Source organism: Rattus norvegicus, chromosome 2 (assembly GCF_036323735.1).
Source record: "Rattus norvegicus strain BN/NHsdMcwi chromosome 2, GRCr8, whole genome shotgun sequence".
NCBI classification, from domain to species: Eukaryota; Metazoa; Chordata; class Mammalia; order Rodentia; family Muridae; genus Rattus; species Rattus norvegicus.
This window is the reverse complement of record NC_086020.1, coordinates 126133107-126205195: the sequence shown is the minus strand read 5'-3', so window position 1 is coordinate 126205195 and position 72089 is coordinate 126133107. Positions and strand designations below refer to the sequence as shown.

Here is a 72089-nt window from a genome sequence, read left to right as displayed (position 1 = left end):
TTGGTTGTGCTAATGGCCCCAGCACATCGCTTTCGCCAAGTATCTTGGCAGTACCTTCTGCTCCACCCAACTCTGGCTTCAGCTTGGCACCTTGCTTTGGCTGTGGGATATTAACAGATAGAATTGAAGAGAAGCTTCTAATGCTGCTTGCACAATTCTGCTTACACGTGCCAGCCTCTGCCATGACTAGAACCTTTGTGAGCTAGCCTGATGATGGGGTTGGAAGCAGAGTTCCCTGGTCACAGGCTTTCCAGTCAAGCCTATGCTGGGTCCGTTAATGGTGAACCAGACCACAGACCAGGTTGTGTACCCTGTCAGAATGAACAGAACTGCCTGGCTAACTCACAGGCCAACACAGCCACACCCATCTCTGGGCAGACTCAGAACTAAACAGGGGTTCAAGCTAGGCTGAACGTGGTGTGGCACAAACCCGCAATGGGACTGCTTGGGAGATGTTGGCAAGAGAATTGCTGAAAGTTCAAGGCCAGCATAAGCTATATGGCAAGACTCCAACCCCAAAACACTAAAGCAACGACATAAACTTAGAAAAGGGCCAACAGGATGGCCCAGCAAGTGAGCAGGGTGTGTGTAGTTAAACCTGTGAACTTGGGTTTAATTCCCAGAGTCTGTAAGGTGAAGGGAGAGGACTGACTTCAGCAGGATGTCTTCAGACTTCCATACATTTGCCATATACACAAACAAACACAAGCCAAATAAATGTACTAATTAAAAAAGAACAGATAAAATATAGTACTTCATAGTACATGAACCCAAGCAACGTCCAAATCCCACTGTCCATACTTAGTGTATAACTGAAACATAGTCACACTTATTTAATTACTTATGTAATGTCTGGGGATGCTTTTCTGTACTCCAGAGAAAGAATCTGGAGATGACCTAAGAGGACTTTGTGAGTAACTACTGAATGGTTACTTGTCGTAGCCATTGACAACTGGTAGATTCGTTACAAAGCATTGCTGTAGGGAAATTTGCTGACACATCTCATTTGAGAGCTTAATTCCCCTGAAGAAAGTACTAGGGGAGCATCCGGAATGAGGACAGGCCAAAGCCAGTCTGCTCCACTTCCCCACTATAGGCATGGACCCTGAGCTGGGTCAGTGGCTGGGCCATGGGCTTGATTGGCAGGCACCAGTACATCAACAGTATTGTATTCTTTGGTAGTTCCCATGTGGGGAGCAGACAGCATCAGTTACTCTGCTATAGTGACTCTGCAACACATATTTTTGATGAGTTTTGTCCACCCCCAAATGCATACTCAGAGGCCAGTCTGCACTGGAGCAGAGATAGAAAAAGGGCTTCTGAAAGATAAAACCCAGACAGTATTTACCCAGATTAATCTGGTTGTGTTTACACAGTGAAGCTAAAATTTAATTCCCATCCTGGAGTCTACTGGTAGAAACTCAGCAGGATCATGATATCAGTTAATAAAGAAAAATTAAGCCACATTTTCTTATCACCTGTGAATATGCTGAGAGTCAATTTTGCAAATGTGATAAGAATTTTTATAGAAAGAACAAATGGGGGCCTGGAGAGAGGATAGCTCAGTAGTTAAAGCACTTAGCATACAAATATGATGCATGGAGTCCAGATCCCTAGAACCCACATAAATGTCAGGTGGAAGTAGCAGTCAATCTTTAATTCCAGTTCAAGAAGGCAGAAATAGGGTCCCCTGTGCAAGCTGGGGACCTAGACATAATGGTGAACCCTCCATTTGATTGACAGACCCCTACTCAAAGAACAAAGTGGAAGAGTGAATGCAAATGACCCCTGACCTCAACTCCCACATGTACATGAGCAAATACATGTACGCACGCATACAAACATGCATACACATGCATGCAGAACACACATGCAGGATTGAAACGGATAAGGAAGACAGCATAAACAGATGAATTACCACACAGACAGGAAATTCCCCACCACACAGCTGTGCACTCTTCCCACCATTTTTTTTGGCACTGTGTCCAGCCAAGGTATTAATCCAGAATGAGCTCCTCATCTCAAAATGGCTTCCAAGGTCATGTCCAAGCAGCACCTTGTAGAGCCAGCCCCCCCCCCGCCCATGCAGGATTGACTGAACAATCCCCTCCTCTTCTCCTGCTCCCTTGGCTCTGGAATGCAATAGGTGGTCTCAAAGCCTTGAATAAACGCACACAGAGCGCGCTGGCATCCTCTCCAATTGAGGAGCCTGCATCTTTCCAGAGATGCTGGCCTTAAATCTGTACTGAAAATCCTCTGAGATCATGGCGAGGCAATGTTTTCCCTGAGCCAGGAGAAGTTCAGACTCCCACATCTGGAATTTGACCTTTGTGCATGTTGTCATTTCACCCACCACAGGAAACCCTTCTGGGCTGGGCTGAAATATGTAAGCATTCAGCACTGTGGCTGGTAGCAATCCCACCCAGCTGTGTGGAACGGGAAGCAACAGGGCAATTAATATTCTGTTAAGACGTCAGGGACCAGACGAAAGCCAGTCATTTATCACCGCTGACTCATCGTTCGGAGAGCAAACACATCATTGTCTGTGGGCTTCTGCTGACTCACTTGCCAGCCCCTCGAGACATGCACCTAGACGGAGCTGCAAGCTACCCAGCCTGCCTTTGGTGGGCATTGCCATTTCACGTCAGCCACATTGGGTTCAGTCTCTGGAGAAGTTGCTATGAATCTTCAACAGAGGGTTTTCAAATGCATGAAGAATTGTTCCTGAAAGAGAGGACTGGCTTCTTTCTTGTGTAATTTTATGTAAACGAAACAGGAAAAGTCACATGTGTGATATATTAAGAACCATGGGATGGTGGTGAGCCCTTACTGCTCTAGCAGAGCACCCGGGGTCAGATCCCAGCACCCACAAGGCATCTCACAACCAAGTCCAGTTATAGGGAGCTGACACTCTTTTCTGGCCAAGAAGGGCTCCAGGCACACACATGGTGCATATTCATACATATAATCAAATTCTCATGTGCATAAAACAATATAAATACAAATCTAAAGAAAAACAAAAACAAGAGGAGGAGGAGGAGGAAGAGGAGAAGAAGAAGGAGAAGAACCGTGGGGGCTGGGACAGACCCTCAGTGACTAAAAGGCTTGCCTTGTGCGAACCTGTCAGCCAGGTACAACCTACCTGGAAAGAGACTCAACTAGGAACTGTCTACAACAGGTTGGGCTGTGTGCCTATTTGTGGGGGATTATCTTGATTGACGTAATTTATGTGGGAAGACTCAACCTGAAGGTGGGCAGCACCATTCCTTGGTTCGAGGTCCAGGATTATATAAAAGTAGAGAGAACTAGGTGAGTATTAGGCACACACACATTCATTTCTCTCTGCTCTTGTCTGTGGATAGGATGTGACCCGTTGGTTTAAGGTCCCTGCTGCCTTGATTTCCCTGCTATGATGGATGTAACCTGGGATCGTAAACTACAATAAGCCCTTCCTTGCTAAGCTGCTTTTGCTTAGGGTGTTTTGTCTCAGCAACAGACGTGAAACTAGGATACATTAAACTTGGTGGCCTGAGTTTGATCCCCACTGAAGAAAGGTAGGAGGAGGGAGAAGCCCGGTGACTTGTATTCTATCACCCACCAAAGGTGGGGAGGAGAAGGGATATGAAGCCTAGGCCAGGTGTGTTGGTATGCATTTAGAATCCCAGCACTAGGGAGAGGAAGACAGGAATTCCTGGGGCTGGCAATATGGCCAGCAAGACTAGCTTACTTGGAAAGTTCTAGGCCAGTAAGAAACCCTGCCTCAAAAACAATGAGTTGGGCAGCACCTGAGGAGTAACAACTGTGGTTGGTCTCTCTCCTCCACATGTGCCCATGTGCACCTCACACACAACAGCCAGGGCACCTTTGAGTGAGAAAGGAGGCGTGGACATCAAGTTAGGAGTGCTCTCCTATTAGAGAGTGAGGAGGTGTGGTGGTGGATGAGAGGCTGAGTCAGGAAGCCTGAAGCCATGTCCCATCTCTGTCGCTGGTAGCTAGAGAATAGCAGCCAAATGTTGCTATTGAGTGACTGACATAGGCTAATCACTCAGACTGTGCAAGCTGGAATCTGTTTATCTGTAAAATGGGGAATAGTTATATTCAACTTTGTGGAGCTGTTGGGAGAGAAGGATTAAAACAGATGGACTATAAGGAGAACACAGAGCTTGGTCTGAAGTGCTCAGTAAATAGTAGACATTGTTAAGGCCAAGGAGACACTCCGCCGAAACCTAGACCCTCCATGTGGTTGGCATTAGACAAGTGAGGGTGGGGTGAGGAGACAGAGGAGGACTGGATGCCTGGGGGAATCCCATGTCCTGAGCATCTTGAGGAGCAGTGCCTTTGTGCCCAGGAGGAGAAGGACACATCCTGTTGGGGCCTCGGATATTCATCCACAAACAACAGCAGTAAACAACCCTTTGATTGTAAGCTTTTGAAGACTGCTCAGACGTCCCTTTAAGGACCTTGTTTAAGTGTGCACACAAAGCAATGCAGTCCAGTTTTCTTTTTTAAATTAAAAGGCTGGCTTGTAATGACATACAGAAACTGATACTTACATAGTTCTGTTAAGTGCACTCCTTTTAAACCGCTAATTCTTACTCGGCAGAAAGTGGTCCTTATGTCAAAGTCCTTAAGAGGTCCAACAGCTTGTATAACCAGAGAGCCTCATGGTTAGTTAGCAGCTTTCAGGACTTGGATTCCCAGTGATAAACAAAAGAATTCTGAAGGCCACGATCCATAAACTCTCCATAGAAACATATGGAGCTGCTTAAGGAGGTTGGCTCGGAGCTGTTGTTTTGAAAACAAGTATCCGCAGCCAGAGTCTCTACTGAGTGCTATTTATCGAATGGTTGGAGAAGGGCAAGACCCCACGGACCCTGCAGGGCTGCTTGCCAGCAATCCCGAACATTATGCAGAAAGGCTTGAAGCCTCCTGATACTGTGTGCAGAATGGAAGATGTCTGCATGCTTGTATCCATTCCACCCCAAGGCACAGGGGCCATGCAGGCAGGAACCCCAATTCCTGAAAAACGTTTTAAGATCTCTGATGCCTCTGCCTCTCTCACTCAGAGCTCTCTGCCCACAACCCTCCATCAAGACTCCATGGACCACTCTGTCTTTCATACTTCAACAGTAATCTAGTCATGTGATGGATAACTCAAACCCAGCCCTCAACCGCTCACCTGTCAATAGTTAACCCATCAGGAATGGCTTAGTTAGGAAGCGTTTGTCGTTGTTGTTGCAGGAATAAAATCGAATTTAAAATTCAGATTACAGATCAGTAATTTCGTTAGGTTCTGGCTACCCTGCTTTTTTGAACAAGAAGCGCGGGTATGACTAGAACTCAGCTCTAATGCTGCTATGACAAGCCATTTCACAAAAACTTCTGGGAAAACTGTGCTTTGAGTGTTCGCTGATGGCTGGTGAACGGCCACTCAGATACAGAAAATGGACCTGTTAGCCACCATACTCCAAACCTCAGACATCACTGGAAGGCTTGACTTTTGAGGACTGTTTAAGGATCAAGAGAGAATTTCCTTATTTTTATATTTTCTTAGTCCCAGAACAATATAAAACTGCCTTTTTCTAAAGATTTTGTCACCCCCTCATAGTCAAAATGTTACTCAAGATTTTTGGATTTAGTAAAACGGCAGACTAGAATTGGATACAAATTATAAATGTTTCATAGTTTTTAATGAGATAATTTGTAATTACCAGGGAAACTAAAGCAAAAGCCAGATAATCTATGCCACATTTATTTGTTTATTGATTTATTCCACATAAATTTTATTTAAAAATGTTAATGAATGCAGGAAAATATGAAAATGGTTCATATTAACGAGAGGCCATGTTTCACAGCTAATCCTTCAAAGAGGTAATTGAACACAGAAAAGCTTCCAAGTATAGCTCACGATGACACTCACATTGGCACTGTGGTATGGTGGCAGGCGCTGGTTAGCTGTTCTGTATGTTCTGTGTGCATGTGGGCATAAGAAGTGAGCATTGCATCCCAGTGACCAGAACCATGAGGCTAAGACCGTTGTATAGAACCTAAGACTCCCCAAGACCTCAGGTTAACAGAATAATCTAGATAACCGTTGATCTCTTCATGTAGAAAGATGGCAAGGTAAGGGCATCAACTTATTATTTCTTTTACATGAAAAGATTTCATTTTATCTTCTGTTTACATCAGTACCATATTTGGCACCCCATGTACATTTTATATACTTTTCATTAATTTTTGGTTAGTCAAAAATGCAGAGAGGCTCAAAGTAAGCTTTGTATCATTGTATTTGTATCCCCTGCCCTCCCCCATCTTTTATCTCCCTTGTGGAAGTCCTTTCTCCCTCTAAATCATCCCCCTCAGCCTTCATGACATATATATCCTATTACCCTCTTCCCCTTTCCTGTCCCATTAGACTTCTTCTATCCTCTAGATAGACAGATTTCCACATATGAAAACAAGAAGACAGTATCTGTCTGAGTCTAGAGAATTTTCTTGTACATAATAGTCCTTATAGTTCCACACATTTTTCTTCAAATGTCTTTTTTATGGTTGTATAAAATTCCACTGTGTATATGAACCACTCATCTATTGATGGACATCTAGGCTGGCTCACTTCCTGGCTAGTGTGAATACAGCAGCTATTAACATAGATGTGCAAATATTTTTGTTGATTGTTGACTTAGAGTCCTTTGGGCATATACAGTCAGCATATACCCGGGTCACAAGGTAGTACCATTTTTAGTCTTTTGTCCATGCTAATGTCCATAGTCACAGACTCAGGTAATATCCAGAAGAGACTTGTGAGAGAAGTAAGCTTGTGTCCTGTGGACAGGATGACTAGCCCTTTTTCCTCAGGGTCTCATAACTCTGCTTTTGAATGAGGCACCTGCTTCCCTCCTCACCTCGAGGCCATGTGGCTGTGGCTGTCTTAGCTTTATTCTTTTCATCAATCATTTTTGTTTCTCTAAACCTTTCAGGTGTTCCACCACTCCACTGTGGGTTGTCAAAGCTTCCCAGTCTTTAGGATAGTCTATCTTTCTTCATCCTGATACTTGTCCTTCCACAACTCATAAAGAGGAATCTTGTAGTCCATGGCCTTACCTGGAAGCCTCTAAAACTCAAATGGAAGAGCTATTTAGTAGATAAAGCAACAGAATTCCCAAACTGAAGAACAGATGTGGGGATACAATCCAGAAGCCACAGAGATGTAATGTAAAATTCAAGTAGCATCATGGACTTGGAATTTTATACCTAGCTGCATTAGCGCACTAGCTCCCATGTGTGACTACAAAATGGGTATATATTTATTCCAAGTTCTGGAGCTGTTAGGGCACCATCAAGATGTCAGCAGAGTTGGCTTCCCTTAAGGTTTCACTCTTTGCTTGCCAACATCCATCTTGTCTCTTCATATTCTCTCCTCTGTGTATGCATGCTCTCGGGGTCTCTTGCTCTTACAGAGACACAAACCATTTCGAATCAGGGGTCACTCTTACCAAAATTAATTGTCTTCTTAAGGCCCACTCTCACACAGTTGCATTGAGTGCTATCAGAATTCTAATGTGAATTCTGAAAACCACAATTCAGTCCATTATGCCAGCAGAACTCTCAACAAAGGTAAAGGTTAAGTCTATAGATTAAAAAACAAATACTAAGGAAGTTTACTACTCTTAAGTAATGGAGAAATTGACCCTTCCATCATTGACCTAATTGCATGTAATCATTTCTAAAAGTTAAAAACAGAACTGAAGTAAATTAAAAAAAACTCTCCTAATGTTATTTGAATGTCTTAAACAACCATCTGGCCTCCTTCAGGGCCTTGATGATGCATTCCCCTCTTTGTGAAGAACACACAATTCCCTTCTCCTAAAATGTGCACCTGAATCCTTCTGTTGAATACTTCAGCTCCTGTCTTAATTTGGAAATTTGGTATCCCAAAGCCATTGCCAGAAGAGTTGATCCATGAAGGGGACAGGGAAGAACCTTGCATTTGTATGTAAAAGATAATATGTAATGTTAACTAACTCATCATACTAAAATAAATATGAAGTATGTCAGTATTATTGTCCCCTGTTTGCTGGTCTTTTCATTTCTTCCTGCACAAACAAACATCAAAAGCTATGAATACTCCTTGACTTGATGGAAAGTTACACTTTAGTGAACTCGTTGCAAATTGAAAATATCGAACGTCAGCAGTGCGTTTAACACACATAATCCTACCAAGCTTTGTAGCTTAGTGACACAGTATGCCACACAGTGCCATTGTTAGCCCTAGGAATGCCTGGCTGGCTAGGTGCTCTGCTCATGGCTGCTACCTAGCACCTTGTAAAATGTCATATCGCACATCACTGATCAGGAAAAAGATCAAAACTTACAGTTTAACTATAATTTCTACTGAATGCATATAGCTTTCATGGCATTATAAAGCTGGACAACCTTAGGCTGAAAGGGACCATCTACTTCAAAATTCTAAATAAGCAAGCACTCCAAACCATAGGCTATTACAGAAAGGAAAATTAAAATTATGGTGAACAAAGAAGAGGAAAGAAATGGCGTGTGCAAGAGGGAAGAAGATCAAAGCAGTTGGGAAGCAGGGATCAGGCTAAAGGAGACTGCATGCTACAGAAAACAGGAGCAGGTGATTATCAGTCCTGGGCAGAGCACGCCACTCGAGTCTCCATATGTTTCTATGGAGACCTCCATATACATATGATGACCTTAAACCTTGGGGTTCAGATGATAAGTGTGCACCAGCACAACCAGTTTCATGCAGTGCCAGGAATCCTACCCAGGACCTGGTGCATGCCAGGTAAGTTCTGAACCCACTGAGCTACATTCCCAGCTCTTTCACCCCTTTGACAGGTCAGAAAAACACAAAGAAACATGAGAAACAAGAGAGAACCCAGACAGTAGAAGCAGCAGACACTGCCAATGTCCCTGGCCATCAGGCAAGCATGAGAACCATCCTGTGAGTGATAGTCCACACACTCTGGAGTTACAGAGGACTCAGGCCATGCTGGAGACTTCTGCTCGAGTTTGCACCAACCACATGTCAATCCCAGATGTAGACGGATGTGCCTATAACGCAGTAAAATAGCAGCAGTTTAGGAATTGTTTGTAGAGCTAACTACTGGTCCATGAGCAAGCATGCCAAGAATGACCAACTTAGGGTTCTTGAAAAAGCTGGGATGAAATGGAAATTAACCATTAGGAGGTGAGCAAGGAGTGATTGAGCACATAGAAAACAGATAGAAAATCTGAGGCATATGATTAAGGCTGACTTAAGTCAAAGCTGCTCACAGCTGTACCAGACTCTAGAATTCCAAGAATCAGTTACAAAGGTGCTGTGACAGATCAGTCCCCTTGGCCTCCAGGGCAGTACAGCAGGGCTGAGCTTCCCTATGCTCCCAGGCTGTTGGAAACTTCACTCAGGCCTCTGCTGAGAGAGGCCTGAGTCAGCCAAGGGCCTCAGGAGGTCAGCACTGTAGGGGCAGAGCATAGGGAAGAAGAGGAGCCACTCACTCTGCCACAGGCACTTTCCAAAGCCAGGATGCTCCACCACTGAGAAAGAGATGGCAGCAGGCGCCACAGGGCAAACCTCTGCTTCCTGGGACCAAGCCATGCTGGGCGAGCAGGAATCTTAGTGCAACAGGACCAAGGAGGAGCAAGGAATGCAGCCCAAGGGTCAGTCACAGAGCAGGGAAACCAGGAAAACGATACTCTAAGAAGAGGCCTGAAACTCTTCCTGTATAGGTAATGCTTAATTTGTGGTTTTACTGTTTTTAAAATTTTGATTAGCTAATTAACATGGTTTGGTTTGGTTCTTTTGACAGGTGGCCCAGACTGGCCTCAAAGTCATTATGTAGTCAAGGATTACCACCTCATGACAGGCATGTGCCAACGTGTTTATGCAGTGTCAGGAGGGAACCCTGAACTTCATACATGTGAGGCAAAGAAAGTACCAGGCAAGCTATGTCTTCAGTCCAGCTTTAAAAAATTGATAATGTAGAAGTCATACCAAATCCCTAAGTTTGATGTTTTCCTGGGCTGGAGCTACGCAGCACAGCATGGTGGAGCTGCTAGGCAATGGCGGCCAGACACCCCAGGACCACTAATGTAGACAAGTGACCCTAGACACTGTACTGTGGGTCTTAGCTGCAGTGTTTCAGGGCTAGTTCTACTGAATGCATTTCAACATAAGGTAGTTTCAGCTTATGACGTCTTTGGTGAGATGTAACTTTATTATAAAAGGATACCACTTTTGTATTGAATAGTGTTACCCACTGTCGTATGACCTCAAGACATGAGGCTTACGATGACAACTGTATTTTATACCTCATTGTTTTCTGGGCCAGGACATTGGGCAGGATGTGATTGCCCAGATCCTTCGTGACATGTGAGGTAAATTGGGGTCATTTGCAAGTATTTGGCTGGTGCCTGAGATGAGCTAAGAGGTTCAGGCTCTCTCCGTTCACACGCAACAGAACACTACACAGCAATGAAGTAGAATGCGGATGACATCTGCGATTTCTAGGACATTCGGCAAACTTCTTTCAAGTTTAGTAAAAAATATCCCTCATGTAAAATGGAGAAATACAAGAAAATATGTATGCATTTGCACATTTGCATAAATGCAAAAGAAATAAAGGAAAGATAGATCAGAACTTAATGGAATGTACCTTAGAGACAGTGTGTGAAAGCAGAGAAGGAAGAGAGACCTCCATTAAAAAGACCTTGGGGCCTCGTTGCCTGTGAGTCTTAGTGTCTGTTGCATACTGGATTTAGAAAGCAGAGACAGATCTCTGGGTGCCTTAAGGGTGTCTCCAGAGAGGTTTGAAGACCACCCTGAAAGTGAATGGTCATCTAGAGGGCTGAGGTCCCAGACTAAATAGAATAGAAACAGAGAAAGCAGGCCAAGCACTGCTCTCTCCCTCTCTCTCTCTCTCCTTCTCTCCCTCCTTCTTTCCCCCTTCCTCCCTCCATCCCTCCCCCTCTCCCTCTCCTCACTTCCTCTCTTTCCTCCCTCCTTTCCCCTCTCCTTTCTCCCTCCCCCTTTCCTTCTCCCTCTCTCTTCTTCTCCCTCCCTTTCCCTCTCCCTCCTTCCCCTCAGAGAACACAATGTGCTTCACACTTCCGGCCCCAACAACACTCTTGCCACTTTCCCTCCCCTCAAACTTCCAGCCCAAAAAAACCCTTCCTCTTTCTCTCCTCTCGGCATGTATTTCATCACAGTAGAAAGAAAAGTAACTACTACCTTATTACTCTTAGAATCATGATTGTGTACCACACAGGAAAAACAGTAATGAAAAGGTGACCAAGACAAGATGGGAACCTTAAATGAAGTGAAGACTGTGATAGAAAACCTGCCTAACAACTATTAGCATAACCAGACAGAAGGGAAAGTCAAAGGAAAGTTAGTGTATCTTAGAACAGGATATTTTGACCGGATACAATAGGCTAAGAACACACTGCACACAATTCCTGTCCTGCAGAGGTTGATTAACACAGGGTCATTCTGAAATGATTTTACGAGTTGTTTGTTAGGATTAAAAAACATTGAGTAACTGTGAGTAATGAGTGCGGACACAATTAGACAGGAGGAATAAGTAATGGCATCTTAATGTCCAGTAGGGCAGCTCTTGTTTGAAAGAATTTAATTATATATTTGATGAGAAGTTAGGAGGAGGACTCCATTCACAAAGAACAGTGAACGTTTAAGGAGCGGGGATGCTAACAGCCCTGATTTAATCATCACATGCGGCACACGTGCCTAGAATCATAATTCTGCACCCACAGTTATGTCAATCAAAATATTTTTATTTTTAAAAAAATTAGGAAAACGTAAGTAAACATATCATGGCTAGGAAGAACAAGGTTTCTTGCTGTCAGCCAATGTGTTATATCTCTGGAGAAGAGAAAGGCTAGAATAAAGCCTATGATGTCTGTTGCTTCTAAAAGCTTAGATGTGTGGTTTAACATGTGTACCTATGAGCAGATGCAAAAATAACCTCAGCGATAGATACTTTCTTGTTCTTCTCACTGAAAAGGGCTAGTAGCACCGTCATACATGCAGCACACCAGAGTGTGCAAACCTGCTGTCTGATCTAGTTTCCAAATGTCATTCTTCAGTAGGAGGAATGGTTTGACCAAAGATCAATGGTGATCTTGTGATACCAAGTCTAGGACTAGGAAAAGAAAACTCAGTCAAAGCCACCTGTACTGCGTGTAATAATGTTTTAAAAGCTGCCATTGTTTGGGACGGGCAGAGAAGCAATCCAAAGCTCTCGGAGATCCAATCTTGTACAATCTGAGCCAGAGATAATTACAGTATGTAATTATTGCTAATGCAAATGAACGAATGAATATGGAAATAGAAAAGATTCAGCTCTTACAGTGGATTTCTAATTAATAAATTTAGATGAAATTAGGGATTAGAAAAATCATTATTTGGCATGTGTCATGTAATAAATGTTGTAAGTAAGGACCATCAGACAGTGCTAAAAATAATTGTCAAAAGAAGGGCACCCATGAGACTCTTGTAGTGCCTGTGTTATGGCCCCACATGAGAGTGCAAAGAGAAAATACTCATTACCTACCACTGAGACTACCCCCTTCAGTGAGTGTCTGAGGCTGGCACAGCCCACAGTAAGTCATGTTGGTGTCGTGTGTCCTGTGATATCTAGGCTAAAGTGGACACACATCCACAGCATTCTAATCAAAGGTACAACCTCAAGGTAATAATAAAAACACAAAAGACCATTTCAAGATTTTAAAAAAGTATAAAGACCTAAACGGTTCTCTTCAAAAGTAAAACAAATGAGGTAGAAAATATTTTCAGATTGGACAGCACAGCGTGCTCTAAACGGGTAACTTTAGTCCTAGACTGAGGAAAGCAAGGGGTTAATTGACCTACACAAAGTTATGGTTTTTAAAAAGCTGCACCATGAGTTAAACTAGACATAGATGGCCAGTAAATGACTGGAGAGATGTTCCCAAGAGGTTGTGATCCTGTGACATAAGAAGTATATGGGGCTTGGGAGACGGCTCTGTGGATAAAGACACTTGCTGCCAAGTCTAAGGGCCTCATCTCTGGGACCCACATGGTATAAAGGAAAATGTTTATGCAGTGAAGGCTCCATAAGAACTATAGTGGCAGGGTTTGGAGCATCTCCAGGCTGCCCCATACACAGAAGTACCTACTGTGTACCACTGACTGCCAGGGCATGGGAGTCCCCTACTCCCTTCACTCGCCTGGGTCTATGTGGCTTGTCTATGCAGCCACTTCTGGGTTGTGTCTTTTTTAAATAAATGGGCTGTCCACTGTCCTGAGACTATGAGCCATTCTATCTTATAGTTAAACACAGACTGGGTTGTTGGAACCTCCGATTTGTAGTCAAACCTGGCAGGATTTGTGAGTGATCCAAGAACACCTCCCTTATGGGGAGTATCTGAGGTTGGGACAGTCTTCGGGGACTGAATCCCTAACTGAGAGACTTTGTGGCAATTCCAGCTTGTGTCCCTTATTCCAACTGAGATGAAGTATAGGATGCCAGATGTTGCCAAGATTCCATGTCCAGTGCCCATATGCATGCAATAACATTTAATGAGAAATAAGCCGTGAACTTGAAGAAAAGCAAGAAGGAGTATATGGGGGTGGGGTAGGGTGGTAGAAATGTTGTAATTAAATTATAATCTCAAAACAACAGCAGCAACAAAAAGGTGTGCAAAGTGTTATGTGTTGAGTCTGAATTTTTAAAAATAAAAATGCAATTAACCTTTCTCCACACAAGAGGGTAGGCAGTGTGAGATTTAGAAAGAGAGACCCCGCCACAGCCTAATGCCCATTTACAGCAGAAAAAGGTCTTTTACAGATCTGGGGACCTCAGGCCTTGCACATACCAGGCAAGAACTCTATCTGCCAAGGTCTCCCCACCCCAACCCATGCACACTCACACACCCCACCTCAGAAGTCCTTGACCCCGGTTTCAGTGCATATGTGCAGCACAGTCTGCCGGAGTTGCAGAGTTGAACTCTAAAGACATACACACCCCAATGCTTTACAGTCCAGTTTACATCTGAATAATCTGGAGTTTCACTAATAAAAACGCAGGTGTGTACTTTATGGATAAAACTAAGAGAAGTATGATGGGGAAACCCAAAGAGACTCAGATCAAAATTAAAAATAAACTTCCAGTCATGAGGAACCCTTGCTTTAAGAAGCCTATAAAAAGGCCGGCTGTAGTGGCACACACCTTTAATTTCAATACTCTGCAGGCGAAGGCAGGTGACACTCTGAGTTCTGTGCCAGCATAGTCTACAGAGTGAGCTCCAGGGCAGCCAGGGCTACACGGAGAAACCCTTTCTTAGAAAACAAGCAAACTAACTTCCAGGTGTAAACCTGGGAGGGGAACTGAGACCATGTCATCGATCTCTGCATCGGGCATGTTGGAAGTGTTCTCTTCAGTAACAACAAAGATACTGTGCTCAGTTTCACTCCGGTTCATAGATGATACAGGGATCACCCAATCACAGTACTTTATGTAGAAGTGTTTATGTGCCAGTTTCCCACTGACAATAGACATGATTTTTGCAAGTAGAACAGATATTCAAGTAAATAAAGGAAAACAAAAACCTAGGTGGTGTTGGGGAAGGAAAGCAAGTCTAATCCCCATCCTCCTTTGACTCCGAAGGTCTTGCTGGTAAATGAGTGGTTCTTTTCATGCTGCTTAGACACCCTTGGAATTTTTTTCTTTGAAGATATTTTGAATTAATTTGCAGATATTCCAGTAATAATCTTGAGACATAATAGCATCTGTTAATAAGAAGAGTACTTTCTGAAATATTATGACACGTTTCACTACTTCCTTCGAAAACATAGAATAACAATATATAAAATTGGAAAACTAACACCAAAAAGGGTAAATTGAAATGCCAAAACCACGGGGCTGTTTCCTAGTACCTGTGTCGGAAAATGGGTCCCAGGTATGTAATTGTTGGGAATTGTGTTGGAAAGAGGAAGGATGTTGAAGCGAATGGAGCAAGACCTAAAAAGCCAAGATAAAATATAAGGAACTTTTGCCAAGAAAGAAAGAATGCTTTCCAGTTACGATAGCTGAGTGGCTGGGGGCCGGAAGAGGCTACCTAGATCAGGAAAGTGGGTGTCTGGGCCAATCATCCATCTGCCTCCTATTATCCAAGGAAGAGGAAGGGAGGGAGGAGGAGAAGGAAGAGGGCTAGGAGGACGGGGAAAGAGAAGAGGACCAAGAGGAGGATGAAGGGGAAGAGAGGCTGGGAAGTGGGTGGAGGAGAAAAGAGAAGAGAGAAAGAAAGTGGAGGAAGAGGATGAAGAGGGGGAAGAAGAGGAGGAAGAGAAGGGGCAATCAGCCTTGATTCAAGACAGCTTTAGAAGAAACTATGATTCAATCTGTTTGAATTTCTCAGCAATTCCTCTGAACCTTACAGTCTTTGCTCCTCATAACTAAAAGGAGCCCAAGGAAACAGTGTCCCCCTGGCTGGTCTCCAGGCGGCCTTTATCTGTGAGAAATGGTGCTCAGGTTAAAAGTCTGCTCTTCAATGGGGCAGCTTACTGAACAGAGGCAGTTTCTGCACATGCCTCTCAAGCCCAGCCTTTCCCATCTATAAGGAAGAACACAGCGTAGGCTTCTTGCAGAGATAACAACAGGCATGGAGCATCTGGGCCTGGGCACTCAGAATGCGGTAGCTGTCATCATTCATCAAAATAAGACTTAAGACGTATACAAAGCATCCCTGGTCCTTTTAATTCTGGGATTGTGCAGCCCTGGTGAGGTAGGTAGGGAAGGGTTAGTGACCCATTTTACAAATGACTCAGTGAAGACCTATAATTCCTCGGGCCCAGTCAGCCAACCAGTGGAAGAAGGCACACTTTGAAACACAAGACAAAGACTAGAAAGCCTCACATTTCACGGAAGCCCAGAGAGTGCATGGATTAAGAAAGCTACATAGGAGAAAAATGAAGAGGAGCTAGAAGGCTTCCGATTAAGCTTCAATTCAAGAGAAAAATCACCCTGCTAAGACCCTCTTTCCCTATGCAGAACCGACCCTTGGAATTTTACACTTCTTGGAAATACCAGTAGGGCAACAGAATGCATGCACAGCCCCGTAAGGGCTGGTCACAATGGTTCTCCTTAGGGTGGAGGAAGAGAAATCTATTACATTAGTCATTCCTGAGATAATAGCTCCAGAGACCAAGAGAAGCCAGGTTTGTGTTGTGAGGAGGAAAGATGAGCAGAGGGGGTGGGGGAAGAAAATTATTTCTGGCATACCTAATTATGACAGAAGCTCACCCCCTAATCCTCAGGATGACTCACACGCTTATATATCAGCATGTCAAATTACCTCTTCAGATCTTAATAAAATAATCCTGAAAGTTTCAGCTCAGACCGTGAGAGAGAAAGCCTTCTGTTGAATGAGATAGCAGTGCAAAGTAAGCCACAACTTTTATTATAACTAATTGTTCACTGTGAGTTTTTAAAGTTAAAATCAGAAAGGATTCCATGTTTGCACCTCTCTTTCTGCCTGCCGCCCCCGTGTGTGTGTGTGTGTGTGTGTGTGTGTTGCATTTTGGTGGATATACTATCATTGCAACAGAAATTAAAGTAGAAAGCCATACTGAGATTAAAAGTATGCATCACCATACCTCGATTTTTATGGCGATTCTAGGGACAAAACTCATCTCCTTGTGCTTGAAAGGCAACAGCTTTATCTACAGAGCCTTCCCCCAACCCCAATCCTCACCTTCTACTGACTTTACACTAAAACATTTAAAGCAAAACAACACTGCAGTGTAGAAAGTCTCAAACGGGCAAGCATATCGCTTAGGAGAACCGAGCCTGGCACCCAGGAGGCTGTGAATATGCACACACCTGACAAAGAGAATTGGCTGGGAGGAGATGAGGCACTCAGGGTGTCTCAAGTTCTTCAATGACATAACTTTCACAGTCTCATTTAAAGCTAATTTTCTATACTCTATGACCTTTTGTTCTGCCACTTTTCCGGATGAGACTTAATGAGAGTTTCAGGTCACTACACAACCCTGCTCGGGGTTTTCTCGGCTTCGCTGTACAGTGTGACTCCCAAGTCCAGCAAGAACATGATCTCAAGGTCAAGAGCTTGAAGCGGTGGAGTTTGAGAAAGTACTTAGCGGGGCTTTCATTTTCTTCATTCATTAAATGGAGATAGAATACATCATAATATCATTACATTATTGATATCACACAGTGTCATTCCAGCATCCTTAGGTTGTCGGCGGTTGCTAACCACTCCCATCCTTTGACTACAGCCTTCCCTAACACATGCAAGCAAAAGCCTGTGGAAATACCTGGCATCGGGAAGAAAAAGTGAAATTCAAATATCCATGAAGAGCAAGGTGTGACAACAGCTGCCTGCTGTAGGCAATCGTGGTCCGCTGTGCCATGCTAAGCTTCCTGAGGTCTCAAGGGTGGCCAGCCTACCAACTTCTACATTCAACTTAACAGTCTAAATGCAGAGCCAGGGAGGTGTCGGAAATCCACCCCTACCACTGGGGGTACTACAGTCATCTTTTGTAGTAGAGCACATGGAACCCACAAGGCAGACAGGTCCTGTGAATTACAAAGGTCATAGGAAGAACATGGGGTACAATGGCAGACATGGCTCCCAGGTAATCTTTGAAAAGGAGCTATAGGAGGGAGGATGGCTTGGGTAAAAGTGAGCCTCGGCTTCCTAGTGGACTGTGAAGTTGGGGAGCTCCAACAGCATTGCAGGGAGAGAGTGTGGGTTGAGGTGCACCGGCAGGTACAGCCATCAACTGCCAGGGAAGATTGTCACCCATTGAGAGACAATGCCTGCAACCTTGAGCTTTGTTGTCAGATAACCTGGCTCTAGGATTATATTAAGCCTTTCCCCCTTCTTAGAAATCCTCAGATGACTACAGCTTGCAATGTTTAAGTAGGTCACAAAACTCAAAGAATATATTGTTCCCCCTCAAATAGACCTCTGAAACCTAGTTTCAGAGAATTAGATGGCAATTCTCCCTAGCAGGGTCTGTTATGACAAATTCCACCTGCCTGGCTGCTGTCTCTTTCCTCTCTGTTTAACGGCTCCAGCTCACTGCTCAGTAAAAGCTAAGAGCATTTTTTTCCTCAGAGAGGAAAGTAATTCTCCAGGTGAAAGAAAGCTGGATGTGGATTTCTCTGGGCTCGTGATTGACATGGCATCAGGGATGTATGGCACAGCTCTGGAGAGACAGTCAAAAGGACCACAGAGCACTGCTGTAGAGAAAACAATGAGGTTTAAAGCCCCAGCCCCACTAAAGCCATATAACAACCACAGTCATGCTTGGCTATGGCTTGGCATGCTCCAATAATTGTGACCCGTTCACCTCCATCAAAAAACCCGTTCATCCGTGCTGCTTATACAGAGAGGGGAATAATGAAAACTCTTCTAAGGACTCTCCCCCTTCTGTAGTTCATTCTGGGGTTCATACAGAACAAGGGAACATGATTCCAATTAGGAAATGGATGGTTTCATAGGAACAGGCACTTTCTACTGATTCCTTTATTTTTTTAAAGACTTATGTGTTTTATTATTACTATTAATTGTGTGTGTGTGCGCACATGAGTGTGTGTATGGGTTCATGTGTGTGTGTGTGTGTGTGTGTGTGTGTGTGTGTGTGTGTGTGTGTGTCCTTCTAGAGGCCAGAAGAGGGCATCAACTAGAGTTACAAGCAATTGTAAGCCACCCAGTATGGGTGGTTGGAACTGAACTCAAGTCTTGTGAAAGAAAAGCAAGAGTTCATAACCACTGACCCATCTCCAACCATTCCTTCTGGCAGGATTACAACGTGTGCTCTACACATTGAGACTGTACTGCCTCTCTGCATCTTTATCCGACTCATTTTTCAAGTTGGGAAATGTTGCTAATGATTCTCAATAAATGTTACAGGTTTGCTGTTTTTGTTTGTTTTGAAACAAGGTTCTCAGGTAACCTAGGCTGGCCTCAAACATCTTCAAGCTCACTATGTAGTCAAGAATGATCTTGAACTCCTGATCTGCTCACCTCCATCTCCCAAGTGATGAATGGTGCAGTTATAGGTGTATGATACTACGGTGGTTGTGGTTGTGGTTGTGGTTGTTGTTGTTGCTGTCTGAAGCCAGAACCCGGGGCTTTGTGCATGCTGGGCAAACACTTGAGTAACTGATCTATAGCTTCAGCCTTGAATGTTACTTTCAGCAAAGACTTCAACTCAGATTCTGTATTACCTGTAAGTATAAGCCAATCAAGGAGAGCCTCTATATTCATGCATGCCCTCACACATGAACATGCATGCACTTACACCATATACATATATAATCCTCCAAAAAGGAAATGGTTCTCTACTCGTTAGCATAGTGGGGAGCTCTGCTGAAGTGAAATAAGCCCAGAGCAAAGTGTGCTGTGCTTGTCTATAATATTATGGCAGCTGAGGAGGGTTCCTTACAATGACCAAGTTATAATCATATGACTATAGTCATACTGTTGAGGAAACACGCTAAGATCCAACAATGAGAGTAGGATTTTACTTGGGCTCCCCTGAGACTAAGACCTAGCATCAAACTGTCTAGCAAGCATCATAAAGGATTTCCTGGTTCATCAAGGCTCGCATACAACTCAAACATTGAATCTATTGTGATTCTTAGATGTCTCCTGAGGGTGAAGACCTGCCTCTGGGTTCTTGGTATGGTGCCAGATTTCACTTCTCTCCAAGACAGACCCCGTGTTGCTTTTTTAGTTTACACCACAAAAAAAATGCTGTTTTCCAGTGTGTCGATCAGTAGGGATTTGCAGGATGCTTCACATATGCCCTTCATCTTTAATGGGCTATTTGACTCCCTGTGAAGTTCGCACACAAGGACGAGCTTGTATAGTGTGAACCAGGGATAAAACGCATGGCCTGCTCCTGGTGTTGAGAACATGGGGCAGTGAGTACTTGAAGAGTTTTCTAGGAGAGCTGTGTACATGACCATGCCTTTCAGCACAGACCAATGAAATCATAATCATGACCATTCTGCCACGGAACTACTGGATGGCATTCTTTGTGATAACCTACATATGGTATTCTTTCAGGCCAACCACGATAAAAACTGCCAAAATCAGAGTGGCAAGTTCTTTCAAATTTTGAAATAAAAGTTATATGTCTTAATACTTTCCGAGGCTACTGAGGTAGATCAGTGGACAATGACACTTGCCACTAAGCCTGATGCTCCGAGTTTAATCCCCAGGACCTGCAAGGTGGAAGAAGAGACCCAACTCCAGAAAGGTGTCCTCTGATCCCCACATACTCACTATTACATGTGGGTATCCTCCACTTACCCCACAAATACTTGTAAAACAATTCACCTTTTCTTTCCCATTACAAGACATATCATTATGAGATATCAAAACATCTTCCCTAGTCTATTGTTTCAAGGGGTTAAATATCACTGCAAGTAAACAGGCCATATTCAAGGTATTTTGAAATCTGTTCTTTAAGGTTTCTGTTTGCAGAAAAGAAACCTATTGCATGGCCAGTCAGGTTTGCAGAAAAGATAAACTGGTGAAGAATGTTCCTTCCATTTCCTGAGAGGTCACCATAGGGTTCCTCCACAGCTGGTGTGAGGCTGAGAGCTGGTGTCTCCCAGGTGGGATGCTACCTGCATGTGTTATCCTTTGTTGTCCTTTAGAGTCAAAGCAAACAGTTCAGTGCCTTGTAAACAGTGAACCTTCCCCAGCCTTCACTTGGTGACTGCCAAGCTCAGTATTCGGGAATGAGAACGCATTCACAAATCTAAAGCAAGTACCTACTAACCCTGTACTTTGTTGAGGAAGGGCAACTGTTGTTGCCCTTTACAACTGTGAGTCTTCTTCTGGCCTCCACCTGGAGTGAAAGACCATTCTTTGCTCAACCCCAGACCTCACTGAAAAATGCCGTCTTGGGATCCTGGGCAGTTGCCTCCTTCCATGAAACGAACAGGGCTGCTGGATGCTAAATCTAACCTTGGCTCTGCAGGGGATGGCCACAATATTTCCAAGCTTCAGCTTTCCTATCGATGATGAGTAACAATATCTCTTCTGCTACAAAGATGGGGGAAAAAAACGTACTGTTGGTAAAGCATTCAACCCTGGGCCCTTCCTGCACCAGATGCTCAACAAATGGGGGCTATCATGGTAACAGCTGTTGTTCCAGCGATTCCCTAAACTTCCTCTTCTTTGTTTTGTCTGCTTAATTCTTCCCTTGTCTGTTTTTAATGTTCTTCCAGGAGGTATTCAGTGGACCCAGAGTTCTTTCTCCTGACTTGTATTTTCCCCATAAGCCCCCCACCCCCCTATTCTCCCTCCCCAGGCAGCCCAGTCAGCCACAGTTCCCATGTCTTCAACAGGAACCGTCCATCCTTTTCCCTAAACTCCATCTGGAAGCAGGCATGATTTCCACAGAGCGGCGCCACATCTGCATGTCATTAGGGTTCAGCTCCCTGGGACCCCATTGGTCTGAACAAGATGCCAAAACCACAGTGACTTTTTTAGGGGAAAGCTGCAGTGTCAAGGAGCTCCGTTGTACATCTAAAATAGAATTTGATTCATAAAAACTTCACTTCAGGAACAAATCTGTGGATCTTCAGAAAAGGAAGCTTTACATTTCCTACTAGGTTGAGTCTTTCCCTGGAATTGATGGGGACAGAAACGAAGGTAATAAAAATTTATTGGGCATCTATTTTGTGCAGGGAACTGTGATAAGCAATTCACACTCATTATGTTATTTAATTTTCATAACTATCCTCGAGAGTATTGTTATCTCTAGCGTGAGAAAGCTGAGATTCCCAAGAGGTAAAGCATCAAAGCTAGGAAGGAGCAGAACCATGATGCACATTCAAGTCTGACTTCTTTGTGCGATGGAATGCTTCATGGCCTGTAAAACACAGCGGAACGTGCTCTTCGTGATGGCGTTAAATAGTCTACCTCGTTCTTGGACTCACGAGAGGCTGAAGATCCTCCTGTGGGTGGCAATGGAGGAGCTTGTACACCTTTGGCAGAGAGGTGGCTTGCAGCACTCTCGGGCTACAGGAGGCTTTCATACAGTCTGCCTCTCTTTTGTGTTTGGTTGATTGGTTAGTTTGTTGGTTGGTTTGGGGTTTTTGTTTTTTGAAATGGGGTTTCTCCATGTAGCCCTAGCTGTCCTGGAACTTCTTCTGAAGACCAAGCTGGTATCGAATTCACAGATCCACTTGCCTCTGCTTCCCAAGTGCTGGATTTAAAGTTGTATGCCCCTACTTCCTGACAATCTCTTTTTTTAATCTCAGAATTTCCATAAAGTCCCATATTAAATGATGCACAGTTTTCTTTTCACTTCTAGTGATTATTCAGAAAGCGCTAAGCTTACTGTCTAGAGATGAACCCTCTTTCTTGGAACGGTGCATGAACAAAGGAAGGACTATGACCTCTTCCCTTTCAAGATGGACATGCCACAAGCCAGATGTTAACATGACCAATAGCTCAAATGCATTGGATTTATAACCTGGAACTTAGAAAATTACACTTATGAGGCCTCTTCTCAAGGGGCGTGTGTGGTGGGAAGGAATGCTTATTAAGCTGCTCTTGGTGAAACTAACAGGATATTAGGTAAAGTCATGACCGACAAGCTCAACTGTGTTCTACAGAGGTGAGGCTGAGATGACTACAGGACTCTCATTTTATAGGTTAGGGTCTTCACACCTGGTCCAGAACTGGGTTTCCCAAGGTAGGCTAGTCCTGATATCCAGAATTCATTCATTTGTTAAGAGTGAAGTCTGTCCTGTTTAAGTGATGGCTATGTGCTGTGTCCTATTTGAGGTTCTGGGTATAAAATCAGTGAGGCATGAAAAAAGTAAAAAGACCCACAGTGTTTTTTGAAGTTGCCTCTCCACAGGAGGAAGCTTGTGCTTAGAACCCAGGGTTGGGGTGCTCATGGTCCCAAGGGTGAATCTACTACTATTATTTTGCTAAATAGACAGAGTATCAAGTTGCTCACTGAATTCATATCTTTATACACATCGTTCGGCTCTCAGTTCTTAGAGAACATTCTTTGGGCAGTGGACAGAGGAGAGGTTAATTCAGAGATTTACAACTGGTCAGAGAGATTAAGTATCTATGAAGTGCTCAGCCACTTGGGATGTGACATAATATTCTCTTGGTGATCTTTAGACTCATAAATAAATGTTTATATGATGAAGACTCCTCAATGTAATGCCTGCACTTTGTATTATGGCTCTAAGCCTAGATTCTGGTACTTTCCAGTCTGGATTCATACTATAGCTCTTGAAAAACCTGCCCTCCTGGCTTCAGCAAGCTGCCTAGACCCTGTGTTCCTCAGTCTCCCATTGAGTGAAATCGTGGATGCCAATCTTTGCTGCAAACTTTTGGTGAGATGAGTTACAGACTTGTAATACGGATGTCACACCATGGGACATCTGCATCACACTACATCCTCCAAGGTTCAGGGTACATCACAGAAAAGGGTGAAGAAAGATTGTAAGAGTCAGAGGTCAAGGAAAATGAGCAAAGAAACAGTGTCTTCTGAACACAACAGGATTGTTGCACTGTGAACTCACAACAACTGTGGTTATCTGCACAGGACCTTATACACGATGAAAACAGTAAACACCCCAGTATGGAGGGGGTGGGACATGAGCCTCCACCCCACTCTGAGGAGTCTTGCCTGTGGTTTATTTTTCTAAAATTCAAATCTATCTATTATCTATCATCTACTTTGTGCTAAGTCTTGTTTTAGGGATTTATCAGTGAGCAAACCAGACAGAGAGGTCCTGCTGATGTCCGTGTTTTAGTTAAGAAAGGCAAAAGAAAATATATATGCTATCCAAAGTTGGAGTTTATTGTAGAGTTTATTGTACCAAGGGAACAATAACAAACAGTAAAGAGGAAGGGGAACTAAGACTGGAGGAAGTGAGATGGAATGAGGCTCAGGACTTAAGTTGAGCAAAACACTCATTAAATAAAAAGTTCCTATTAAAACCCAAACATGGAAATGGCCGTGAAGATCTGGGAACAGAAGAACCCTTAGACAACTACATGCATTGCTAACATATAAAGAAGTATGTGGAGTATGTAGGAGCCTCTACATGTGTTCCAGGAACTGCAAAGAGACCAGGATGCCTAAACGAATGAGCTAGAAATGTCAGGAAAGGGAGGCAAAGAAGATGGCAAGGGCTTGGCTGCTTAATTTGAACATCTTAAGAAGCCACTGCAAGGTTTTGGACAGAGCAGTGAGATGATCTGACTTAAGGACCACTCAGTCATATTGACGTTGTGTGGGGTGGGGGCCAGAGGTTGCTAGAAGCAATGAAGAGAGACCAGCGAAGAAACTGTTGTGATTCTGCAGGGAGGCTGTGGGATGGTGTCACATGGGCTATTGTATGCTTAAACAGTAAAGGCAGCAGAAGTTAATATGAGACAAGAGAGTAAGAAAGAAGCCAACAGTATACTGTGGCAGCATTTATGGCTAAGGAACAGAAATAGAGATACCTTCAACTGAGAAAGGAGACTGAGGTGAGTTGAAGGGATCAGAGTTTGGGTTCAGAGTAGTAATCTTGAGATGTCTATTTGACATCTAAGTGGGAATGTCAAGCACACAGTTGTCAAGTACCTGGAGTTCAAGCAGGAAGTCTGGCTTGATCTAGAATAATAAAAACCCAAAGGCTGCATCTGGGTAGATGCTGTCCTAAGCACCTCAAGTCTCTGGCTCATCTGGTTCTCACAACACCAAAAGTTTGCAGCAAAGATTGGCATCCATGACTTCGCACAGTGGGAGTCTGAGGAACACAGGGTCTAGGCAGCTTGCTGAAGCCAGAAGGGCAGGTTTTTCAAGAGCTATAGTATGAATCCAGACTGGAAAGTACCAGAATCTAGGCTTAGAGCTACAGCACAAAGTGCAGGCATTACACTGAAGAGTTTTCAGCATACAAACAATATTTACTTATGACTCTAAAGATCACCAAGAGAATATTATAATGAAAAAAGTAGTTAAGAAATTTGTTCACAAAATAACATGGGCACCAGCAAGATAACTCAGTGGAGAAAGATACTTGCTTTTAAACTAATGACCCAAGTTAAATCCTGGGACCTACATGTTAAAAGAATAGAACCAGCTCCTTGTCCTCTGACTTCTGTAGGTGCACACATAGGCATAGAGACCAATGTACAACATACAACACACCCCTATACTACACATATCACACACATCACAAACACACACATACCACATCACAAACACGTACACACCACACACACATGCACATACCTCACACATACACACACACACCAGATACACAAACACATACCATATACCATATACACACAACACACACATACATCCAGACATAATGCACATGCACACACCACACACATATATGCATACCATACACATGCACATACACCACACACACATATATGCATACCACGTACCACACAAACACATATACATGTATACTACACACATACACACACATACCACACAATGACACATACACACACATATACACATGCATACACACCACACTCGCATACATACATGCACACATCACACCATACACTCACATACATACACCCTCCCACACACACACACTCACATGCTAAATAAATGTAATAAATTTTAATTAAAATGAACCTATCTCTAAGCCAATCACTATTGAAGCTGGACAATGGAGACATAGAACTTTATTATACTTCTCTACTTTGTGCTCTGCTAAATTTGGCACAATACAAACTGCTAGCAAAGACAGAGAGCTACGGAGGAAAAAATGTCAAAGAAGATCAAGAGCCAAAAGTAACCACAGAGAAGTGTGAGGCAGTCGATGATGCCACCAGACAGAAGAACTAGTAAGGTAGTATCAAAGTTCAGAAACCCCCAAAAACTCATAATTGAGAGTGGCAGGAGTGTGAACTAGCTCCCGATCAGGTTTCTGTACTGGAGCACGTGACCATGACACCCCATTAAGATGACCATGACAACTGGTCATGTAGCATAGAACTTAGAGTTCTCCCTGCTAATGATGTATCTAGATAGCATTTAGCCAATGAGCTTCCCTTCCTGCAAAGGGTATTTAATCTCTGGTTTACCCTGAGTAAGTTGTATGCATCTTCAGCTGCCATGTATAAAGCAGTTTGGACAAGCGAGGACTGTCTGCTTCATAAAGAATCTCTGGGGTTGGGGATTTAGCTCAGTGGTAGAGCGCTTGCCTAGCAAGCGCAAGGCCCTGGGTTCGGTCCCCAGCTCCGAAAAATATAAAAGTAAAAAAAAAAAAAAAAAAAGAATCTCTGTGAAGCGAGGAGGAGGCCTATGTCGTACAGAGCTGCCCTTAAGTCTTCTGTAGAGGGTGAAGGCCCTTCGAACACCTGACACTCACTTGAACTAAGCTGGATTCGTCCCACAGGCACATGGGCCCCAAGCTCATCCCAGGCCTGCTGGCTCCCATTCCCAACTCCTTGTGGTCCCCAGTGATGTCTGGGTGCGCAGGAGTTTGAGAACCACAGCCTCTGTCCCAGAACTCCCACTCCACTCTGCTTCTCACGGGGAGAAAGATGGGCTGAGACCCCCTATCATAGACTGTTGTTTTGCCTGCCCTGAGTGGCTTGTAGGCACCTGGCACCCCAGGGGCAAGGAAGAAATGCAACCTACTGCCCCAGTATTTCACTTCCTCAAGCAGCATAGCAACAACGTTCAGACACCCAAGTGGGAAGGCAGAAACACAGACCCATGAAGAAGAAGAAAGCTCAGAGCATGGAATCCTGGAGACCACTGCTCCAGCTCCCTACAGCTGCATAGCACATCCTCAGGAGTCCATGAAAAACAATGCCATGAAGACTATGGAGGCCCCCCCAGGGAGGGAGAAAACCCTAAAATTAGAACTACTATAAAATCCAGGGATCGCACTCTGAGGATATATATCCAAGGATATGAGAATCTGCATATCAATGGTGTGTCTTCTCTTTTGTGCCCATTCCAATATGACTCATAAGAGGCAGGCAGTGGGGTCAGCATCAATGTCCATCAGCAGTGGATAGATACTGTCTATGTGATAGACGTACATAGAGAATACTATTCAACCTTAAAGGAGATAGTTATGCCACCATGAGAACAAAACTGGGCCCAGAGGACATGGTGTTGTGTGGCCAGAAAGGTTAATCTACATGGTTTCTGTGAGTCTGAAAAGTCACTCTCAGTGGTCAATAGTAGAATGGTCTGCAGGGTGAGGGAGGGGCTGGTAAAGCCATAGAGCTTAGGTAGAAGGTTTTGTATGGAACAGTGAGTGTCACTAACAGCATCTTGTACACTTGGACCCTCCTGTGAATAAACTTTTCATTTTCATTTTTTTTTACACAAGTAATGTAAAGGGATGGGAATACTGGAGATAGAGGTTTAAGTAGGGAGGGGAATGGGAAGTTAGAGTGGAAGAGGGTCAGTGAGAGGAATAACTAACCCAAAGGATGTTTGGGAAAGCCCTATGGAAACCTGTTTTTACAAGATTCATATTTCATGTAAGAGTTTAATCGGACTTACAGTACACTAGGATAACCCTCTTCCAGAAGCCATAAACTGCTAAACAAAAAGTCCACTGTAGAATTAGGATATCTCCTCTCTAGTTTTTGCTCAGAGGCATCCCAGAGACTCCAGAAACAACATAGGCCATTGCTATTGGTCTTGGTTGCCCTCCCAAACATGATGGTAAGACTTTGAAGCTGAAAACATCACATACTTTGGCCACAGAACTTAAACTGTTATTGACTAGGAACCTTCTCTCTCCTTAGCTAACTCACATAGTGCCGGAGAGTGCTATGCAGGGGGTCTCACTCAGTCATGAACCCTTGACCCTTGAAAAGTGACCGGTGCATTAAGACACAATCATCTGTGCAATAGAGACACAAACGTCATGGGGCTAACCAACTACTTTCTGGTTAGATTTAAGGCCTGCTCCACAGGAAAAAACACAAGCCTGTTACTGTAAATCTGGACAAGAACTCATGGCTGGTGAGCTCATAGACCTCAGGGGTGAACCTGTTAACTGTTAAATGGGCATAGTAACAAATGACCACCCAAATTCATATTTCTATACCCATAGATTAGCTCCGCCCTCAGATCTCTTCAGAGAAATTTCTTTGTACAGTAGAAACACCTAGTCAAAGTGTAAAGTCTGGGGAGAGTACTCAGCCACAAACAGCCCATATGTATCATAGCCCACCCTCCCAAGGCTCAGGGACTGTTGTGAAAAGCAGCCAGAAAGATTGCAGGAGCTAGACATCATGGAGAAGCAAAGCAATGTAGTGTCTTCTGGACATCACAAGACCCCTGCATGGGTGAGCTCACAGTAGTTATGGATGCCTGCACAAGACCTGCATGAGACTAAGCCAGTCAACAGGATGGAGGAGGGGTTCGTGAGTCCCCACCCCTAGTTGAGGGTGATTGGCAGTTGGTATCTTCGAGGGAAGGAGAATCATTTACCTTTAGAGATGTGGCCCCTGGTAAGCTGACCACGTTTCAGTAGATGGCCCCATACCCATGAGTATAAGGACAGCACACATTGGAATCAGTGAGCTATAGAAGGAAGGAAGGGAGGGAAAGAGAAAGGGAAGGAGGGAGGGAGGGAGGGAGGGAGGGAGGGAGGGAGGGAGGGAGAGACGGAGGGAAGAAAGAAGAAAGGAAGGAAGGAAGGAAGGAAGGAAGGAAGGAAGGAAGGAAGGAAATATGATATTGGAAGGGTTTTAGCAGGTTGAGATTTGATCTCAGAGGAGCAAGGGTGAGGAGTAGAGAGTAAGTATGATCAAAATACACTGTATACATGTATAAAACTCTCAAAATCTAATGAATATATTATGTTTCTTAATTTTATTTATGTATATGTGTGATTATATGTTTCTTAATCATCATTTATGCGTGACTGTGTGATTATTAACCATGGGGAGGTACATATGGAAGTCAGAAAAAAGCATTGGATCCTGTGAGCCATCCACTTTAGAAAGAGATCTTCTTTAGAAAGAGATCTTCGATCCTCTCTCTCTCTGTCTCTCTGTCTCTCTGTCTCTCTGTCTCTCTGTCTCTCTGTCTCTCTGTCTCTCTCTCTCTCTCTCTCTCTGTGTGTGTGTGTGTGTGTGTGTGTGTGTGCGTGTGTGTGTGTGTGTGTGTGTGTATTTAGGCCAGACTACATGGGTGATATGCCTTCTCGGGCCTTGTTTCTTGCTGGGGCCTGACTTGCTCACAGGACTGTCAAGGTCTAGCATTACAGGAGCTCAGCCAAAGCAGCTCCATCTTTGTCTAAGAAGGGATTAGGGCTTCCCTCCTGCTGCTGAGATATGCAGACGCCATCTCACATACGTCAGCAACATGTACAGCTGAGACCACAGGGCTGGCAGAGCAGCTGGGGGCACAAAGTCAGCTTTTTTCTTTTTTCCCCTTTTCCGATAACATGAGGACATAGGGTGTGTGAAGTCATCCAGTGTGACACATTTGGGTCATGATGCTATATTTTTGTAAGTTTTTCATTATCATAGTTTGCTTTCTATTTCTGCGATAAACCCCACTATTAAAAACAACTTGGGGAAAAGAGTTTATTTTATCCTGCAGGTTTAAGTCCATCCTGAAAGGAAGTCAGCTGGAACCCAAGGCAAGAACCTGTGGGCAGGAGCTGATACAGAGGCCATGGAGGGGTGCTGCTTGCTAGCCTGCTCAAGGTTTGCTCAGCCTGCTTTCTCACATACCCAGGACCGCCTGTACAGGGGTGGTGCTGCCCTGAGTGTGCTGGGCCCTCCCACATCAATCTTAGATGAAGAAAATGCACCACAGACTTGTCTACAAGCCAATCTGATGGGGGCAAGACCTCAATTGAGGATTCCTCTTCTCTCAGATGATTCTAGCTTGTGCCAGGTTGACAAAACAATGAAGCAAACAACCCCAGCGCACCTATTTACCTGTGTCTCATTATTTGTACTCAGATCTCATCCCAGTGTCATACCCGACTTAGTAGCTTTAAAAGAAGGGAAGGTTTACTTTCCACATGGTTTCTCTTTTTCATAGTGTGTGATCTGGTGGAGCAGAAATGTTCAACTAAGGACTATCTGAAGACAGACAGACAGACAGAGACTGAAAGAGAAACAGGCACACACAGAGAAAGGTAGAGAGATAGAGAAGAGAATAAAAGCAAGAGAGACTGAGAGAGTCAGAGAGACAGAGATGTAGACACTGAGAGAGAGAGACAGAATCAGAGAGACAGGGAGTGGCCTCATGCTCACCTACAAATCCCTCATAACAGTCAATTAAACAACAATAAGGACTCATACTTTGTCATTGTTTGATAGCATCCAGAGTGAGCACCTTGTCAAAAGTGAAAGGTGCAGGGTGCTCCCATCCTCCAGGGGATGTAACCCACGAACAGCACCTTTGATTAGAGTTCACCCAACCAGTTCTGAACACACCTAATGAGAATCACAGTACTTGGTAAATGCACTCCTTGCTTCACTCTGCCAAACTCAGCCTGTATTTGAAAACTCATATCCTGGTCATTGATTCTTCTGAACTGTGCCAACACAATTCTCTTCTCCTGGGTCCTCTGGGGTCCACCATTTTCTGAGAACAATCCCCCCCCCCCAGTTTTTGTTGCCTTGTTTCCCTCAGTTGCTGTAAAATTTCCCTTGACCCTGTTCCCAGCACTTTAGAGCTCAGGGACTCGTTTCAGCATCAGACTTGGCTCTTCTCAGCCCCCTCTTACCTCACGCCTTGACTGGCATTTTCTATCTCGAACTACAACTCCTGTGCTGATGTCACTGCCTGGTAGCATCACTCAAACAACCACCTTGGTTTTCCCAGAAATGTGACAGCCGGAATTCATATTACGTTCCCATCTGTGGTCTTTGTCTGTGGTAGGCAGCAACACATAGCACTTAAGTTCGTGTTTCCCCATTCCACTTCTGTTTGAAACTGGTGCCACCATGTCTTAGTGTGCTTCTTTCTTGCTATGATAAACACCATGGCCAAAGCAGCTTAGGCAGGAAAGGGCTTATTTCAGATGACAATTCACAAGTCATAGTCTATTGCTGAGGGAAGTCAGGGCAGAAGCTCAAATCAGAAACTTAAGCAGAGACCATGGGAGAACACTGCCTACTGGCTTGCTCTCCATGGCTTGCTCAGCCTGCTTTCTTGTGACCTGCCCAGAGGTCACAGCATCCACAATGAGCTGGACCCTCCTACATCAATCAGTAATCAAGGAAATGCTCAATAGATATGATCACAGGCCAGTCTGATTGAGGCAATTCCTCACTGGAGTTCCCTCTTCTCAAGTGACTCTAGTTTGTATCGAGCTGTCAAAAACTAACCATCACACGCCCCATGTGAACTAACTGGAACCATCATTTAAAGCTATGGGTTTCAAGCTTCTTAGGAGCTGCAGAACTCATTATTCAGATTTATTCAGTGCTAGTAAATAATGCTGGGTGAGAGCTCTGGTGTTGGGTGCTGATTGTGGAACTCCGGAATTCCTTTTCTTCTCTTGCCATTGCCTATGTTGAAGGGCCTTACAGTTTGCAGACTTCTCGATGAGAACTCCTCCAAATTAAGGTCACCATCAAGACCCACACCACCAAGGCAGGATCTGCAATAACCTAGCATACCAGCCTCACCATCTTGTGGTAGAGCCTGGAGAAAGACATCAGGCTCAGGGTCTTCCTCCCCTCACCAGCTGAAGCTCACTGGGAAGTTTACTTCAATTCAATGCCCACATTTTTCCAATTTAATCACTGCAGTGGGTTCTCCCTTAACTAAGACCCTCTTAGTTAAGAAGATTCAATGAGACTGAGAAGAAGTGGGCTTAGGAGATGGCATGGCTGACCCAGAAAGGCAGTGGAGGACTCCTCGTGACTATTTTCATCTAAAATCATATCTTGTTTCCAAGGGAATCCTGAGTGACTCATCCCAGCTCTTTATTGACTCAAAGCACAGCCTGTGGTCAGCGGCAGCCACTGCCCTCTCATGCAAGGGGTACACAGACTGTCCTGAGATATGGTAAAATGGGACATTGGGCTCATCTGCAGAGGGACCTGCTCCAGATCAGAGTTCACTTCTAATGACCACAGCTCTCCAGTTGAAACAGATGGGGGCACTCAACTGGACGTGTAAATCTAAGATTAACTGGGAGCTGAGTGCTGTGGTCCAGAGATAAAGGTTATCAGGTGTTGCTTGCCGAGTCCTGAATCTGCCTCTTGCTTATAGTCACAAACACATGTCATTAAATTATGTTTTTATTTTCCTTTGTACAGTCTTCAGCTGGGAGGAACAAGAAAAATGAAATTAGTCATTATACCCAGAAGGAATTTGTGAACAGGACATAAACTTTAAAGGTTATACACTGCGGGGGTGGGAAGGTGATGTAAGATGTAAAGACAAACCAGAGAACAAGCTGCTAAATCTTTGGGCTGATGCACTCTCATGGGTTGTTTTATAATCCTTACATTTTGGGCTTTAATCTATAACCTTCAGGTGAAGCAAGTGTACCCCAAGGCAGGCTGGGAAAGGCCTTCCTTAGTCAGTGAATAACCCCCAAGGCAGGCTGGGAAAAGTCTTCCTAGGCAGTGTGAAAGGTCTTTCCAAGGATAACAAGGCCAACTTTTTTCTTTCTTGAGTTTGTATTTCCTTTATTACTTTTGCTCACCAAACCTACAGGGAGCATAGAGTACAGATATCAACTCTAATAGCCTGTCCACTCTCTGCACATATGAGATTAGATTGGAACAGCAGTCCTCAAGGCTCATGGGAATCAGACTCCTTTGTGGCCATCACAGGATGTACGACTGCTGAACGCATCTTCATCCCTGTGCCCACGAAGGGATAGCAACTGATGGATACTCACAACTGCTTATCAATTCCAAGACATCGGACAGTCAAATATCTTTCATGTGTTTAGCACCAGATAGTAATAATAATTTATAATAATTTCTTTGGCAGCAGAGTCTGATGTTTCAGGCATGAGGCTTCCTGTGGTCATTACTGGCCTTGGTGGTGGTAACAATGGGCATGTTTTGTGACAGAAATATAATGTGTGTGTGTGTGTGTGTGTGTGTGTGTGTGTGTGTGTGTGTGTGTGCGTGTGTGATTTCTAAAATCTGAAAGATTCTGATCTCCTAAACCTAAAGGCCCCATGGATTCAGATAAAGGGTGACGACCTTGACTTGAGTGTTCTGAGGCAAAAAGAGGCTTAAGAGACAGAGTAGAGTTCTTCATCTATAGAAAGATCTAGAAAGGTGGTGAGCCTCAGGGGCATGAGAGCTCACCTCAGTGAGAGCTGTTGGGACTAGCTGTCTCAGCACTGGCTGAGGTCCAGATAAGCTTAGACTAGAGAACTCTGCCCTGCCTGCCTCCTGGGTCCCTCGTCTTCCACCTAAGGCCTTCGTTTCCTAGTTATCTTCATCTCTTGTTCTTTCTGTCTCTTTGTTCTCCCATTCTGTCCTCAGATTCCATTAATGGACACTGATCCACTGGTAATGGTGGCAGTCTTAAGGCACTTGACCAAAGTAAAATACATTTCATCCTGATGATTCTATTTTGTACTCTTGATCCAGAAAACCTGGGCTCAGTCTATAGCACTGCAACCATGTGACCATAGAGGAATTTGTTAGTCAGTGTGTTTCCCCATGTCCTTATTCATAAAATCAAGATAGCTGCACCTACCTCATGCAGCTGCTGAAAGGGTTAGGTCAGCCGCTGTATGAGTTGCTTAGAACAGTGCAAAAACAGTAACCGCTGCCTGAAATCCAAGCTACCACACCCCTTCTGCTGCCTGAAACTGTCTTCCAACTTTACACGCTAATCATGAGCCTATGTGTTCTTAGAAGTGACTACATCAAGTTCCTAAGCACATCTGATGGTCAGTAACTCTTGGCTAAACCCAGGTGTGGAGATGATGAGACGATCCAGTGGGTGAAGCATGTCATGGCACGAGAACCCACATAGCCACAAAATGCACACACCAATAATAATGTACAGCATTTAGAAGACTGGAGAGATGGTTCAGTCCACTTGCTGTTCTCTCAGAGGACATGGCTCAGTTCCCAACACCTACATGAGCCTGCACAATCATCTGTAACTTCAGTTTCAGGTGACCCAATGCCCTCTTTTGGCCTCTGCAGGTATCAGGCACATATATGGTGCACATAAATACATTCAAGCAAAGCAACCATACACGTGAAATAAAATAAATAAATATTTTCTAACACATAGATTTTAATATTTAAAATAAATAGAAGTTTAAATATCTGTAACTGACTTCTTTAAAAAATTGTACTTGAAAGCCTCCAGTATGAAGTGATGCTGTGCTTACACAGTGCTGTCCCCAGTGTGAAGTGATACCATGCTCACATGGTGCTGTCCCCAGTGTGAAGTGACACTGTGTTTACATGGTGCTGTCTCCAGTGTGAAGTGACACCATGCTCACATGGTGCTGTCCCTAGTGTGAAGTGACACCGTGTTTACATGGTGCTGTCCCCAGTGTGAAGTGACACCATGCTCACATGGTGCTGTCCCTAGTGTGAAGTGACACTGTGTTTACATGGTGCTGTCTCCAGTGTGAAGTGATACCATGCTCACATGGTGCTGTCCCCAGTGTGAAGTGACATGTGCTTACACGGTGCTGTCCCCAGTGTGAAGTGACACCATGCTCACATGGTGCTGTCCACAGTGTGAAGTGACACTGTGTTTACACGGTGCTGTCCCCAGTGTGAAGTGACACCATGCGAACATGGTGCTGTCCCTAGTGTGAAGTGATACCATGCTCACATGGTGCTGTCCCTAGTGTGAAGTGACACTGTGTTTACATGGTGCTGTCCCCAGTGTGAAGTGACACCATGCTCACATGGTGCTGTCCCCAGTATGAAGTGACACCATGCTCACACGGTGCTGTCCCCAGTGTGAAGTGACACTGTGTTTACATGGTGCTGTCCCCAGTGTGAAGTGACACTGTGTTTACATGGTGCTGTCCCCAGTGTGAAGTGATACCATGTTCACATGGTGCTGTCCCCAGTGTGAAGTGACACTGTACTTAGACAGTGCTGTCCCCAGTGTGAAGTGACACTGTGCTTAGACAGTGCTGTCCCCAGTGTGAAGTGACACCATGCTCACATGGTGCTGTCCCTAGTGTGAAGTGACACTGTGTTTACATGGTGCTGTCCCCAGTGTGTAGTGACACTGTACTTACATGGTGCTGCCAATGGTGACATTCTGCTCATGTGCACTGTCTCTCCACTCCTCCCTCCACTTTTCAAAAATAGATTTGTTTTGAAAGCTAAGAAATAGAATTACATTATAAGGGGGTGATGAAGCATTTGACCTACAGAAGCCAGAATTAAACTGTCCATCAGGAACAAATCTTCCACTAGGAACACATGCTTCTCTGGGATCACCCATAAACATTAGTGTGAACTATAACATGGTCCAGATAAGTACTCAGAGAACTTAATCTGAGTTAGATAAATTCAATTGGTTAAGTGTCAAAGTGAGAGGAGGAATCTTTCCAAAGATTTCCCAATTCTTCCCATCCCACACTGTCCCTTTAGAATCAGAGGGTTGAGATGTCTCTTGGCTTTCACCAAGATATGGAGTTACCACTGGACTCCACGTAGATAAGTTTCAGTGTTCCTACTCAAGCCTATGGTTGCATGGACATTAATGCATGTGTGTGTTTATACATATTTATTTATAACATGTGTGTATACAAGCTTCCTTGCATGTGTGTATGTGTATGCATAATTGTGTGCACTTGTGTGAGCATGTATGTGTGTGTGTGCAAATGCCTAGATGTGGATGTGTATCTGTATGTGTATATGAATTCATACACCAAGAGTTCTCTATATATCCACTCTGCTCTCACTTCTTACTCTGACTAATGTTAATGTCAGGTCTGGTAAGACTTTTTATCCTGGGTCAGCCTTCACTGGACCAACCCATATATGTCACAGTCAAATTCACCTTCACCCTAGCGCATTTATCAAAAAAGTATTCACCAAGAGAAATGTCCAACCTAAGCAGAAAAAGAAATCGCAGTTAAGTGTGGGGTTTAAAACTGGAGAGAGTTGAGATTGAAACCCTTCCAGTTCTTACTGCTCACTTACTCACAGGAGGTTTTACAGCTCTTGAAGCCCTGCCGGGGCTTTGAAAATGAGAACTTGCAGTTGGAGAGTGACGCCTCCTGACAGCCAGGATCAGTCTTGTGATGGGTGAAGCACTTCGTCATCGCCTTCCTCAGACAGAACTCGGTGGCAGAGGTTAATCGGCGGAGCACATCCTCAGAGGCTGAGGGCAGTAGAATCCAGCTCTGTAATTAATCACTGGGTTGTGTTCTGGTTCGCTCAGAATGTCTTTTTAAATGATATTAAAAAGAGACATTATTTAAAGAACATTTCGTACTGTTTAATAAAGATCCAGTATACCCTTTGTGGGCCAGAAAATAAATGGATCCCTAACCTAGCCCAAGTCTGTTCAGGGCTGTCTTGGGCAACATTTCTTTCCACAGAAGACAGAGTGACAAGAGGTGACAAGAAGCTGTTGCTCATGACAAGAAAAACAGCGTGTAAGAAGGCACGCAGGAGAGAAAGGGTGGGTGTGAATAAAATAGGGCTTCCTGCTTGTTCATCTGTGTTCTTGACTGAAATGCAGAATGAGTGACAAGGAGAGAGAAGGCTAGGGAACCTAGGACCTTGAATGCCAAGAAAGGAGACTTGATGTATTGAGGCACTGAAGGTCTGGGCAGAAGACACAGCGTGATCAAAGGGAACCATACGCTGTGCAGTCCATCTGCCATGGGTTATAATGCAAGCTTACCCCTCAGTAGCAGGCATGACCTTGCACACTTTATGTCCCTTTTGGGGGTCCCCCAAGCTGCACAATGGAAGTGGTGATACACATTCGAGGTTCTTGCCAACACATAAGAATTAACATGAAGCACAGCAATCCAAGGGCTTGGCACAGAAACGGTGTCTACTCAGTGACATTAGTTGTTAGTATCGCTGCACTGGGGTAAGAAGAGAGAGAAAGAGTGAGACTAAGAGAGTCTAAGCCCAGGCCAGCAGAGCCCAGGCAAGAGTGAAAGGAGAGGGTGGGCAGGATTCAGGAGTCACAGCATAGAATCAAAGACAAAAGGCTCAAAGAGAGTGACTCCACGTGACCATTTGAAAGTAACTGGATAAGTGCAAGGAGGGATGTGAGAAAATGGGGACATCAAAGAACGGCCAATCTAAGGTCATTTGAGGCAGAGCCACCCCAGTGTTGACACCACACTAGACCCGGGTTTCCAGGATGACTATGGAAATAACAACCCATGTTCCTTTCCTGCTGATCCAGCCTTGAGCTTGGGACTCCTCCTGCCCCAGCCTCCCAAGCTGGATTCTGATCTAGCGAAAGCTACCCTGGAGGGCAACTTCCAAATCCACAGGGCAGGCTGGTTTGTGTTACGTTAGCGGTGCACACTGCTCACCAGGCATTCTTCATCTACAGAAAGATCTAGAAAGGTGGTGAACCTCGGGAGCATGCACAACAGCTGTTTCCCCTCTCCTCTCCAACCCACAAGCCTGCTACAGCTCACCTCCCCACAACCCCTTCTCCACAAACTGCCCACAATGTCCTGCAGAGCTGGTGACTAGCTTCACTGTCCTCTCTCACTTTATGGTCCTCTCAGCACAAATAACTGCTGATGTTCTCCTCAGGCAGTGGTATATAGCTGTCCTTGGATAACAGGTAGGAAAACACCTGCCTTCGGAACAGCTCGGCAGCCACCGACAGCTCATCGTCCTGACATTTTCATTAGAAGCTGTGACACAATTCTCTTCCCAAAGCAGTGTTAGTAATTTATACCACTTTGCTCACAGGGGATTAATGGGACTTGTATGTAGGAGCCTTGGCACTGAGTCTTGCACAAGCTTCCCTCCTGGTCTGGGACACTCGTAGGTTTCAGCCACATCAGCGTCATATAAGTCACAGAACCAGCCCATACATCCCAACATGTGTGTGCCTGCCAGGACCCACGGGGGGAACTTTATAGAGTATATAAATGGACTTTAATATCGCAGAGTACCTTTTGGGATGCGTGTCTAATTTGCTAGGCCATGAAGAGCTGACTAGCCACTCTGTGCTTCTTTAAGGCCTCTGCTCTGTGCCTGCTGCCTTGTGAAGCAGGGGCTTCCACGGTCTCCCCCTTTCCCCCTCCCTGCCAGCCACAGAGGCGCAGCCTGAAGTCCTTCTCTGGCTCTTGAAAAGCCATGGGAGATTTATGCTTTTCTGGACTTCTGTCTTCTTCACTGAAGTAACTTTTTCTCTTTGTGGCTTTTTCCTGGAGAGACATGAACAAATGTCTATTATTTTCCGAGGTCAAAAATATTCTTCAGTGAAGTGCATGTCTTTTTCTTTATACGGGTTGCTGTTGGCTTAGACACATGGCTCTGTGTTTGTTTGTTTTTTTTTAAGTTTCATTTATATATGCATGTGTGTATTTTTACCACATCTGTGCCATGTGCGTGTGTGTGTATGTATGTGTGCACATGTGTGTATTTGTGTGTGTGCATGTGTGTGTGTATTTGTGTGTGTGCATGTGTGTGTGTATTTGTGTGTGGGGTGTGTGTGTATGTGTGTGTGTGGTGTGTGTATGTGTGTGGGGTGTGTGTGTATTTGTGTGTGGTGTGTGTGTGTATGTGTGTGTGTGGTGTGTGTGTGTATGTGTGTGGGGTGTGTGTGTATGTGTGTGTGGTGTGTGTGTGTATGTGTGTGTGTGGTGTGTGTGTGTATGTGTGTGGGGTGTGTGTGTATGTGTGTGTGTGGTGTGTGTGTGTATGTGTGTGGGGTGTGTGTATGTGTGTGTGTGGTGTGTGTGTGTATGTGTGTGTGGTGTGTGTGTGTATGTGTGTGGGGTGTGTGTGTATGTGTGTATGTGTGTGTGTGGTGTGTGTGTGTGCATGTGTGTGTGGTGTGTGTGTATGTGTGTGTGGTGTGTGTGTATGTGTGTATGTGTGTATGTGTGTGCATGTGTGTGTATGTGTGTGTGGTGTGTGTGTATGTGTGTGTATGTGTGTGTATGGTGTGTGTGTATGTGGGTGTGTATGTGTGTGTGTGGTGTGTGTGTGTATGTGTGTGTGTATGTGTGTATATGTGTGTCTGTGGTGTGTGTGTATGTGTGTGTGTGGTGTGTGTGTATGTGTGTGTGTATGTGTGTATATGTGTGTGTATGTGTGTGTATGTGTGTATGTGTGTATGTGTGTATGTGTGTGTATGTGTGTGTATGTGTGTGTGGTGTGTGTGTGTATGTGTGTGTATGTGTGTGTGTATGTGTGTGTGTATGTGGGTGTGGATGTGGGTGTGGATGTGTGTGTGGATGTGTGTGTATATGTGTGTGTATGTGTGTGTGTGTGGTGTGTGTGTGTATGTGTGTGTATGTGTGTATATGTGTGTGTGTGTGTGTGTGTGTGTGTGTGTGTGTGTGTGGTATTTGTGGAGGGTAGGGAGGGTTTTGGATTCCCTGGAGCTGGATTTACAGGTGGTTGTGAGATGCCAGACATGGATGCTGGGAACTGAGCTCAGGTCCTCATTTTGGATCACCTATAAATATTAACATGACTATTAATCACATGGTCCAGCTAATGGTAGTCAGAGGAGTCCATTCTGAATTCAGTTGAATTAGATAAACCCAATCAATTGGTTGAGCACTGGAATGAGAGAAGGAATCTTTGCAAAGACATTCTCCCATGAGGATTCACACTGTCCATCAGCGTCAGAGGGTGGAGCTGTCCCTTGATCCCCCCAAGACCAATTAGGCATTGAGTCATCTCCACCACTGGTCCACTTCAAATAAGGTTCAATGTTCCCTACTCAAATCCATGGTTGTTCTACTGTGTGTGTAATGATCAAATATTGGTATTTAACATATCTGTCCTCAAGAGCTTGCAACTTAGAGTTTCCAAGACCCTTCTTAGAGTGCTTGGATCTTAAACTCAGACAGTGCACTTCAGACTCTCTCTGGCTGAAGACCTCAGTTAGTAAAGGGCCTTTTCCTTACAAATGTGAGTGTGTGAGTTCAATCCCCCTGAACTCCCTGGCTCTGGGGAAGTGGACAGATGTTGTAGCTTGGGGCTCACTGGCAGCCAACCTAGCCTGCCTGACAAGATCTAGGTTGATGAGAGACCCTGTGTCAAAAACTGAAGTGGATAGTACCTGAGGGATGACTCTGAGGTTGTCCTCTGGCCTAAACATACTTGAACACTACACACACACACACACACACACACACACAGAGAGAGAGAGAGAGAGAGAGAGAGAGAGAGAACCTAAAGTTCTAAAGCTTAAGCAAGCCTCTAAAGCTCATTAGCTCCTTATTTTATGAGGACAGATTATGGACAAAATATTTTCAAAAAGGGGCATTCAATATTGGCTATATATAATGTTAGCTATATACGATATATTATTGTATATAAACAAAAGATTCCAATCTTTTCTTCCATCTAAGGTTCATATCAAAAAGATCTTCCCTCTCCTCTGTTGTTTCTTCCTTTCTCCAGTTCTCCCTCTCTGGAGATCTCTGCCCCTCTGTCTCAAGCAGCATAACCAGGCACAGGTGTCACGGTGGCTCAGTTTTTCCTCAGAAGTTGCTTTGCTGTAAGAGTGACTCTCAGCCTGCACAATATGGTGCTCTGAGGGCTTAAACCTGTTCAGACAGCTCAAGGGAAAAGCCAGGAGGAGAAACTTCTCAGTACTGTCAGAATTAAAGACAGACAACTGGCAGTTCTTGTAGACCCCTTTCTCCATGCTTTCCTGGAGCCAACTCTGTTTGGATTGTGCTTTTGTTTTTGTTTTGTTTTGTTTCAAATACAGAACCAGCCACAATGAAAATAGCTAAAGTTTGCGCGGCACAAAGACAAGTGGAGCTGGGGACATGGTTCAGCTGAGTGACTGCTTGCTGTACAAAGAAGAGTTCGGATCTCCAGAGCCCATGAAAAGGCAAAACAGCCACCTGCAGTCCCAGCCCACTGAAAACAGAAGGAAATCTCTAGGACATGCTAGGTAGAGAAATTAGTCAAAATGGCGAGCTTTGTATTCAGAAAGAACCTTTTAAATTGAAGAACAACTAAGGAGGACACTCAACATCAACCTCTGGCCCCAACAGGCACACACACAGAGCACCCACACATGCAGCATGCACACACATACCATACATATGTGCACAGAGGAGAGGAGATGCATCACCTTCGGGGATATTGACATGATAGTGTTTGCATCAAGGTCAGTAGTAATTAGGACTGACCTTGAAGGTGACTTTGATAATAGAGGTGAAAACCTAAAGTGAAGCCATAAAAACATAGGCTGGGTGAAGTTAATGAGACTCTAATTCTAGATGGATCAGCAAGGGCAGGGACATAAGATGGCAGAGGGCCCTGTGCTAACTGCATGTCCATGAGTCATCTGGGAGCCTATCTCTAGTTGAGTTACTCAAATGAGGAAACGCCTCAGACTTGACTCTGTGGGAGCCTGCTGTGCACATAGTTAAGTCTGGTTCCATCAAGGACTGCCGCAGCTTCATGCCCATGGATCAAGCTTCAGTTGCTGCATTCACTGGGTCACCTTTTATTGAGCAGCTACTCTGCACTGGGCTAAATGGAAGAACCAAAAACTGGGTGAAAGGCAAAGTTCCTGGGTGAAGGCATACAGGTCTACTGGATGTAGCTTTGAGGCGGGTCACTTCTCTTCCTGTGAAATCCCCTTTGTAGACAGTGTGCCCACGGCATGCCAGAGTCTGCTTGGCCTTGTAGACTCCCATCAGGTTACTTCTGTTTATCCTTCAATCAGACCTGCAGATATATTGATGTGGGGGTATCTGCATACAGCGCTGAAGTCCTAGGAGCACAGAGCAGAGAGGTGAGAGAGAGAGAGAGAGAGAGAGAGAGAGAGAGAGAGAGAGAGAGAGAGAGATATGAATCCAATGCAGACTCCCGAGGAACACTGGCATTCCAAGGTGTAGGAGCAGGGAGAAAAGCCAGAAGTGGTTAAAGCACAAAGAACCAAGAAGACAAAGTTGCTTGATCCTGGAACCAGAAGCAGTCTCAAGATCGAGAGCGTGTGGGTGGGGCTTATGTGGCAGCCACTGACTGAGGACTGCAAAAGGCACCATGCAGCCAAGCATGCATGCTGATAGCTTGCCCAGAGCACAGGGTGGGCAAGGGGAAAGGGCTTGGATGCCCACAGAGCTTCAGGTGCTCGTGACAGTTCAGAAAGGCACAGGACTCCTGGGCAGGAGAGGGAGAGTTGGCTTTGGGACTATGGATGAAGACCCTTCTTCTAGAGGGGAAAAGCTATCTGACCTGGGGTCAGGAGGGTATGGGAGCTCATGAGGTTCTACAGTGACACAGTGACGTGCTTGAACCTTGCTCTGATGCTTACCATCTCTGACAGCAAGTCCTTGGAACCTTCCTTTCTTTATCCAAGTTTCTTTTTAGATGATGCAGAAGGATATCGTATGGAAAGTATATGCGACCTATCTCCCTTGCCTTAGCAATCATACAGTCAACACCCCTGCCTTTCCTTTGCATATAACATACTCTTTAAGGGAGCCTGTAGGGGGCTACCACACTGAGCTCCAGGGTTCAGTTAACCCTCTACTGGTTGCAAACTGCTCCCACTGAGGTCCTAAATCAAACAAGGCAGGACCAAGGAGTAGCAGCAGTTTGCTGCAGGGTGTCCGGAGCAGCCTTTCCACATAGGGCATCCTCAGTATAACTGCAGTTTCACCTACAGCCTAGACTGGGAATAGCTCAAGTGTCCTGAACCAGATTATCCTGGTTCTTCCCTTCCCTCCCAGACAAGCTTCAGTTGAGATGCCACTGGGAAGTTCTCTGCCTTTGAACCGAGCTTGCTCCTGGCAGGCCACAGCCCTAATTATCCTGACAAGGTTCTGATGTGTTCCAGTTCACACGTAGGACTGCATGGACTCTGGTGCGCAGAAGGGGTGCAGTGCAGTGGGGGCTCCCCTACAGAGTACCACTCTTATGTTTGCAATCCTGATTTTTGAAGCCCTGATTCCATCTTCAGTCACATTTGGGTATTTTCAGTGTCAAAGTTCCTGCCATGGGCCATTTCAATCTGCCAACACGACACAAGTCAGCTCACAAAATACTCAAAATGCAACAGTCCACTCACCTGAGCTGGTACCATAGGTCTCTAGCAAACCATTCAACCAGTCGCCTGGAAGTCTTGCAGAGTAGTTCATAAACCAACTCCAAAGTTCATGACACTAAATAGAGCCGTTGCGTGCCCTACCTCTGCTTGTAAGGGAGCATCCTACCCCACCTGCCCTATAACTTGACCAACACCAAGTGTTCGCAGTCTCACTTGGAGATGGCGGCTGCTTCCATGTGCTCCGAGAGAGTGGCATTGGTTGGTGTCTTGGCATTTTGAGGGTAACAGATACACCCTGACAGGTGAAATCTCAGAGATGCTCACCGAACAAAAAACACTGTCACCGAGTAAGCAAATAGTGACAAGCTTATGAGATGCTGCTGGCAGTCTGGAGCTGTCGGTGCTGAGCAGTTGAGCTGGGCTTGGTGGGAGCGGCTGGTTAGCCGTTTGTCAGGCAAAGTCAAAACAGCCCTCCAGCTACAGCACAGAAGGCAGGACAAAGCTCATCAGCATTTTATTTATGACTCTTAATTAGCAAGCAGAAAAAGAGGGAAGAAGTTCTCTGCTTGGGGTACAGAGACTTGCCCAGACAGTCTTTGTCAAGAGCACTCAAGTCCCCACAGCTGAGAGTCAACTATGGAAGCTGCATTTTATCAATAGCGAAAGGAAGCTTCACCCTCGGGGTAAGTGTATTTACTTTAATTTTGCCAGTGATGGCTCAGAGAAGCAAGTTGGCTTTTCCAAGGTAATACAGATGAACCTGAACCATTGTTCAGACCTTAAAGAAAGACCTTCAGTCAGACCATTGCTGACATGTAGCTGTAGCATCATAATGATGGGCCACTGACTTGGGTTAGAGGTATATTTCCTTACCAAAGTCCTTATACTTAAGAATGGGGCTGGAGAGATGGCTCAGTGACTGCTCTTCCAGAGGTCCTGAGTTCAAATCCCAGCAACCACATGGTGGCTCACAACCATCTGTAATGAAATCTGATGCCCTCTTCTGGTGTATCAGTGTACTTAATATATAATAAAAATAAATCATTAGGAAAAAAATGAGTTTTCAGGGGCTGGGAGATGACTTATTGCATAGAGTACTGGCTGTGCAGCCATGAGGATCTGAGTTTGGAACTCCAGCACCCATGTCAAAGCCAGCTTGGTAAAATGTGTTTGTAACCTCATCACGCAGTATTCCTGACTCATAGACCAGCCAGTCTGATCAAACTCAAGAGCTACAGGCTCAGTAAAAGACACCGTCTCAAAAAGTAAGGTGGAGCGCGATAGAAGACACCCAGCACTGACCTCTGGTGTCTGCTTCCTATGGACGTTTCTAGGAGAGCTGTGGAGCCAGGACTACATTAGGTATGATGGTTCCAGCCTGATTTTCAGAACTGGCGGCCATGCTTTGTGACCAAGGGTCTTGGCAGCCATGGGACAGGGAATAAAGATGGAATCCCCATAACTGGGCTCTGAGGTGCCACACTGCTCTATAGCAACCAACACTGTGAGGTTCTGCAAGCATTAGAAATATGAGCAGGCCTACACACTAGAAAGACATGTACCCCATGTGACAGATGGCATTAGGAAGCACTACAACTGGTGGCTTTGGACAAGTGGAAAACCTTGACATTTATACAAAAGAATGAGACCATTTTAATGACATAAATCATCTTTAGGTTTATTTTCGTTTGTGAACCTGAAAGGATAAAGGTCTGTCACTGAAGAAGGGACCCCTTCCAAATCCTCCAAGGAGGTATGGCAGTGCATGTATGTGTCCACAACCTGACCCTTCTCTTCCCAGGGCTCCATTAACACTTTACTCCTCTATCTTCTTAAGATAAAACTGGCTCATGTCTTAGACTGATCTAGGAAATACCAGATGTGATGTGTGTCACTCCTGGAACACAGACCGAGAGGGCAAACAGTCTACCAATTAGGTCTCAAAGCAGCCAGCCAAGTAGATGCTCCACTGAGCTTTGGATGCTGTTGTTATCACAGTATGACTTCATTTCTCCTCCAAGTAGGAGGAGTCCATTGGAGACATAACTAGGGGAACACGGCATGAGATCAAAGGTTGAAAAAGCCTGGCCTCTTCAGATCCCACAGGCGGTCTGGGATTCTGAACTGCTTGAAGGGTTCTTCCTGAAGTGGGTATGAGATCAAGGCCATCAGACTGGGCATAATAAATCTATATACACTTTCAGTTGCTTGGTGGAAAGGCTCTAAATCACAGGCAACTTAAGTGAGAAGTCTCCGGAACTGACATGAAATTGAGATTCATTAAGGTAAGCACTATTTGCACAGTGATCATCCATTTGTCTGAGAGGGCCATATTCCAAGATCACCACTGGATGCCTGATGCTTCAGAAGATAGTAGAGCCTGCAGACTCCTCTATGGACATGGTTAGATAGCATGGGAGCTACTCTATGGTGAGAGGAGCAGATCACTTGTCCTAGATGACTCGTGTTCCAGACAGGATGCAATGGTGATACAACATTCCACAAAGCCACTCGGAGTGGCATGTAACTTCAGATATTCAAATTATTCATCTCTGGAACTTTCCATTTCATATCCCTGATGATGGCTAACTGAGAAACTACTGGGAATGAAACCATGAACAAATGGAAGACCCCTGAGTTAGACATGGCAGGAAGATATAAGAGGCTGGAATGCTTTATTTCTTTCTATCATAGAACTCATAATCTAACTGGTCCATTCAAACTTGTCAACTGGAGATGACAGATAATAAAAATTTTAAATAAAAATCTTTAGACATAATACTACAAAGCAACGGGATGGGTGACCAAACTCGCTGTCTACAGAAGGTTCTGCAGGTGTTCTCCGTGGCTTTAGTCACCTCTGAAGACTTAACCACAATCTGTGCTCATGTCACAGACCATATGTTCTTGTTGGCACCTATGGCTGACACTGACTCTGAATGAAGAAATGGAGGGGGAAGTTGAGACTCTCAAGACAAGTAGCTGGGGAGAAGAAAGCACCTCCCATTCTGGGTGCAAGTGGAAAAAACCAAACACTAATACACTGCCTGTGGGGCCTACCTTGCATTGCCAGTGTCTCTCAGCATGATAAGGAGAAGCCTGGAGCAAGGCAGAGCAGGGCCATGAAGCCATAGCAGCTCTCTGGCCTGTGTATCCCATGAACTCTGTGCCCCTGCTCCAGATGGCTTGGCTCTACCAGCCAGGGGTGCAGCCAACTCACTGGGCAACAACCAAAGCACTGAATTCCATATTCATCATGGACACCAAGCAGTAGTATTCGGTCTGTCTCTTAAACAAAGTGTTAAGTGTCACTGAGGAAGATTTGGTTATTACAGAGAGACTGGTATCTAATCTCCCCAGCCCAAACAAGCACATGCTGTGCAAAGTTACATGACACCACAGTTAAAGTAAAGGTTCTGTACTTCAGGGTTCTGTAATCATTGAAGACTAGGTGATTGTGAATGCCTGGATTCCCACAAACATGGAGAGTTAAGGGTCCAACCCTCTGGGCTGTGCAGAGGTGGTTCGGTGGTTAAGAATATTTGCTGCTTTTGCAGAGGACCAATGTCCCAGCACCCACACGGCAGCTTACAACTACCTGTAACTCCAGTTGCAGGGTATCCAACACCTTCTTCTAGCACATTGATACTTGTAATGCACATGCAGACAAGCAGGCACACACAGACAGATAGATAATGGATGATAGATGATGGATAGATAGATGATAGATAGATAGATAGATAGATAGATAGATAATAGATAAACAGATAGATAGATAGATAGATAGATAGATAGATAGATAGATAGATAGATAGATAGATAGATAGATATTTAAAGAATTCAACTCTCCTCAAGTCTGAGCAACCCACCAGAGTACAATAGCAGGGTGCCCACCCTCACTGGGCCTGGGAGAACATTGGTACTCTCGCAGCAAATTGTCAGTGTCCTCAACATTCCTTCTGAGGTAGCTCTTTCTCGAGGTGATGGTGCCTGAGCAGCATTCCTCGGGTGGCCTGTCTCCAAAGCTCTCTACAGACATGGAGCGTGCCAGTTCACCCTCCTCTCCTCCTCGCCCTGACAATCAGCTGGAAGTCTTAAGTGCATAGTCATTGAGTAACAGCTTCATAGACCAGACACTGAAAAGCTTTACACAGAAACACAAACCATGTGGTCGTGCTCCTGGACTGAAAACAGATTGCTGAGGTCACTATGAGGTTGAAGAAATGAGCTAATGAGAAGACACAGGGCCAAAGCCAGGTCAAGTGGGATCCCACAACGGTGGACACAGAGTCCTAGCCTCTGTAATGGATAAGGTAGACAGAGGAAGTCCCTGAGCTGACCCTCAGTCCTAGGTTCTGTGGCCTCTCATGGGACACTAGTTTCCCATGACAGTCTTGCCCCTGAATCACATTCAGAACCCTGTCAGTGGGGCACCTCAGTGTGTCCCAGCAATTGCCCTCCAACTCTTCAGCATACATGAAGAAGGGTGGGTTCCAGAGACCTAGACGCTGGCCTGTCTGCACAGCCTCGACACTCCCTCGTATACGTCAGCAAATGCTTTTCATGTCAGGCATCCGATACTTAGCATGGCAGGTTACACTGTCACTCATTCCTGCAGGGTTTGACGCTGTCTCAACATCTATTTGTTCTGCAGAATATTTTTAGCAGGAGATTGGGAGAAGGGCTGCTGAGAGAGTCGCTGGGGAAGAAAAAAAGCTGTCCTGATGGAGGCTGTGTCACATTCTTGATGCTGAGGTAAGTGCCTTGAAACACATACATGTTCAAAACGCAATTGCTAATAATGCAATTCCCACCTCCCTGTGTTTATTTAAAAAAACAAAAAACAAGTAGAAGGAATTGGAAATAAGGCTCGGGGGATCCCTGGCAACTGCAGATCTTCCTTCTTCCCTCTGGGAGAGATACGGGGAACACCTGCGTGGTCTCAGAAAGATACAGCACAAAGCAGGAGATTTCAAGGGGAGAAAAGAAAACCCTTTTCAAATACGTTCAAACATTCCATGAGCCTGTTTCCAGAACTCTCCAGAAGAACCGAGAGCTGAGAGTGCTATGCCTCCCCCACCTCCACCCTGTAAACTGGCTTTCAGGTGACGCAATGACAAGACCTCTGCGGTGTGCTGTCTGGAGGGACGCAGCCAGCCATCAGAACAGGGGTGCTGCCATCTCTTGGATGTTCATGGCCAAAGCAGGACTCTGCCCCAGAAAGGATGGATTTCAGTGATACTATGAAATGTTACCAGGCAATCTGTTCTGAAATAATTGCTCGGCATGTTGGCCTTCTTTTCCCTTTTAGAATTTCAAAGGCATGGCAGGCCGAAAGCAGTGCCAGCCTGAGGGGTACCTAGATGACTAAATCCAGCCCACCACAAACCGTAGCTGCACAAAAGCGCTTCTCCACTAGAGCATTGCAATTAATGGTATTGCTGAGAAATTCCTGTCACTTCAATCTAGTGCTGTTTAGAGCTTTCATTTAGAGTGGTGTGCAAATTTTAGGATATGATGTTTCTTAGCTAACATGAGCAGTAGCACCTAATCTCTGAGATGCACCTGAGTTTCAACATATACAATAATGGCAGCCTTCTTTCCCATTCTTACACACACACACACACACACACACACACACACACACACCAACATACTCATACTCTCATATATATATATATATATATATATATATATATATATATACTCACACACACGAACTCAAACATATACACACAATCACAATCTTATATCCACATATTGGCATATACACACCCATAGACTTAATCATATTCTCATACAGATACATAGAGACACAGATACACATAGGCTCATAGACACAAATATGTGTGTGTGTGTGTGTGTGTGTGTGTGTAGCTACACGAGGGGAGTGTGAATATATATGTATGTATGTATGTATGTATGTATGTATATGCTCACACTCCATGTATATGCTCACATAGACATTCAAATTTATATATACACCCACATACAAACACACACACATGCACACATATCCTCTCTTTCTTTAATACACACACAGATACACACTCACAAATAAGTATACACCCACACTAGCACAGGTAAACACAGAGGCTCACATACTCATTCACACACACTCGAGAGCAGCCCAGCTCAGACATCAAAACACTCCCCAGTGGAAAACTGAATGTGTCCACATTGGAAATATCTAGGGTGTTCTGAAGTAGGATACAAATTTCAGGGCCTTTATTGCATGATGGTCCTTTTGAAATATTTATATTGATCGGCCCAGTTCCTAAGAGGAAATAGGTTGTTTCTCTGATTCTCCCAAGTATAGGTCATTTGAGCTGTTGGCTTGTCATATTTTTTTTTAATCTCCACATTTCCCTGCAGATGTGAAAGGACGATTTAAACAGCAACGTTAGCTGCTTTGGGCTAGATTTTCAAAGCTACGCCAGGGGAGGTGAAAGCACAAATCCTGTTATTGTTACAGGATTAATGCACAGAAGTCCCCGAATACCACTTTGGAAATGTAGCCTAGGAATATTATTTTAATATACTGTGTGTTATTTTTAGACTCAGCTATAGCCCAATTATCAGCTGGTGTATCAAAATGGAGACAAGACAGAGAGCTGTTGTTAATCCAGAATTCTAGTGAGATTTTTGGTATTTGTGTTTTCTTATCTCTTGGATATCTGGATTATTTGGAAGGAAAATTGGACAGAAACCACCGCAGCTGTTTCCTACCTGCTCCGTTGCTATAGAGGCTGCTGCTCAGAGCTCTGGTTCCATAGAATGTTTTGGCCCAGTTCCCCCGACCCCAGGGGAGAGAGATTGTGCAGAAAGAGGCATTAAATCCTAGAGATCTTTTGACCGTATCACAAAAAGCTGAAATCAACCACAGCATACACATGACTTCAAGGCAGCAAGCCATGGTTCCTGCCTCCAGTTATTTCTGTTTCTACTTTGACACATCTTAGATTGTTGTCCAAAAATAGCTACCTGCAGAAGGTCTTCCAATTGGAGTAGCTTTGCTCCAAGTTGCCCTATGGGCATCAGTGGGCACTCGCTGATGCTGTAGACTCCTGCTGTGCCTTTATTAAGCCAGACTTGACTTTCCTTTTGGCCTCAGGAAATGTATAGAAAAGAGATGGCCACAGCCCTGGGACCAGAATGCATCCAACCCAGGAGATAAGAGAGCCTTTCAGTTAATGAAGAAACACTGGCTTTAGGGACTGAGAAGGTGATTCGGCAGACAAACTACTTAATGTGCATTTGTGAGGACAAGGGTTTGGATCCCCAGAACCCACATAAAAGTCAGACAGGTAAAATAGCCACCTTTAATCCTAGCATTCAGGAGGCAGAGACAGGATCTCCAGAACATGGTAAGGAGCTACGATAGGCAGTATTGATGAGTTCTGGGCCCATCAAGGACCCTGCTTCAGTGAACACAGTAGAAACAGTCAGGAAGACACCTGGTATCAACTTTCAAACCTTACATTCACATGCACACAGATGTGAACATTCATACACACAAGCATTCAAACAACACATATATACATGCGAAACAAAAAACAAAAGTAAAAAATAAAAAGGCATTCATATGAGTTTCCTGAGTTTCAAGTCTGGGGGGTGGGGGGCATATCTCAGAATGGAGTTGGGGCATAGCTCTGTGATGCAGCCCATAAGCAAAGGCCTATGCTTAATGTCAACACACACACACACACACACACACACACACACACACACAAACACACACACAGACACATAACACATCACTCAGGATCCCAGGGGGATAGGTTCCAGCACAACAGCACCTACTAAACCCCATCGAAGCTCAAATCCATTATATGAAATACAATATTTGTGTATAAGTGACACGCAATTTCCTATATGCGTTCTCTTGGTTCCTTATAATACAATGTAAATGCTGGGCAAATCACTAGGGGGATACTGTACGTGCTAAGCATCTACTCTCCTCCTCCATCTCCTTTCTCTCCTCCTCTTTTTCTTCCCCCTCCTCCTCTCTCTCCTCCTCCACCTAGTTGCTCCCTCGGATGCAGAAGCTGTGGATATGGAGGACTGACTATTAAGAACAAGTCTGTTTATTTAGTTCCAAGTGGGGAGCAGAGGATAGGACACATCCCACTTCAGAAAACATGGATGGTGTTTGTAAATTTTGTGCATGCCCTCCACAGCAGTGGACTGACAAGCCTCGCTAACACCTGTGTCAGGGACCTGATGTGTGGCTCATATGGGTCTGACTCAAATTACAAGTCAACAGTTTCATATAATCCATACACAAAGACTAAGCTATAAATTGGACTGAAGGAAACTGTCTGTTTTTGGTTCCTGGAGTGAACCATTCTTAACCAGTGTTCTTCATCTCTGAAGCAGAAATGACCGGATCCCAGTCTCTTAAAACCCAGAAATGGATGGACAGCACACACTAAGGTCAATGACTTACTAAACCTTTCAGGAAGACAAGGACTCAAAGTTAGGAGCTATGGAGGCAGAGGTAGATCTGGAAGATCAAAACATAACACAAAAGTCTCAAAGAATTCCTAAAACATTTACTTTTTTAAAAACCTAGAAGTGTCTCCAGGTGTAGCATTGAAAATAAAAATAGGTCAATTAATTATTCTTATGAGAATTCTTACATGCACATAATATATAAAAGATTTATGCCCTAGTTCGGGTTATTATTGTTGTGATAAATGCTGTGACCAAAAATAACTTCGGGAGGAAAGGGTTTATTATTGAAGGAAATCAGGACAGGAATTGAAACAAGGCAGGAACCTAGAGGCAGGAGCTGATGCAGAGGCCACGAAGGAATGTTGCTTACTGGCTTGATCCCTCTGGCTTGCTCAGCCTGCTTTCTTATAGAACCCAGGACCACCAGTATTACCCAAAATGGGCTGGGTCCTCTCCATTGATCACAAATTAAGAAAATATCCTATAAGCTTACCCAGAGCTTAATCGTCTGGAAGCATTTTCTCAATTGAGGTTCCTTCCTCTCAAATACTTTGTGTTAAGCTGACATAAAACTAGCCACCACAAAGCCGCTCACCGTTGGTCCCAGCACTCAGAAGGTCCAGGCAGGTGGATCTCTGAGTTGGAGCCAGCTTGGTCTAGTGAGTAAGTTCCAGATAACCAGGGCTACACAGAGAAACCCTGTCTGGGGTGGGGGTGGGGAAGCCAGCACAATATCTTAGAATATGTACTGTTGGAATACTATAAAAAAATCTATGAATATCCCTTTTTCTCAAGGATGAAGTGGAAACTTCTGGTTTCTTTGGAAAGTCAGTTATGCTGAATGATGTTTTGCTGGGGCACATGGGTGAAAGGATGATTTCCTGAAGGAGTCATGTGGAAGAATGTTTTCCTGAAGCAGACATAGGTAAAGAGGTGTTTTGCTATGGCAGACATGTGAAAGGACATGCGATTGGGGAATATAAATATAACCCCACAGAAAGTGGGAGCAAGAGCATTGGTTTGCTTTGCTCCACCTCGATATTCTTTGCTGATGATGCTCAAGTATTGATTGATACATCTTACATTGAGTTGCTGAGCTCTTCTTGTGGTGACGCCAGAGACAAACTAACAAAAGAACTTCTTGTAAATTTCAGCTAATGTTATCCCCATTGGGTCCTGGGAACCTCTTGCTTCCCTGGCATTGGGAACTTTCCAGTAGTTCCCCCCACCAGCCCTGTTCCCTACCCCCTACTGCTATATATTTCTATTCATTTTCCTGACCTTCTGAACTTCTCTCTTATCTCTTCCCATACCGTCCTTCCTCCTTTTTATCCCTCCCCCTCCTCCCTCCCTCCCAGGTTCCTGCCTCCTTCCTTCTACTTCCTATGATTTTTCCCCCTTCTAAGTAGGACTGAAGCATCCACACTTTGGTCTTCCTTCTTGTTAAGCTTTATATGATCTGTGAGTTATATCATGGTATTCCGAGCTTTTGGGCTAATATCTACTTATCCGTGTGTACATACTATGTGTATTAGCTTAAATATCCAACAAACGGGGTGGGGTGGTGAGAACCTGTAAAGACCACCTCCATTAGATAGGCACAGACCCCAGTTGAGGGATGGGGGCCACTGACCCATCTCAAAATTTTTAACCCAGAATTGTTTCTGTCTAAAGGGAACGCAGGGACAAAAAAATGGAGCAGAGATGGAAGGAAAGTCCATCTAGAGACCACCCCACCTTGTGACCCATCCCATTTGCAGACACCAAACCCTAACATTATTGCTAATACCAAGACGTGCTTTCAGAGAGGAGCCTGGTTTAGCTATCCTCTGAGAGCCTCTGCTAGTATCTGACTAATACAGATGCAAATACTCACCACCAACCACCAGACTGAGCCCAGGGAACACAATGAAAGTTAGGGGAAGGACTGAAGGAGCTAAAGGGGATTGCAACCCCATAGGAAGAACAATAGCAACTAACCAGAACCCCCTAGAGTTCCCAGGGACTAAATCCCCAACCAAAGAGTACACAGGGATGGGTTCATGGCTCCAGCTACATATGTAGCAGAGGATGGCCTTATCAGCAATGGGAGGGGAGTTCCTTGGTCCTGTGGAGGCTTAATGCCCCAGCATAGGGGGTTGCTAGAGCGGTGAGTTTGAAGTTGGGGGAGCACCCTCATAAAGGCAGGGGGATAGGGAAAGGAATGGGGGATTTGCAGAGGGGAGGCCAGGGTGTGGGGACATTTGAAATGTAAATAAATAAAATAACCATTTTTTTTATCTCGTGAGGTTCCTGTGGCTTCTGGCCCCCTCAGCAGCCTCAGGCTGGTTGCAAAACTTGTTGTTTCTTTGGGATTGAACTGCTGCTGGTGACTTGTGTGTGGTGTCTGCCTGCCGAGAGGACTGGACTTCAGCTGTTGGTTCGTATTTGGTGTTTGCTATGGGACTGAACTGCTAATATCCTGACAATGAAGATTGGACTCACCCCCAAAGAACTATGTCTAATCAGGTCTACTTCCCCTGTGTCCTAATAACTTTTCATTTCCACTACCTCTTGTGAGGGGTGGGCTAAACAAGAGGTTGAACGTTTATTAAAATAGGCTGCAAAATTTTATACCTACACAATCATTTAAAAACTGCTAGGATAGTTGTACACACTCATCGTCTACCAAGAATAAAAACTTGCAGCCAAGCATGGTGGCAAACACCTGTGATCCTAGGTAATCCTCACCAGGGAGGCTGAGGCAGGAAAATCACAAGTTTGAGGGCAGACAAGGTAATACAGTGAGACATTTTTTCCCAAATAAACAAGTAAAATCTTACAGCATACCTAAAGGCTTATCATTACACATTTCATGAGTAAGAACATGAATGAACCACTTACAATTGAATGTACTTCAATGTCGGTAAAAATACTACATCAAACGGTTATTAACAGGATAAAACCAGCTAAGTATGGAGAGAATACAAATGGCCCACAGGGAGTTTCACCTGCAGGCTTGCACACCCTATGGAATCCTCTGCCCTTCAGTACAAAGCACTGGCATGCTTCCAACTAGCAGAACAATGCAAAGGGGTCTGCATTTTATTTCTGTGGTCAAGTAACAAGAGACTGTGGCCCCTGTCTTGTTGGACCTCTCTCTCTTGTCACCCTGCCTGTGCAAAATCATGCATGTTCATGTGTATGTGTTTATACATACACATGCATGTGCACTTCTCAGGGGCTGTCTACCATGGTTTGGAGACTGGGTCTCTTATTCTGGTCTGGAACTCATCACGTAGGTTGGGCTGATGGGTCAGGGACCTCGCTGTCTCTACCTCCTCAGTGCTGATTACAGACACAGAACAACTTTTCCACCCAGGATCTAACTCAGGTCCTCATGCTTGCACACTAGGCAGTTTACTGACTGAGCCATCTCCCCACCTCAAGGCTGGAGCCATTAAAACTGACAAAGAGAATTATGAAGAGTTGTGCTTACTAAAATGAGCCCACCGGTGAGTCAGGGGTCACGAACGGCTGGAATGCAGTCTGTGGCCAATCTGCTTACTAATGCCACGGCCTGCTCTTGCGTGCCATTCAGTGTCAAGCAGCAATAATGAAGGAGTACCTCCAACTACACAGCTAGTGGTCAAGTCACTGTTAGATGCAAAACCCTTGAAAATGTCAGTGGTCTCCATTCACGTCTGTAAAACTGGATCCATGGTTACATAGCATGAACCCTGGCCTTGCAGAAATTAAATGATTCCCTTAGCAGTCCTATTTTGAACTGTTCTCACAGCCTGCTGTAGACAGTTGGCTCTTAATCCATTTTATAGAGACACTTTCTGTTCCTTGGATAAAAGGAAGTATATAAATTTCAAGTGCCGTATTACCATACATGCATGGTTCTGTTTGGGCACAGGCACGTTGTTCTCGTCATAAATTCTGACTCAGAATGGGAGCTGGGGATTTACCATTTCACTCTTTATAGTTACAAGATCGACTAAACTGATTACAAAAAGAAATATGTAAGCTATGAAACTGTTCACACCAGTGATGTGGTTCAGTAGCTTATAAAAGTAAGCCAAAAGAAAGACATTTTAGGAAAGTTCCTAAAAACACAGAGTTTCAGGGCTGGGGAGATGGCTCGATGGGTAAAGTGCTTGCCAGGGAAAAATAAGTACCTGGGTTCAAGTCCCAAGGCTGTCTAAGTGCTCTCCTTGGGCAAGATGGGAGGCAGAGACAGGAAAATTATTTCATGGAATCATTCCCTTCCCCCTAACCCTAGAAGCTCATGAGCCAGAGAGCCTCATGTATGTCACACAATGGCAAGCAACAGGTTCTGCCTCAAGTAAGATAGAAAGGAAGGACTGATTCACAAGGCCATGCTCTAACCTCTACATGTACCCATGTGCCAGAACCCATGTACATACAGAAAGAGAGGGGGATATTCATGGGATGGTTATAATCAGAACCCAGAGTTTGAGGATCCTAATATATTCTTCATATATCCCTTTTTTCCCCACCCACCAACATTTCTAGGACCTCTCTCAGGGGGTTGGCACCCAAGAAAGTAAAGAACAGCTAGTTTATGGAATCGACTTTTCTATTCATTAGTAAAATCTTCAGTTATTTATGTGGTGGTAGCAAGGAGGATTCTGTGGGGAAATACATTGTCCTGCCATTCGTTCTAACCAGTCGAGAGGGCTCTAGATGAGAAACTGTTTAATCTTTCTCCGGTACTGAAGGTGGGACACTGTGGCCATGGAACTAGAGGTCAGAATACTGTAGGCAAATCACAGAAGAATGAACTCCAGCCTCATCACTTCACAGCTCTCAGACCCAGAACAAATTAACTTAATCCTAAGTCTCAGTTTCTTCATAAGAAAAATAGAACTGATATTTTCCCTCCTGAGGTCGAGATAAAGCCTCCTACGATAATCCATGTAAACCACTCCTGCCTGACACAGATGTAACAGGGACATGGAAGCAATGCTTAGCGTGTTCTCACCGATGAGACCCTCTTTTCATACGTCTGACTTTTACTACTTTGAGGACAAGGAACTTTGGGAAATAGCCATGGGTTTTTGCAGAGTTGGATAGATTTTGGCGACTTGTGGGAGGCACTTCCAACTAGGAAGTCCTGAAATCAGTCTGATCTATCAAACCCACTCCCTCCCTCAGTGAGCTCGCCTTCACAACTTAAATGCCCTCTGCTTGCTAATGGGTCCCACGCGTGACCCTGCAGCCCAGCCACCTTCCTCTGCTTCCCCTTCTGGCAGCAAAGGACCTGATGCCCTCATTGGAACATCTCCAACTCAACTCTAACGAAAACCTCTTCATTTTCCCACCAGCCTGCCCCAGTCATGGTTTACATAATAGATGGTAGGATCTTCTATCTGAAATAGCTCCAGTCTTATCCCATCTTTCATGAAGCTGACAGTCCCTAAGAAGAACAAACATTCACTGGGGTAACCAAGCCTTCACTTAAAATTCTAGGTGTTCAGACCCAAAACCTTGGACTCATGATTGCAGCGAATTCTACTTTGTATTTATATCCAGTTCATCAAGAAATCTCATCTGATTCTATTTCCAAAATACACCCAGAATCTCACCATTTCCTACCAGTTCAGTGTCACCTTCCTGCCCAAGGCCATCATCATCTATCTGTCACATTTAATAGACTTCTTTTACAAAGAAAAATATTTTAAAATAATTTTAACCATGTGTTCTGAACTTAAGTCTTATCAGCTTCCAGAATCCAATATGTACTTTTCAAAATACACATATAAAACCAGCACACAGTCTTTAAATCATGAAATCAGTATTGACACACCACCCTCCGATTCAAATTTCACTAATCCCTCAAATGTGTCTGGTTTGTCTGGGGCTCAGGATTCTCTGAGGAACACATGTAACATTGAGCTATCACGTCTCTTCTATCTGAAATAGCTCCACAAGCTTGTCCCATGTTTATGTAGTTGACATTCCCAAGACTGACACCCCACCAAGTGTAAGCTCTTCACTTAGGACTTCTGGTGCATCCTCCTAAGCAGAAACGGAAGCACATCCATGGCAAATGTTCCATGGGAACAATGCTGGTCTCTTTCGGGACAGATCAGCAGAAGATGTGCATTGCCACATGGTCCCATCGTGACCGCCTGGCTATGACCTCTGCCAGGTTTCACCGCTGAAGTTCTGTCCTTCCTAGAGTGTGTAAAAGAAAGAATCCTATTCCTCATGGAATACGATCCATCAGCCTAAGTACCATTAACAACTTTAGCCTACAGAGATTGCCAAATGGTTATTGAATTCTCTATTTTCATCATTCCGTCTACATTTACTAGCTGATTTTCTATAATACAGAAATAAATCCTGATGGAAAGATGTCTCAGTGGTTAAGAGCACTGGCTGCTCTTCCAGAAGGTCCAGGTTTGATTCCTCGTACCCACGTGGTGACTCAACCCCTGTGTCTACAATTCCAAGGAATCCTATGCCCTCTTCTGACCTCCATGGGCATTAGTCATGCACATGGTACACAGACAAGCATGAAGGCAACATTCATACATATAAAATCATAAAACAGACTTTAATTTTATAAAATAAATCATTTGCTTCCACTTGCTCATTCACTCCTTCAACTGTATCAACACAGACACTCAGACTTCACCTCTATCCAGTGAATCGCAGCACATCATTAACACTTTTAAGCAAAAGTAGTTCTGCCCAACACCCTTCTAAAATTTTCCCAACAGTCACTGGGTATTTTATTATTTTTCCAGCATAAGGTTCCAGATTTACCTTGCACTTTCCAGCTCTTAACTGGAAGTAGTAATTAGTTATTTCTTCAACAAACCTTTGTTTCTTTCAGTTAGGACGGTACTTAGAAAGCACTGTCTGAGTGTTAAAAGGATATTACTACTGCGAAGCCTCTCAGGAGACAAAACTAAGTTATGTTTATCTTATATCATGGTATACATTCTATAGTACATAAATACATATACTCATACATTTACAATTAGAAAGGTGACAGTATATGATTGATTGATAGACAGACAGACAGACACCATGTATTCAAGCTCAAACCTCTGGTACCACCACCCCTTCTGCATTTATGAACTCTTGTCTCCAGCAATGAGATGCTTGGCTTCTGCTATCTTCATCATTTCTACTTACAAATGCAATAAACTTATTAATTTTGACAACAGAATCAATTTCCCCCCCCCAGGCTAATGGTCTCTCTTGAATTAAACTCAGCTTTTGCCCCAGCAGCTTGTACCTTCTACTTGAACCTGTGCCTCTACAAGGGCCTCCAAATAATCATGATGCCATGATGTCGTCTTCACAGTGAAAGGAATGAAAAGAGAAGCAATAATACCATCTACTCCCGTGAGCTCACCCGTACTCAAAAGCCAGAGGAATCCTGACAAAAATCTAAATCCACCCCCACTCTCTACTACAAACCCTCTTTGGTTCTCCATTTTACTCAGAATAAGAAAACTCTCTGACAGTGGCCAGAAGATCCAACCAGAGCTAAAGACTTGATCTCTCACCGTCTTCTTTGCTTATCATTCTTCCTCTTACTCCAGTTACACTCCAAACATGACTACTAGCTTCCCATCCAGGGGACGTTTACATTTATATTCCTTTGTGCCTGGAACAGCTCTAATGCAGCTACAGAGCTACACTGCCTTATCTCCTTTAAGCCTTTCTTAACACACTGCCCCAGTGAAACTCACTCTAAATATCCTTTAAAAAATTACAATTATAAAACCACTCCTAAGCAGCTGATTGGATCAGACCAAAGCCAGCTTCTACCACTGAAACATTCCTTTAAGAGGAAGTAGGTGACTCTATGACTTGGGTGTGGCCAGTGTCAGAGCCCTTGCCTGGGCTTACTTCCAAAGTGTGAGCCCCCCACCTCGGGGGGGGGGGGAAAGTTGAGGGATAAGCATGGAAAGGAGAGACTGCTATGTTTCTCCCCAAATACTCCATGTAGTAGTGGACTTTGTCCTCAGAAATGTCCATCACTCCACTGCTTATTTAAGTCATTAAAAGCAACTAAAACATTAAAAACTGTGGGGGAACAGTTTAGCTGTGTATCTGCTTTGTCAGGTACTGCATCTGCATCTGTGGTCCTCCAGAGAAACTCACTACCAGATCTACCAGGATTAAATTATAATGACAGGGAATGTTAACTGAATACTTAACATGTGCCAGGCAAATCATTTCTATTAACTCTCACAGGTTGTCTTACTGTTCCGTTGCTGTGAAGAGACACCATGACCAAAGCAACTTATAAAATAAAGCATTTAGTTGGGGCTTGCTTATAGTTTCAGAGGGTGAGTCCAGGGGTTGGGGATTTAGCTTAGTGGTAGAGCGCTTGCCTAGCAAGCACAAGGCCCTGGGTTTGGTCCTCAGCTCAAAAAAAAAAAAAAAAAAAAGACAAAATAACAGAGGGTGAGTCCACAGCATCGTAGAGGGGAGCAAGGCAGTAGGCCATGGTGCTGGGGGCAATAGCTGAGAGCTCACATTCTGTTTGCAAATTGAAGGTGTGTGTGGAGGTGGGTATATAGAGAATGGGCCTGGCTGGCATGGGCTTTTGAAAACTCCTAGTGACACACCTCCTCAAACAAGGCCGTACCCTCTAATCCTTCCCATCTAGGGACCAATAGTTCAAATATTCTCATTGCAATCACCACACAAAGGATTTTAAAATTGGGCTGTAACAATGGTTCAGAGATTAGCAGCACAGTTGCTCTCCCAGAAAACATAGGTTTGGTTCTCAGCATCTCTATGCTGGTTCACAACTGTCTATAAGTGCAGTTCCAGGGGATCCTTTGCCATCTTCTGGCCTCCATGGGCATTACATCCATGTGATACAAATACATACATGCAGATGAAACACTCATGAGCACAAAATAATACATACACACATATAAAGAATGAATTACTACTGGTTAGTGGAGAAATGAACCATCACTTGACCTAGAAGCTTTCCACATGGGAAAACCAACACTGGAGAGACAAGCTTTAGGGAAAAAGTGTCCTTTATTGAGGAGGAGGAAGAGAAAGAGGAGGAGGGGGGGGATGAGGAGGAGAAGGAAGAGGAGGAAGAGGAGGAGGAAGAGGAAGAGGAGGAGGAGGAAGAGGTGGCAGACATTTTTCTGTCTTCCATGTCCTTGAAGAGATGGAGGATAATTATCTGAGGCTCATGTAAAGGGCCACATGAAGAAATTGGTGTTCCCCAAACCAGAGTCAGGCAGTCTGCAACTGTGGTGGCATTTGGAAACAAATGAACTCCTCATCATGATATTCTCTCATCTTGAGTACTTGCCCTTTGACACAATTGCTGGGCACTACTATGTCCCACCCTGAGAAGCGTGCCCCTATCAACATTCTTATCTCTGCACCTCTCCACCTGCCTTCTACTTTAGTTGCTCAGTTACATCAAGTCCCTGCTAAACACCCCCTACCGGCCTGTAGGGGTGGCATATGTGGCCACCCCATTCAAGATCTCACACAGCTGACCATTTTTTCTTCGTCAGAAGCATGGCAAACTCTCCTCTACTCTTCTCAAGTCTCTCTGCTGGCCTCTAGAGACCAGGAAGTCTCTCCAATCCCTTTCACACAGCAATTGGCCCATGGCTTCTTTTCTGAAAGATCAAGAACCAATTGGGGAACAGAACCTTAGCATCAGAACTACCCCTACAGGACATTCTGGTCAGTTTTGCAGTAAACATCTGGCTTCAGCTGAGATGTAATATATGAGAGATACATAGGGAAAGCAGTGATCTGAGAATAATGAAGGGAGTAAGAGTCAAGCAAGATGACAGCATCCCATTACAGAATCGGCCTCTAGGAAGATATCAGCTTAACCCACTACACCCAGGGCTGCTATATAACACCCAAGAAGGCTGTCTAGCCTCTCACCAACCCAGGGCTAAAATACAGATCCCTGAGAAAATAGCACAGTAGAGGTGGGGAAATGTGTGGGTGGGGAAAATAACTGCATCATCAAGCTGACCAAACTTTTGAAAACTTACTGCCTAAAATTTGATAAAAATCTACTTTTGGGGTTGTCCAGAAAGCTGTTGCCTGGGAGATAGCTCACTGGAGGCAGGGCTCTACAAAATAATCTGTCTGCATTCAGCCTCATTTGAACACATCTGTGCTGAGTCATAATGGCCATGACTGCCCCCGAGGAAAACTACTCTACTCTCTTTGAAAGGACAAAGTTGTTAGAGTGGTGTGTGGAGTTTTACCACCAGATCCCTGAGCCATCATGGCAAGAAACAGGCCTGGCATCTTTGGCAGGAGCTGAGGTAAGGCAGATCCCTTTCAACTCAGATGAAGTAACTTTTGTCCTTGACTAAACTCCCTCCTGCTGATGGAGACTAGGCTGCTCCTACTTCTGCTTCACAATGAACTCTTCTTAATATCATGTTGGAATGGTAACAGCACAGCAGTGGGGATGGGGCTGGGGCAGGGAGGGTGCTCTTCATGCATTCATCTGTCTGCAAGTCCCCTGTAAATTGTACTCACTGTGCCTTTGGATCTGATTGCCTGGTTCTTCAGTCTCACAGCAACTTGAGGCTGGTTCTCACACACTAGAACTACTTACTCTGGATCAATTACGCAAGGAGAGATGACAGAATAAGCCACTAGCTACTGGGTGCCTAGGGCATAGCAAGAGCCATTAAGGAACCTGCTCCTAAGTAAGGAAGCCCTGTCCTCTGGAAACATCAGCACTGTTTACTAGCAAAGCCTGATTGGTGTCATCTGATGAAGAAAAAGTAGTTAAGAGGTCCATATCCATTTTCTCAAGGCAGATTATTAATAAAATGTGGATGTGTAGCTTTGAGGCAAGAGTTGATTCTGCACATGTCTTCCCAACCAAGTATATTAATTATTCTTTGGTGAACTTGATCCCAGGGAAGTTCAATGTTGTAATAAATATCTTTTTTAAAAAAATGTATAGTTCATTCATGCAAATTCTTCCAACAAGGAAACAAATGGTGAATGCATTATAGAACTCTCCAGACACAGGGTCTGAAGCCATGGGCCTCCTCAGGTGGGCACACAATAAGAAAAGACTTTCTGGGAGGAGGCTATCTGCCCCCACTCTCCAAGGACACCTTGCAGTCCACTGGTTTTCTAGTCTCACCTGGGTAATCTGAGAATATGAGGTAAGTCAATTCGTGTGTATGTCACCTCCTTGTCCGATGAAAAAGCACTTGTGTAATATTATGCAGTCATCAGATGTGCCACAGTAAGATGGGAAAGTGCTTCTTATAGCCATAAGTAGAAGTGTTGAGCAGTGATCTCATGTGAGGCAAGTGATGCTACATAGAAACCAAGGTCACAAGGAAAAAATCATACCTGTTCTCCTTCAATAGAACCAAAATAATTGTTTCTCCCCTTCCCAGAATTACTGTTTTTAACTTAAGGTTTTTATATATTTCATTGATGTGCACATGTGAGAACATGTGTGGAGGTCAGAGGACAACTTGCAAGAATTTATTCTCTCCTTCCACAATGGGTTTGAGGGACCCACTCAGGTTGTCAGGCTAGTATGATAAACATTTTTATTCCATGAGCCACCTCACTGGCCCTTCTTATGTTTCTATATTTATAAATCTACTGTAGTGATCTTGCACTGGCTCTAGCTTTGGGGCTAAAAAATACACCTAGCAATAATCAAACCGATTATGCGTACTGTGTATGTTTCAAGGCAAGCAAAACCGAGGTTGGCACACACACCATGACTAGTAGAATTCCACTGGCTGAACCTTGGTTTACCCAAGCACAAGTGACTGGGACCCCATAGCAGTTTAACCACCTTAGACAGGTCATCTGCTCCCAGTGCAGGAGTGGCCAAATTAGCAGACAGAAATGACTTAAGGAAATAAAAGTGCACTTCAGTTCAGAGTTCAGAGCAGTTTAGTCCACCGTGGCAGAGAAGGCAGGGTACAGATAGTCTGAGACAGTGACAGCATGCAGCTAAAAGCTCTTCTCATGGAGGCATACAGCAAGCAGGGACCAGAGGTGGGTATAACCATCAAAAGCCTACATGTCAGCCATGTCACATCTCCTAGGCTCTTCCTATATCAGCTAAGCACAGTCCCTTCTCAGGTGGGTTTTTGTGGCTATACAAGATATGTGTTACCAAATCCTAATTCTCAGACGCCTGTGTGGGGTGCGATTTCTGGCCAGTGCCCTTTAGGATGTGCAATTAAACTACTCAAATTCCTCAATAATCGATCCTGCTATTCCTAGGCCATGAAGGGAATTCAAGTGCACAATCTACATGCTCTCTCTCTCTCTCTCTCTCTCTCTCTCTCTCTCTCTCTCTCTCTTTTCCTGTCTCTTTTCATCTCCTTTCTTCTGATGTTTTAATGTCTCTCTCTGTCTTCCACCCTCTATGACCTCCTCTCTTTGCCTGTGCCCAGCCTGTGCGGTTTTCTTTCCTTCTTCTCCCTCTACTCTCAGCATGTTACCTATCCTCCTTAAAGACCAGACTCCTTTTCATAAAGAAGTGGGAGGAGGGGCTGGAGAGATGGCTCAGTGGTTAAGAACACCCAACTGTTCTTCCAGAGGTCATGAGTTCAATTCCCAGCAACCACATGGTGGCTCACAACCATCTGTAAAGAGATCCGATGCCCTCTTCTGGTGTATCTGAAGACAGCTACAGTGTACTTATATATAATAAAATAAATCTTTAAAAAAAAAAAAGTGGGAGGAGGGAGAAATTATAGGGCTCTCTTTGGTAGGCAATGGAAGATAGGAACCCAAGGATATTCCCTCATTGTCTTTTCCTTTTGTTGTTTTGTTCCGTAGCGTACAGCATCTCTCTGCCTGACAGAGGTACCCAAAGCATAGTGATATTGAAAAGGACCATGGAATTCGCAGGAGCCCTACCTCCTAGTTCAAACAAATGAGAAGACCAACAGAGATAGGAAAAACACATCTAAGGTGGTGGGGTGTCCTTCACATTGCTCTGTGTTGTATGACTTTAAATCCTGTGGTTTGTGGTCATCAATGGAATGATTGTCTCCCCCTAAACAGAGACCTCGAAAGTACACCTGTTTATTGTGTGTTGCAGAGAGACAGAACAAACCCAATGAGGAACCCCTGAGAATGTTTATAAGAACATATTTAAAACGGTTGTTCCAGGGCAGCAAGATGGCTCTTCAGCTAAAGGCACTTACCACACAAGCTTGGTGACCTTAATCTCCAGAACTACATAGAAACTACAAGCTAGAAAGGGAAGACCCAGCCCTCAAAGTTGTCCTTTGACCTCCCTGCACTGGAGCACTCATGTGCCCACATACACAGCACACGGATACCCACAGGTACACACAAGCTACCTGATTGAACCTTAACTGAGGAAGGACCTTTATGATCTAGAATGTCATTTAAACTTTGCTCTCTGTCTTGGATGTGATCTTAACTCAACTGGCAGGAAACTGTAAGCCTCATAAGGATTTGTTACCAGAGCTGTAAACCAAAGATGTCACCAGGCTGTTTTATACCAGCCTGGAAAAATGTGTTTGCTCTTCATTCCCCTCCTCAGAGTGAATTGATGCAAACCAGAGAATACACAAAAGCTCCTGTTACTTGTTTTTAAAATACAGTTTCTGGGGACTTGAACCTGAGTTCAAGGCTTTTACTCTCTGAGCTTCTACTCACTCTCCAGCTTCTAGTAACCTTTTAAAAGTTTTTTTCCCTTTCGATCAATTTTTTTATGGTGTGTGTGTTGGTGCCGGAGGTTCAGAAGAAAGGGGACTGGGTCTCAAGTGATACGTAACATAAAAGCCAAGATCCTGAAGGGAAAGTCTGTGATCCACTTGGTAGAGTGGAGTACATACTTGCAGTAAGAGAGCATTTTCTCTCAGGCCAAAGTGGAACAGAATTCTGTCAGGTGTGGGATGGGAGCTCTATGGAGGTGGTTTGATACAGAAAGGAAGCAGTGGGGCAGACAAGGCTGCTCTTCAGCCAGAGCCTTCTCTCTGGTGTGGTCTAGTCAAACACACTCTTTCAGAAATCACCACTCAACAACTGAATGAGCCTCTGCCCGGTAGCTGACTCTGCACAAGGCTCTAGTAATAAAACATCAATTAAGGGGCTGGAGAGCTGGCTCTGTGGTTAAGAACACTTGTTGCTCTTTCTTAAAGAGAGCTAGACTTCCATTGCCAGAACCCACATCAGGTGTCTCACAACCACCTGTAAATCCAGCTTCAGGGGATCCAACACCCAATTCTGGCCTTTGAATTCTCGCATGTGAGCGCGCGCGCACACACACACACACACACACACACACACACACACACACACACCATAAAAAAATTAATCAAAAAGGAAAGAGATTTTTAAAAGGTTACTAGAAGCTGGAGAGTGAGTAGAAGCTCAGAGAGTAAAAGCCTTGAACTCAGGTTCAAGTCCCCAGAAACTATATTTTAAAAACAAGTAACATGTATGATGGCACACACCTGTAATCTCGGAATCCCAGTGCTGGGAAGTAAGAACAGCTGGACCCCTGGAGCATGCTGGCCAGCCAGCCTACTCTACTTAATGAGTTCCAGGCCAATAAGAGACCCTAACTCAAGAAACAAGATGAATGGCACACGAGGAATGACATCTGAGGTTGTGTACTAACTCCACATGAGTACACACACATGTGTGTGTCCGCACATGGAATATTCACACACCCATGCACAAAGACTTGTTCAGTGCCTTTAAATTTTCTGTTTATATTGCATCTCTAAGCTAGAAGAAGAAGAAGAAGAAGAAGAAGAAGAAGAAGAAGAAGAAGAAGAAGAAGAAGAAGAAGAAGAAGAAGAAGAAGAGGAAGAAGAAGCAGCAGCAGCAGCAGCACCACCACCACCACCACCACCACCACAACAACAACAACAACAATAACAACACATTGTGGTTCATGGTTCGTGTTTAATATGTGGTTCCTGGTGGCAATCTATGATGATGTTGATCACCATGGCAATAGGCATCACAGCTGTCTACAAGTAGCAAATACAAAGAGCCTATATGAAAGACATTTTGGTTCATCTGAAAGTTGATGTGTGGGGCAATTCTTTGGGGGTAAAGATGTCACTCTGGGTAGTATGAGAATTACAGAAAAGGTGACTGCTCCCAAGATGGATTGCTGCTCCTCTAAGAACTCTCGGAATCAGCAGAAAACCCTAGGCTGGCCTTCACTTTCCCCTAGGCTCCAGAAATGAGTGATAGACAGTTAGGATTTGGGCTCTAAGGTGAGCACAAGGAAGTATCATGGAAGAAATAGAGAAAATCTCATTTGCTGGGTAACAATGTCAGGGCAAGCATCTGTACAGCCCACATCTTCAAGATCCTGTAGCAAATGCAAGGTCACTTCTCTGTCCCTAAGAGGAGTCACCTAAGGTGATGCCAACTCAACTTCCCCTCAAAAGAATGTCCATGTCACTTACTGAAGGAGCTGGATTCATTTGGAGTGTTAGTGGGAACTCTACAGGCAAAGAGCTGTATGGGCAAAGGGTATGTGAATAACTTCCCAGGTATCTTTTAAGTGCTGGGGATTGAAGCCAGAGTCTTAATCTGTGCTAAGAAAGGGCTCTGCCACTGAGTTATATCCCAAAGTTCTTAGATATCTTCTAGAAGCAAGTATCCATCACTGACCATGAGTTAGAGTCTTTGCATAAAGCTAGCTGCTTCCAACCAGTAAGAGTGACTGCACTGTGGCCTCCTGGACCAAACATATCCTCACCATGACTCCAGAACGGGGTCTAACAAAAATACCTGCCTCTTTGGTTCTCTAGTTAGTTTGCACTGCAAAAGTTTCCAGAACCAACAGCCAGCTGGTCCTTAGAGAATGGGGTCTCCACTTCCCTGAATTCCAGATACTTTCAATATTATCACCACATGCACTGTCATGATGGCCATTGGACCCAGAGATGAAAGTAGATGTGGAAAAAGACAAAGTTGCTGCTGCTGCTGCTGCTGCTGCTGCTGCTGCTGCTGCTGCTGCTGCTGCTGCTGGTGGTGGTGTGTGTGTGTGTTTTGTTTTGTTTTATTTGCACACACACCCAAACTAGATTGATTGAGGGGGCATCTTGCCTCAGCCATAGAGTGAAGCAGACAGACCCATACTCACAACTGAGGACAGAACATTACGATAACCTTTCCCGTCAATCAGAGCCCCACAATAACATAAGAAACTAAAATGTGTTGAGTCCATTCTGCTTGCCTGACCCCAGGTTAAGTGTTTTATATTATCTATTTTCATACTAGTCTGGCATGGTGCTATTATCTTACTCATTAAACTTTTACAAAGCATTCCTGAAGCTCAGAGAAGAAAAGAACTTGCCCAAGATTACTGAACTAAAGAGTAAAGGAGAAAGGGCTTGAAGCCCATGTCTGTCAAACACCACAGCTTTTCAATATGACAGGGGAGGGCATAAGGGCAAAGACCCTTCCCCAGAACCAGAGTTGAGGAAGTCAGTAGTAACCCTTACACTTTCTATAACTGTGTCACGAGGGCAGATGGATTCTAACCCCTTAGGGCATCTAAATACATTTGTGATTTTCATTAAAGCAAAATAGCAATTACGTACTTGAAATATTTATAAAATAAGTCAACTACATTTGAGGGGAAATGTAGCAGCATTGCAATTAGACACGATCTGCACACGCTGTGGGGTGTTTCTCTAACAAAGGAGCAAGGAATAATGCCACTAATAAAAACAATGACGATCCTGTGTAAATGTTCTAATAACTCATTTAGCGCTCTTCCGAGTGCAACTGTATATTAGGAGCTTCAAATACAGCCTTTGATGAAAGATTAAATATATCTTCTGCTCATTCCCCTCTGCAAAGCTAGTGATTCAAGTGGGCTAATTTGTTCCCTTTCTTCTAGTAAAACGTTTTAAGTGATCTATAAATGTTTTCCTTCTTCTATTCATACTGGAAGAGGAGCCAAGTGAATAATAATGAATATGAATGTATGAATAAGGAGTTGTTCTAATGATTAGAAGTTAATGGGTACCCCATCACACACATACACACAACTTCATCACATATATACACAGCACACACATATACACACCACAAAATTCTACCATACATATGTACACACAGCATGCATACCATATATACACATAGTACATACAAAAACACACCACACACCACACATACAATACAAACCACATATACACACGCCACACAGGCATAGAACACACACACCACACATAAAAACACACACATATATAATACACCTATACTCACTTTACACATATACCACACACAGGTAACAGGCAATGCACACTATCACATATACATACACCAGAAATACATGTTACACACCACGATGCATACATTACACATATACATCACACATACATACACACATAAACAATAAAAACATACAGAGACTTAAGTATGTGTGTACAGTCACATAAAATTCTCACACAGGGTCCATCAAAGAGCAGACAGACCTTACATTTCAAAATGAATATTCATTCAGGAAATTCTGTCAAATCAGTGCTAACCTAAAAGAATTTTCTGGTCACCTTTGGAAAACTTATCATGCTAATTAACAGAGCATAGATTTTTTTTTCACAAGGGAGCAATCTAAAGGTATATAATTTATATATTTAGTTCCCGCAGCGGAAATTAAAATTAACTGATTAAAATGTGTTTCGGTTTGAATATGAAATGTCTCCCATAGGTTCGTATGTCAAAAGTCTGAACCCCAGCTGATGGTGCTATTTTGGAAGGTTCTAGAAACTTTAGGAAGTAGGACCTAGTGGGAGGGAAGTCCTTGGAGGTATCTGATACATGGACCCTCCCTGTCTGTTTTACGCTTTGTGTTCACAGCATCCTGTCAGAGTACCCAGGGCCAAAACAACATGGACAGATGACTCTGAAGTTGTGAGCAAAATGAATCTGCTCTGCTTCAAGTTGTACTTCAGGCATCTGGTCACAGAGGTGAAAAATGGCAGCTAAAACGGGGTGAGGGAAGCTTTTCTCCTTGTTGCTTCAAAGAGGAGTCTAGAGTGCTCCTAAGCCAGCATGGAGGAACAGGCCACCCCACTTTTATCTTGGGTATCACCTAAGGTACAAAGCTTGCTTTTTAGCATCAACCAAGGCAACCACAGTCTACGCAATAGTTAACCTAAAGGAACAGCACCACGCTCAGCCAACACATCAGACTTGTTTTGAAAGGCTGCAGAGGTGGGCATGAGCCAAAACACAGAGCAAGGGGTCTATTGTTTGCAACATTGTATCTATGTGTATTGGGCTGCCTCCTTGACCGTTAGGGCTTCCCGAGAGAAGAAACACGCCTTATTTCTTCTTTCCTCCATTTCCAGTTTCAGGCATGGGATGAGGGCATCCACCAGTCAATGTTCAGCCTGAAGTAAATTGTAAAACAGAAGTAGGATGTGCTGGCTGTGTACCTATAAGGACCTCGGTTCAAACCCCAGCATCCACATAAAAAGCTGGGTATGATAGTGTGTGCTTATCCCCAGTGCTGGGGTGGGGGGGTGGGTCACGGCAGGCAGATCTCTGGGTCTCACTGGCCATCCAGCATAGCCTAATCAGCAAACACTAGGGCAATATGAAACCCTGCCTAAATGGTAACAAGAGGGGCTGAGGTAGTGGTGGCACACAACTTTCATCCCAGCACTCAGGAGACAAAAGCAGGTGGATCTCTGAGTTCGAAGCCAGCCTGGTCTACAGAGTGGGTTCTAAGATAGCCAGGACTGCACAGAGAAACCCTCTCTGGGGGCGGGGGATAGAAAACCAAGGGGTATTGCTCCTAACAATGAAATTCAAGGAACCCTCTCGTTTCTGCATGCATGAGCACACACATGTACCAGCCCATAAGTGAGCATGTGTATGAAGTGTACTTGATAGTTCTGCCACATCTTGCAATACCTTAGAATACCTGGGTTAAAACTGCATATCCCCCACTGTAGTCTTCTGCTTTCTCTAAGAAAGGTTTGGCATAGGGCTGGTGAGATATCTCAACCGGCAAACACGTAGGGAGCAAGTGTGGAGACCAGAACTCACATTCCACGGCCAAGGGTCTACGAAGGTGAGGTGGTTTTATCAGCTGTTTAGCAATCACCTTGAATTATCTGACCTCTCTGAATTCAAGCTGCTCTGAAGTTTAAAGGAGATAATCTATAAAAACGAATGAGCACATTAAATATTATAGTAGTGTTTCATTTTACGGTAGGAAAAGATTTTAAAAAAATCATATATATCCAAATTCTAAACCTTTCATTATCAGTCCCTGATTAACCTGAGCCTTTACTTTCCTGGGGAAAAACTAGGATGAGAACCATATAAAGTGGGGTTCACACTAAGTGTGTGAGTGAGGGAAGGTACCCCCCAGGGAACACACGCAGCGTTAGCAGAGGGTATGAAATCATAAAAGGCAACATTCCTTTACAGCAGAAATGACTTCAAATATAAAAGGTCAGGCCTAAACATCAGGAGGGAAACATGAGCGAACAAGATAGTTGAGGACGTAGTAAAAGATCGTGATCAACTTTAACCCAAAAGTCTGCACCACGTACATATACTGCAGAGAACAATAGCAGCTTCGCTAGTGACCTCTGAGGACCCACAGTCTGCAGGAGAGAGGCCAGAACACTGCTCCAGTCCTCACAGAGGGGCTCCTGCCTGTGAGAGAGACTCACAGCTTGACCCAGGTTCTCAGACAACACTGCAGCAGCTCGTGTTAAATGACTTTTGAGAATATTATTATATTAGAGACCAGAGTGTAAATATTATCAGCCTTGACACTCCGGAAGCAAAATTGCAACTGAGAGCAGCTAGAAGATGAAGGAGGTAGAAAAAAAAAAGTCACAGGAAGGAAGAGGTATATCAACATCCTAAGTGGACGGGCAAGAGCTCCTGTCAGTACTCAGCTGAAAAGAGAGATTTAAGGGCATCATTCTGAGTTACAGAAGTAACCATTAGAAGAGCCAAAAATAGTGATACAATTATATTACAAACAAGAGGAGGGGTGAGGGCAGAGGATGAGCTAGATACAATTATATTACAAACAAGAGGAGGGGTGAGGGCAGAGGATGAGCTAGATACAATTATATTACAAACAAGAGGAGGGGTGAGGGCAGAGGATGAGCTAAGGTTTCATCCACCACAGCAGAAGAGCATGAAGAATTCAGAGAAGATATGTTTACCTCTCAGACAACTCAAAGCAAGCCTTGGTTAAAGGTAGAGACTTCCAGTACTCAGAGAGTAAGGAAAAATACTAATTTTTTGGTATGACCCCTTCCACCCTCCACATGTTGGTGTTTTAAACAATGTGCATGAGTTATTTAACTTTTAAAAAGATGTATTTTTCAACATGATATGGGCCTGGTTCACAGAAAGCACCGATGATCTGTCAATCTCCTTGAGGTTCACCCCAAGCAAT

At 44.3% G+C, this 72089-nt stretch overlaps 1 protein-coding gene and 1 long non-coding RNA gene across 3 annotated transcripts; both read left to right on the top strand.

Moving 5' to 3' along the window:
• The first annotated feature begins 47766 nt into the window (after positions 1–47766).
• LOC120100577 (uncharacterized) lies at positions 47767–54280 on the top strand. Its single transcript, XR_005500404.2, has 3 exons — positions 47767–47965; positions 52463–52592; positions 53956–54280. It is a non-coding gene; the product is annotated as an uncharacterized LOC120100577 (long non-coding RNA).
• Positions 54281–61736: 7456 nt separating this feature from the next.
• Positions 61737–67975, top strand: LOC120100809 (histone H3.v1-like). Of its 2 annotated transcripts, none has more exons than XR_005500904.2 (2): positions 61737–61971; positions 64487–64805. XR_005500904.2 is itself a non-coding variant. In XM_039103632.2 (2 exons), the coding sequence occupies exons 1-2, from the start codon at positions 61831–61833 to the stop codon at positions 66566–66568; spliced, it is 294 nt and encodes a 97-aa protein (XP_038959560.1). In that variant the 5' UTR covers positions 61737–61830; the 3' UTR covers positions 66569–67975. The 2 variants fall into 2 exon arrangements, 1 of the variants encoding a protein (XP_038959560.1); XM_039103632.2 differs by lacking the exon at positions 64487–64805 and adding an exon at positions 66416–67975.
• The last annotated feature ends 4114 nt before the right edge of the window (positions 67976–72089 follow it).

Excerpts from the sequence above, each read along its gene's own strand:
- LOC120100809 (XM_039103632.2), top strand. The coding sequence starts at position 61,831 with ATGGCCATGACTGCCCCCGAGGAAAACTACTCTACTCTCTTTGAAAGG. Across the intron at positions 61,972-66,415 it reads CATCTTTGGCAGGAGCTGAG|CTAGAAGAAGAAGAAGAAGA; the intron begins GTAAGGCAGATC and ends TGCATCTCTAAG.